Source organism: Hevea brasiliensis, chromosome 13 (genome assembly GCF_030052815.1).
Source record: "Hevea brasiliensis isolate MT/VB/25A 57/8 chromosome 13, ASM3005281v1, whole genome shotgun sequence".
Classification (NCBI taxonomy): Eukaryota; Viridiplantae; Streptophyta; class Magnoliopsida; order Malpighiales; family Euphorbiaceae; genus Hevea; species Hevea brasiliensis.
This window is the reverse complement of record NC_079505.1, coordinates 83,198,657-83,265,297: the sequence shown is the minus strand read 5'-3', so window position 1 is coordinate 83,265,297 and position 66,641 is coordinate 83,198,657. Positions and strand designations below refer to the sequence as shown.

Sequence of the window (66,641 nt, the reverse complement as noted above, 5' to 3'; positions counted from 1 at the left end):
CTTACAATTCCAGTTAATACATACATAACAGATCCAAATGAATACATCACTAGTAATAATAATACACGCGGAGTTCTATAACAGAATAAAAGGACAAAATACAATTAAAGACTGATAGTAGACCTGCGAAGAAGAGAGCAGGTTAAACTCAATAAAGGATCTCCTGCATTCTGGAGAAATAGATGAACAGGAGTGAGTGTTCTACTTAGAGAGTAAAATATCGATTTTAACTATAATTTCTATAGCTATCTAAAGTTAATGCATCCTAAAGAGTGAAATGCTATACCATCATAATTTTCATACAAATCACTTTATAACAGCAAAAAGGTAACTTGGAGCACTCACGCACCCATATAATATGCAAACAGTACACATATGGGAGCTAATCCCCTATACAGCTCTCTCAATCCAATCTCTGCCAGTGAGTACATCTCAAGCCGGACTTTCACTTAATAAATCAAATGTAGGGGCTAGCGAGATCATCTCGAGCCGTGCCTACCCCAACTTATTCATAAAAGGATCGGGTCCCAGCGAGTCAAGCTCCAGCCGCGTCTATACGTCCTGTCCATATCCAACATCACACGCACGCCAACACACGCACACTGCTCCAAATTACCATAAAACAATATCCATGACACTTCATTAATTAATAATGCAATAATAAATGTGCATAGTATTTAACTACATAAATATATATTTATAAGTGATGTATGGGCATGCCTGAATATATAATAATATTAAAATTATAATTAAAATCAATATTTTACTCACAGATGTGAACCAAGGTCATTGTGGTGGCTAGGCGAAGGAGAAAGGTTGTCTCAGCTCACCTGACAATTTTATTACAATTATTTAATATAATTGACTCAATACAAGCTTTAAAATAATCAAAGACATCCTAAGTCGTGTCGAAAATTCAAAAGAATTTCTCATATACCTAAGACCTACCCAACCTGTAAAAGAGCCCAAAATATACTTATATATCCACAAGTCACACAACTATATCTCAATCACATCACATGGCCCCTCCTGGGCCCATCCAAACAATCAACAATCACAATTTAAAAAATTACAATTTAGTTCCTACAACTAACCCTTTTGCAAAAATTGCCCAATTGAGCTCTAAAAATTCTAAAACTTTTCCCCGCGGTCCTTAGCAATTTTACTAAGCTAATACAAAAGAAATTATAATTTTTTAACTACCCACGAATATTTTAGAAATTTTTAATCTAAACCCGAAACTAAATAATTAAGAAACTTAGGGTTCGGGCTTACCTACACTAATTTGGATATTGGAAACGTATCCGGGACGTTTGAAAACGATAGGGTAACCTATAATCTTCACCCAGTTCTGAAATAATTCTGACAGCTTATCTGCTTGGCTCAAAATTATAGATCCGGGCTACGGTCGAATTGCCATGAAATGAAAGTACCTACGCAAAATCCACAATATCAAGAGTTAGACTAAAATATTTATATTTATATATAAAATAATTATTTGAAAATTAGGGGTGTTACAATGTTAAATTAATATATTTTTATGAAAAATGAATATTTACATGAAACTTCAATATATATATATATATATTATTTTTTACCTTTTGTCATATTTTTTTTCTTTTTCTTATTTTTATTTTAAACTACTTATATATATGTATAAATTCAACATATTTTTCTTATCTTAATTTTAATTAATTTAAATTATTTAATTATTATTTTGTTTAAAATATTCTTAAAATAATTTATTTTATAATTAAGTATAACTCATTATTTTAACAATAATATTGTGATATTTTAGCTTATTGCAGTTTCTTATTAATTATATGTTTACTTTAACAAAATTATTAATAGATTTACAAGCTATCTTAATTTTTTTTATTAGTTAATTCAAAAGAGAAACACTTAAGTACCCTCCAAATTTTGATTTAGGTATTCTATTTTATCAATTGAATTTTTAAATTTTTATTTATTTATTTTAATTTTTTAAACAACTTAATGTTAATATATGAATTTAAATTATTTTATATTTTTTTATATTTTTAATTATTTGACTATTTAATTATTAAATTTAGTTTAATTTTTATTATCCTTATAAAATAAATTTTAAGATGACTCTTTTTATGAAAAAATTAATTTTATTTTATACATTAATATTATTTTAATAAAAATCAAACTTTCATCTTATTATAAGAAGAATATAATAATAAAAAATGGATGATTGATTTTAGTAATGTTTCTTTTTTTATTATAAACACTTCTTTGAAATAGTAAGATTATTATTATTATTATTATTATTATTATTATTATTATTATTATTATTATTATTATCATTATTATCTACAAAGTATTTAAAAAAATGATATTTATAGACTTTTCCTTAATATCTATTTAGAGTTGTTAATATATTAAATGTGCAAATTTAGTAACAAATAATTAAATTTACTTTGATTTTAAATTTTAATATAATTTATTTTGTATAATTAAAATATTTAAAAAATAATCTTTGTAACACCCCTGATTTTTAAATATATTATTTTTGGGCAAATATTGATGTTTTAATTTTATTTAAATTTTAAGAAATAATTTGAGATTTTTTTTTTCGGATTTTAAAAATCGGGTTCGATTTTCCGAAAATATAAACTTTGATGATTTTTAAAAATTTATTTAAAGACCACGTGGCAAAACTAAAAATATATTTGGAGTCTACAAATTTTTCTGAGTTTTCTGAAATTTTTTTTCGAAATTTTTGGACCTCGTTTTCGGTCCCGAGGCAGAGTAAAAATTTAAAATTTTGTATTCTGAATCGAACCGGCCGAATCGAACCGGACCAGATCGGACCGGTCGAATCGGACCGGCCTTCTTCTTCCTTTTCTTCCTCTCCCGCGCGCGTTTCTCCTCCTCCCCTTCTCTCTCCTTTTTCTCTCTCCTCCCTCCTCCCCTTGCCGCGCCGCCGCCTCCCCTGCCACCCCACTTCGCCGGCGCGCCGCCTCAGCCCTCCCCCACGGCCGGCCGCCGCCTGGAACGCCGGAAAACGGCTCCAGAAGCGACGCGCAGCGCGCGCGCGACCGTTCGCCTTCCCGGCCAAAATCCGGCCGATCCGGCCACCAATCAGATCGGGTCTTGTGTCTAAATTCATCTACTCGTCGAGAGCTTTCCATAGACACTAAGAACACCGAAATCCATCAAGCGGTTTGTCCAATTTTTGCTCGGGAAGTTTTAGCCCATTTTGACTTTCGGGCTAGATTTCTCGCAAACTGTGAACCCCACGAGAAAACCGAGAGTACCAGAGCCCTCCACTCGTCGAGAGCTTCGCGGCGACATAAATTTCAAATTTTTCCGACACCGTTTTTCGGTGGGTCCCACAGAACTTCGCAATGTCTTTCCGAGCATTAAATGAGCTTAGAAAATTCTGAAAAATTTATGTACTAACCCCCGTGTTGTGGGCTTCGTGTAGGTATCCTCAATTCACGGAAATTCGACAGTTGACCGGGTCTGTGAATTTCCGGCCAGACAGACCCGTTACCGGAAAAGTCTCCGAATTGGACCGAGGTTTTGGCTACCCCCCCATTGTCAGACGTCCCGAGCGCATCCCCGGAGTCGGAATCGGCAAAGGTAAACCCGAACCTTACTTTTTTGTAATTTTCTAGTGCTTAAATAGGATTAAAAATCCATAAAATATTCGTGGTAGCTCAGAAAATTATGATTCTTTTTGCAATAGCCTAGTAATATCATTAAGGACCGCGGGGCAAATTTTTAGAATTTTTAGAGCTTATTTGGGTAGTTTTTGCAAAAATGATAAATTATAAGGACTAAATTGAAATTTTACATATTGTGATGGATGACTGATTTGATGGGCCTAGGAGGGGCTGTGTGATGTGATTGAGTTGCGGATATATGAATTGTGAATATAGAAGTGTGTTTTGGGCCCTTTTGCAGGTTTGGTAGGTCCTAGGTATAGGGAAGACTCTACCGGATTTTCGGCACAACTTAGAACATATTTGGTCTTTTCTTGAATTGTATTGAGTCATTTGTATTAAATAATTGTAATGTAATTGTCAGGTGAGCCAGATGCCTTTCTTCCTCCGCTCACCGCCACAAATGACCGTCAAGTCTGTGAGTACAATATTAATTTTAATTGTAATTTCACTATTATTATATGTTCAAGCATGCCCATGCATCACTTATATGCATATATCTATGTAGATAAACTTTAGGCATGATTTATGTTGCATTCATAATTGTGAAAGTGTCATGTATGTTGTTGTGGTAATTTGGAGCAGTGTGCGTGCGTTGGTGTGCGTGTGATGTGGTGTGGACTATGGATAGGACGGGTATACACGGCTTGAGATCTTCGCTGGGACCCGGTCCTTCGGGGTAGACACGGCTTGAGTTCTTCGCTGGGACCCCGATTTGGTTATTAAGTGGAAGTCCGAGCTGAGTTCTTCGCTGGCACAATTGGAATTAAGAGAGCTGTATAGGGGATCAACTCCCATATATATTATGATTGATATTATCGGGTGCGTGAGTGCTCCAAATTACCTTTTTGATGTTATGATGTGAAATTATTGCTGGTGTTGCATTTCACTATACAGGGTGCATTAGTTTTAGATAGTTATAGAGATTATGGTTAAAATTGATATTTTACTCTCTGAGTCGAACGCTCACTCCTGTTCAATATTTTTCCAGACCACAGGAGGATATTTTTGAGGTTAACCTGCTTTCTTTCTCGCAGGTCGATTATTAATGTTTGTATAAACTTATTAAATCTCAGAATTTCCGCATGTGTTAGGAATGTTTATTTGATATGGGTTTGTAAACTAAATTATTATTTTGGACCTGTAAACTTAATATTCTGTGCATGTTTAATGGATTGGATGAGGGAGCTGAGCTCCCATTTATTTTTATGCTGATGAGTATGTGGAGGGTGAGCTGAGCTCCCCAATTGAGTATTTATTGTGTTTACAGGTCCGATGAGTCAAAAACTCTCCGTTGAAAGGTCCATTTTATGGCCGAACTCTGTCCGGTTGATTTCTTGAAATTGGGCCCAAATGGGCATTAGAGTTGGGTTAAGTGAATAGTTAGGCTTACTACGGGCCTCGGGGGCTTTAGGTTGGCCCAGATACTAGTGCCGGTCCGGCCTATAGGTTGGGTCGTGATAATCTTTATATATAATTTTTATATACTAAATTTATTGCCATAAAAATAATTTAGGATTTCATTTTAAAAGGTAAATTATTTTTTTAAACGAATATTACATCCTTTTATAACTAAACTCTATAATGAAAAATTTTTGTTATTAAATTATATTTTATTCAATATATTATAATAAATAAATAATAATTATTATATTATTAATATTAGTTTGTCTTTAATCATAACATATATATACATATGTATGTTATGATTAAAATTTTATTTCAAAGGAATGAATTAAATAATTTTAATAATTATTAACAAATAATAATTTTATTTATAAAATGTAAATATGATATTTTATATTATTGTAAAGTAGAATTAAGTATTCTGAAAAAAAAGTAGAATTAAATATTAAATATTATTTATTTATTAATTATATTGACATCATAAAAATACAAAAATAATAATCGCCGTATCGCCCTAGTCTTTTTAAAGCTAGTTGTTTCCAAAAATATCAATTCGATTAATTTATTTTTTTATTAAATTAATGAAATTAAATTGAAAAATCGATATTTTTTAAAATGATAATGGAAACCAAAAACCTCGCTGATAACAAACGCTAACTTAACCATTGCTAAACAAGACCATTACTTTTTTTTTTAAAAAAAAAAAGGGAGCTAGTGAAGACGTGTCTCGGTCAAACCCACGGCTAAGATCAATACACGTGGACGGCCAAGTCTCTTCTCAACCGCCTAGCGCTGACAGTGCTGCAGGTTAATTAGGGTTAGCTGCAATTCTCCCTCATCCAACCAAATCCTTTGTCTTTCTGCCTAGGCTGGTTTTTGGTCTCGTGTCAGGGATAGCAAAATTTTTTTCTCAATTTTCTGTTAGTTCTCTACGATTTTGCTTTCGATTATGGAGATGGAGCGCGTAACGGAGTTTCCTCAGGCGCACTTGGATCACCGTCCCAGGAAGAGGGCGCGTTTGGGCTGGGACGTTCCTCAGGTCCCTAAGGTAGTAGCTTTTATTCTTTTGATTCTTGCTTCCTCTTATTTCGCATTGTTTTTGTTTTGTTTTTCCTGATCTGATCAACTTTGTATAGTTTTACTCGTGGAATGGATCAGTAAAGGTTATTCTTGGTTTTCCACCTACTTGTGCTTCATAATTGCAGAACTTTGTTTTTCTTCGAGCAGATCTGAGACTTTAATTATATTTGAGTCTTTCGTTTTTTTTTAATTTTAATGTTATCTTTTTCTTTGATCTTAACGTGAACAGATCTGTGTATATACGTCTGTATGTTGTTTTGGGTTATTGTGATCAGCGTTTTATAATTCTTGTATGGAGTTAATCTGGTAGATTGAGCTTTCTTGTTGTGGATAATTTTATTTCAGAGTTCGCACCCAGAAATCTTCTTGTATGTGTTATTCCATGAATTATTTATAAATTTGACTGTGTATATACCTGCAAAGAAATCATGCTTTTGATTTTGATTAATTTGCTGATAACTACCAATTGAATCGTTGTACATGTATCTTAACTTGTTTTTAGGGACGTCTATCTGGGTATATGGTATTATCTATTTTCTGTTGTGCTGTTAATTTTATTTTGTAGTTTCTTTGTTATCTGAGATTTGTTTATTTTCTGTCATGAATGAGTATTTGGCAATTAGTGAAGGGGATTCCCAAGGGTATGATGGAATCAGGTTAGAAGTTTTCATTTAATTTCTTGTGTGGTACATAAATGGGTGGCTGTGTGTAGGTTCAGGTAGGAATATTTTGTGGACAAGAGGTTGGGAATGTAACAAGCTATGCATCTTCTGGAGCAACCCCGGACCATATTACCTCTAGTTCACTATTTGTAAAGGGAGTGGCTCGAAATGGTTCCCCCCCATGGCGGGAAGATGACAAGGATGGCCATTACATGTTTGCAATTGGAGAAAATTTAACTTCTCGCTGTAATTACACTTTACTATCCTTCTACCTTTTTAAACAGTTAGTAGGATTTTGTAATAAATCAATCTTGAACATAACAGTAAGTGTTATTCATGTAGAAGTTTTAATTGCTGATTTACAAAAGATACAACGTCCCATCTTGATGTTTTTTAGTGCATTGCGTTTGCGTGACAGTGCCTTTTTTTTTATGCACTTGGTTCTCAGGAACTTTTAGAACTCCGTGCATGGGATTGGTTATTTCCTTATGAAAATTTTTTTGTCGTAGATATTGATCAGTTTTGCTGATGTTTGGTTCATGTTACAAACTGACTAAATTTGTTCTGTTTCCTTTTGCTTCCATTTGTGCAGATAAGATACAGAGCAAGATGGGTGAAGGTATGTCTTTTGAGTGAAGTTCAATTCTTGCTTGTTATTGGGTTTACCAATCATTCGTTTGGCATGATATTTCTCACAACTTTTTATTATTTGTGTAGGCACCTTTGGTCAGGTCTTGGAATGCTGGGATAGAGAAAGAAAAGAGATGGTTGCAATCAAAATTGTCCGCGGGATTAAGAAGTATCGTGAAGCTGCTATGATAGAGATTGAAGTGCTGCAACAGCTTGGTAAACATGATAAGGGTGGCAATCGGTGAGTACTTTAAACTTCTAGTTACTGTTGTACTGGTTTATATTGCATTGCAGGACCTGTAACAACCTTTCTTAAACACTATGTCTGTGGTTAAATGGCTTTATTCCTTGCAGTTGTGTGCAAATACGGAACTGGTTTGACTATCGTAATCATATCTGTATTGTAAGTATATGATTGATTGTGGTAGATTAATTTCCCCAATTCAGAAATAATTTGGGGGTTAAGACTTTTTGGGTGAATGTAAATGGTTTCAACAGGTTTTTGAGAAGCTTGGACCAAGCTTATACGATTTTCTTCGCAAAAACAATTATCGCTCATTTCCCATTGATCTTGTCCGTGAGATTGGAAGACAACTGTTGGAATGTGTAGCATGTGTGTAGTAATTACCTAAGCTAGTTTCTTACCATACATTGTTGCATTTTCTTTTTTTTTTTTTTTTGTTAACATTTTAATTGTGGGTTCTATGGTATATCTTTATACCTGACTACGAGATGTGCTTTTTTCACACACTCATACCCACAAAATGCTGTTTTCTTATTGAAAAATAACTAGTCACATCTCTTTCTTGCAACAAAGAGTTAAAAAGGTTCAGAAACGTATTTGTTATTGCATAGTTGTATTAATTTAATTGGGTTGGCAGAGGGCTTTTCTTGGTATGTGGGTGACTTACGTTGCTGTTTGTTGAATTCTGCAGTTATGCATGACTTGCGCCTGATTCATACTGATTTGAAACCTGAGAACATTCTTCTTGTTTCTGCTGATTATATTAAAGTTCTTGATTACAAGGTCACACCATTTGTATTGTTTGAACATTTGGTTACTCTGTTTTTGCAATTCTATTTCATCAACTGATTGTTTTGAACCTTGTTCTGTGAGTTCCATAAGTGACTAGCTATTCATGTACCCTGTGGTCTGCAGGGTTTGTCTCGATCACAAAAGGAAAGTTCCTACTTCAAAAGAGTCCCAAAGTCGAGTGCTATTAAGGTGATTGATTTTGGTAGCACTACTTATGAGCGCCAAGATCAGAACTACATTGTATCCACCCGCCATTACCGTGCTCCAGAAGTTATTCTTGGTAAGTGCTCGATTTTATTAGGTTACTTTTATTTATTTATTTATTTATTTTTTTAAAATGATTGGGTAGAAGATGAATTTCTTGAAATTCTTTTAGGACTTGGGTGGAGCTATCCCTGTGATATATGGAGTGTTGGTTGCATCTTATTGGAATTATGCTCCGTACGAATCTGAACTTTGCTTTCTACTGTTTAGTATTGTCTTTCGAAGTTGTGTTGACGTAGACATTTTACAACTCTGCAACTGCTTTACAGGGTGAGGCATTATTCCAAACCCATGAGAATTTGGAGCACCTAGCGATGATGGAAAGGGTCCTTGGGCCACTGCCTCAGCATATGCTGAAGAGAGTCAAGTATGCTTATTAAGCTACTTTTTCATGGATACCTCTCATTTTGTTGTTTACTGTTACTTATCATTTTAAATTTTTGACAGTCGACATGGAGAGAAGTATATCAGAAGGGGTAGACTGGACTGGCCTGAAGGTGCGACTTCAAGGGAAAGTATTAAAGCTGTTCTGAAGTTGCATCGTCTTCAGGTTTTGTGTCCTTTTGATTTTGTGTATAACGTAAAGAATGTTATTTTAGTATTGTGTTTCTTATTTTTGTAATTGCTTTTTGGCCACCTGCATACTTGCAGAATCTAGTAATGCAGCATGTTGATCATTCGGCTGGAGATCTGATACATCTCTTGCAAGGATTGCTTAGATATGATCCCTCTGATAGGCTAACAGCTCGTGAAGCCTTAAGGCATCCCTTTTTTACAAGGGATCATCTAAGGGGGTGACTGCCAGATAGGCGACAACCAACGCTGACGCAGGCTGCTGTGAATGATGAGACGGCAGGGTTTACTAGCCAGGGAAAATGATACTGTTGTGCCCAACCATATTAAAGGCAGCGGATGTAAATAATGTAAATTCCCATTGCCATCGAAAAGTTTGGCCTTTGCCTCTGAAATGGGGGCCGCCCTGTCATCTTGGTAATTTGCACCCAGTGCGCTGTCAAACCAAATACTAACCCCAACTATACGAGTGTACAATTTAAAAATTATTGACAAGGAATTAAGCAATTACTTATTGCAGTTAAGTTTGATAAATTTGCTGCCTGATTTGTAATTTGTGATTGCGGGGATTCTGGTCGTCGTTAATGACTTGATTATGTTTATTAAGCAATGTGTGAGGGGTGAGTGGATTGCTGGGGGTTATATTTTTGCTTATTTCTCAGTGGTGGTTTAATTCTGTGGAAACCAAATTCCCCAGCAGGCTACATTTGACATAAATTGGATTGCAGAACTATTAGATGGATTTTTGTTTCTTTTAATTATTCTGTACTGTCTTCGATGTCAAACATGGCTCTTTTCTTGCTAAAATTTGCTGATTGTCCGCTTTAGACGGATTTCTCAAAATATTTGGCGGAAACTTGTTTGTTCCATTTATAATGCATGGCCAAGTTCCTTTTGTGAGAGGAAAACTAAACATTGACCAAAATTACGGGCCTGGACTCTTGACTAAGAGCACTAATATTAGAGCCTACAATTATGTAATGATCGGAGAATTCTAGCCAAATGTAAGGACATGAACATTCGACCAATGTGTATTTTTTGTGAAATTTATTATGATTTTAATTAAAATGGTAATTATTAATTAATCGGCCGTAGAGATGGAGACTGATCAAGTGAATCTATGTGGAGTGGTGCGGTATGTTGAACAATTTCTTCGAACTTCTTTTTTTTTTTTTTAACAAAACCCACCAATGTATTGCATTAGATAAAATAAGGTTACAAGTTCTAAGCCTACTAGAATAAAAATGCTACTCATTCAGGAAAAGAGGGTCCAAATTCTAGCAGTATATAACCCTAACGTAACTAAATTAGACCTGATCCGACTTGAATTTCTTCTTCACTGGCAGCACGCCACTGGCCTTCAAAGGCGGAAGCTTAGCAGAAAAACAATGGCCATCAAAGGACAAAGCTTGGCAGAAAAACAAACCATACAGGCGAGACCAAACAACATTAAAGATAGCATAATCACCCTATAAACCAAAACTCCCCTCTACTTTCAACACTTGTAACCCAAATGGACGGAGATTTGCAGCAAACACCGGCTTAAAATAAGGACTTGGACCAGGAAAAGGCTTAGTACATCTCGGGCTTTGCATGTGACGCCATGACGGAAAAAGTGACCTCATCGGCATTGATCCTTTGCTACTGCCAGCCCAACTGCTCTTATGAGCATCACTACCACATCAAAAGGAAACTCCCGCAACACAGGTGTCACGACCTAAATTATGGGCTGGACCGATACTAGGACTTGAGTCGGCATAAAGCCTCCAAAACTGGTAGTAAGCCTAATTATTCTCTAACCCAACCTTAACGCCCATATCCAAAGCCTATTTTCAAGAAATTAATCGGACTTATAAACTGAATTGCCCAATTCAGAGTTTTTAGCTTACTCAACCTGTGATTACAATATGTATATACATAGGAAACTCAGCTCACCCTCACAATCCTTAGTCAATCAATCTAATCAAATGGGAGCTCAACTCTCTCATCCAAAATACATATTCATTCCATTCAACCATGCATGCATAATATTAAGTTTACAATTTCAAAATAATAATCTTTTACAGTTTCCAAATCAAATAAAATATTCCTAGTACATGCGGAGTTCTAGATTTCTAAATAATAATATAAATTATAGATACTGTAACTCTAGAATTGCGAGAAAGAAAGCATATTAATCTTAAGAAAAAAATCATCCTGTAACCTAAAAAAATGGGTGAATAGGAGTGAGCATTCGACTCATAGAGTATGATATTGATTTTAGTTACAATTTCTATAATTATCTAGCGCTAATGTATTCCTAAGGAATGAAATGCAACACAAATAAGCATATTCAATCAAATTCAGACAATATTGGCACAAAGAATAATTTGAAGCACTCACACACCTATATATCACATCAATATATATAATACGAGAGCTGATCCCCTATACATCTATCTTAATTCAATGCCTGCCAGCGAGATTAACTCAAGCCGGACTTTCACTTAATAATCTAAATATGGGGGTCAGCGAGATCAACTCAAAGTCGTACTCACCTCAACTTACCACAAAAAGGACTGGGCCCTAAGCGAGACTAGCTCAAGCCGATTTACCCGTTCTACTCATATCCATTACCAGTACACCGCACACACGCTAATACACGCACACAGCTCCAAATTACCCAAAGGTAACACACACATTAAAATCATCCAACAATAATGTAAACATAAAACATGTCTATAATAGCTGAATACATATATTTATAAGTGATACATGGGCATGCTTTGTATGTATGGTAATAATATTGAAATCATAATTAAAATAAATATCTATTCAAAGTACTCCGAAAGTCATTGCGGTAGCTGGGCGGAGGAGAAAGGATGACCTGGCTCACCTAAAAATTATATCACAAATTTATCAATATTTACTTAAAATAAAACTTTAAAGAGCCAAATGACAGTCCAAGTTTTGCCAAAAATCAGGCAGAGTTCTCCCTATACCTAGAACATACTTAACCTGCAAAGTGATTCAAATAACACTTTTAAATGACATAATCTCACATCCACAGCTCAACAACAACACATGAGCCCTCCTGGGCCCTCCAAACTAAATAAGTCTCACACAGACTAATAACTCAATTATAAGGTTTAAAATGGACATTTTGCAAAAATCATTCAAACTAGCTCTAAAAATTCTAAAATTTTGTTCCCGATCCTTAACAATGCTATAAGGCTATTACAGAAGAAATTATAATTTTCTAATCACCCAAGAATATTTTATGAATTTTTATTCTAATCCCATTACTAAGTAAATGAGGAAACTTAGGGTTTGGGTTTACTTATGTTGATTTTGATATTTGGAATGTGTCCGAGGCGTCTGAAAATGGTGGGGAGGATTGTGTTTTAGACCTAATTTTGAAACTGCTACAACAACCTGTCTGCCTGGCTTGAAAATGTAGATTCAGGCACCGATCAAATTTCTACGAAATAAAGGTACATATGCGAAGCCCACAATACTAGGGGTTAGAATAAAATTTTTACGAAATTAAATAAACTCATTTAAGGCTTGGAAAAAATTTTAATCTAATCTCTGAAGTTGTGAACTTTGCGTAGGTACCTTCATTTCGCAGAAATTTGACCAATGCTCGGATCTGCATTTTCGAGTCAAGCAGATAGGCTGCCAGAGTAGTTTCGGAATCAAGTCAAAATTGAGGTCCTCCTTACCATTTTCAGACACCCCGGATGCATTCCAAGAGTCAGAAACAACATAAGTAAACCCAAATTCTAAGTTTCCTTATTTACTTAGTACCGGGATTAGAATAAAAATTCATAAAATATTCTTGGGTGCTTAAAAAATTATAATTCCTTTTGTAATAGACTTATAGCATTGTTAAGAACCGCATGACAAAATTTTAGAAGTTTTAGAGCTAGTTTGAATGACTTTTGCAAAATGTCCATTTTAAACCTTACAATTGAGTTGTTGGTCTGTGTGAGACTTGCCTGGTTTGGAGGGCCTAGGAGAGGCCATGTATTGTTATTGAGTTGTGGATATGAAATTATGACATTTAGAAGTGTTATTCGAATCACTTTACAGGTTGGGTGGGTCCTAGGTGTAGGGAGAGCTCTGCCGGATTTTCGACAAAACTTAAGCTATCCTTTGACTCTTTAAAGTTTTATTCTAAGTAAATATTGAAAAATTTGTGATATAATTTTTAGGTGAGCCAGGTCAGCCTTTCTCTTTCGCCCAGCCGCTATAGTGACTTTTGGAGTACTGTGAGTAGATATTGATTTTAATTATGATTTCAATATTATTACCATATATCCAAAGTATGCCCATGCATCACTTATAAATATATGTATTCAGCTATTATAGGCACACTTTGTGTTGCATTATTATTGGATGATTTTGATGTGTGTCGCCTTTGAGTAATTTAGAGCTGTGTGCATGTGTCGGAGTGCATGTGGTGTACTGATAATGGATATGGGTAAGACAGGCAAATTGGCTTGAGCTAGTCTCGCTTGAGGCCCGATCTTTTTGTGGTAAGTCAGAATGAGTACGGTTTTGAGTTGATCTTGCTGACCCCCGCATTTAGATTATTAAGCAAAAATCTGGCTCGAGTTAATCTCGCTAGCAGGCATTGGATTAAGAGAGTTGTATAGGGAATCAACTCCCATATTATATATATTAATGTGACACACGGGTGTGTGAATGCTTCAAATTATTCTTTGTGTTAATATTATCTGAATTTGATTGAATATGTTGATCTGTGTTGCATTTCATTCCTTAGGGATGCATTAGTGCTAAATAGTTATAGAAATGGTAACTAAAATCAATATCATACTCTATGAGTCGAATGCTCACTCTTGTTCACTCATTTTTCCAGGTTACAGGAGGTTTTTTTTCCTTGTGATTAACATGTTTTCTTCCTCACATGTCTAGAGTTGCAGTATCTATAATTTATGTTATTATTTCAAAATCTAGAACTTCGCATATATTAGGAGTATTTTATTTGGTTTGGAAATTGTAAATTATTATTTTTTTGAAATTGTAAACTTAATATTATGCACGTATAGTTGAATATTATGCACGTATAGTTGAATGGGATGAATATGAATATGTATTTTGGATGAGGGAGCTGAGCTCCCATTTGATTAAATTGATTGACTGAGGATTGTGAGGGTAAGCTGAGCTCCTCATATATATACATATTGTGATAATAAGTTGGGTGAGCTAAAAACTCCCCATTAGATAGTTCAATTTATGGTCGGACTCTATCCGGTTAATTTCTTGAAAATGGGCTTTGGATATGGGCATTAAGGTTGGGCTAGAGAATAGTTAGGCTTACTACGAGCTTTGGTAGTCTTATGCCAACTCAAGTCCTAGTACCGGTTCGGCCCATAATTTGGGTCATGACAAAGTTGGTATAAGAGCTTAGGCTCCAGATTTATGGGAAGTGTGCATCTAGAATTTTAAGAAGAGTCCTTTTAGGAGGAGTTTTTTTTTTTTTTTTTTTTTTAGAATAACCTGCTTCCTTCCTCGTAGGTTTATTAGCAGTTATTTATTTGTATTATTATTTTCAAAATTATAATATAGAACTCCGCATGTGTTAGCACTAGTGATAATCTTATCAAGTACTATGTAAATTTAAGTTTTTGTGTTTTAATAAATGCAAAATTTTTATGTTATTTAAAATGTTTGCAAATAGTGATATCAGGGTTGAGCTAGGCTCCCCTAACTTTAGTTTTTTATGATTATCAGGTTGTGTTGACTCGAATAAGAATGTAATATTCTGTTTTATTATATTCACATGTTAGGTCTCAGTTTTTAGCACTGATTATGGATTTGGGAACAATAAGGCTTACTATAGGCCTCGAGGGCATTATGCTTGCCCAGATTCTAGTGTCGATCCGGCCTGTGGAATCAGGTCGTGACAACAAGTAGAAGCCCAACTAAATTCCCAACCAAAAGTGGTACTAAACCTCCAAAATAGGAGACTTAGAAAACTACACAAAAACTTAACAAAGGGTGAGGGGACAGTCAGACGGCCAAAACAGCTAGACCTCCCCGTGGACGACTCAGAAATGAAGGCCTTTTTAGAGAGTCCTTTTGGAGAGAGGTTCGATCACTTTGAACATCTTTTCCCACTACGCATTAGCAATTCATCATGTCATCAATGTGGTTTGCGTCACCCTCGTATGAAACATATTTATGGTTCTCTTCCATGGCTACAAGTCAAGAATTGCCTCTTCCATAACTTGACGATTCAGACACCCCTGAAGCCGTTTTGCTTCGCCTACCACTAGTCTTCCTTCTGCCTCTTCTGCTGATTTCATATGATCAATCTTCGCACCTATGTTCCATTTCCATATTCTGGAGTCTGGGGTGCTCTTGTCTTTTGCTGATAATATGTGACAAAAGGAGCCGAAATCTTTGACACAACAATAACAGATGGGGCGCCGATCCTTTCGACTCCACAATAATTAAGGAATGATGTTTGAACTTGTTTGTATTATTTGTGAAGGATAAATCTGAAACGTAATCACCTACGACCTAAATGCAACATATATCCTTAACATTTAACAGCACACAAGCTAATGATGATATACTAAGAATTTGAGATGGAAGATATATATAAATTTCTGTACCTAAATTTCCTTTCCTATTCAAAGAATTTATTTTAATATTCTGGACAATTTTGCTTTTGCCGCTTCATAAATTGTTCTTATGTGAAAATTTATTTTGCCTACTATATAAAAAGATTGAGGCAACTTGTTGTTAGTTCATTGTGCAGAAGTGAAACGGTGGAAATGGGCCGAATATCTATACTACCATTCTTGCAGCAAATTTTGCAAGAACTGCATGGAAGAGTGGTAGAGTTCAATCCCTCTCTTTTCTCTCTTTTTGTCCTGTTATTTCTTCTCTTTTGGCATAAGTTTACAGGAGGTGGCAAACACAAGAAGTCACCTCCTTCCCCTCCAAAGCTACCCATAATCGGCAACCTTCACCAGCAAGGCAAACTCCCCCATCGTTCTTTCCATGCTTTCTCAAAGAAGTACGGGCCTCTAATGTTCTTGCAAATGGGGCACACTAAGACTCTCGTGGTTTCATCTGCTGAGGCAGCCAGAGAAATGATGAAAGCCCATGATATTATATTCTCAAACCGACCTAGAACCACAGCTGCAAATATCTTCCTCTATGGATGCTTGGACATCGGATTCGCTCCCTATGGAGAGTACTGGAGACAAGTTAAGAAGCTTGGTGTTATTGAACTTCTAAGCCTTAGAAGGGTTCAGTCGTTTCAGTTCGTAAGGGAAGAAGAAGTCGCAATTTTGTTGGATAAGCTTCGTGGTGCATGTGTTGCAGGAGCAACCGTTAATCTTAGCGAGATGTTGCTTTCTGTTTCAAACAACATAGCTTCCAGATGTGTTATTGGGAGGAGGGCTGATGATGAGGCATTTGGTAAGAGTAAGTTTGGAGAGTTGTCGAGAAGGATAATGGTGCAATTTACTGATTTTAGTTTTGGGGATACGTTTCCATTGTTGGGATGGATGGATTATCTTACGGGTTTAATTCCTCGGTTGAAATTATCTTTCAGAGAGATGGATGCTTTTCTTGATCAGGTGATTGAAGAGCATAGAATTTTGGAAAGTGATGATCCTCACCACCTTGCTAAGAAAGATTTTGTGGATATTCTCCTCTCTCTTCAAAAAAATTGCACGCTTGATTTTCAGCTCACTCCTGACAAACTCAAAGCAGTTTTGATGGTATCTCCCCTCCTCCTTCCCCCGAAAATTCTTGCATCCTTTTTATATTCAATAATTAAAATTATTGAGAATTTATTAAGTCTTTATTTGAATATCTTATTAGTATATAATAAACAAGTGAATCCTACCTATATTAGGGAATCTAAACATGACTAATTATATAAAATTATGGTGATTTTACTTAAATTCATGATAGGGTCTATTTAAAATAATAATTTAATAATTTTTTATTGATTGAATGTGTATACATTCGGGTGCATATGAAAATTTTATATAGTAAATTGAATGTAAAATAAATTAAAAATAAAGCAAAACGCAATAAAAGGCTTAAATCAATTAATGAAATTAATGAAGATATATAATTAAAAAATTTCTATCAAATAAATCATTTAGGAACTGTTTGGTATTACTGTTAAAATTGTTGAGAAAATTACTTTTTTAAATATACTAGTTAGAGAATATTAAAAATTAATTTAAAATCAAATTTAATAAATTTTAATTATAAAAACACTAAAATAATAAAAATTTCAAACTATTTTTTTAACGGTATTTAAAATAATATTTTTATTTAAAAAAATAGTTTTAACCTCCTAAATTTAATGCCAAATAGACACTTAGATTGATCGATGTTACATGCTATGTTTTTTTTTATAATTTATTAATAAAATTGATTTATTTATATAAAAAAAATATTATTATTTGGTTTTACAAAATAGTGAGTAGGTAAAAATATACAAGATGTATATATTATGAAAAGCATTTCAATTTTCACCTCGTTACCAATTTCAGGACATGTTCGTGGGAGGAACAGATACAACTTCAACTACGATGGAATGGTTGATGGCGGAGCTTATAAAAGATCATAAAGTGATGAGAAAAGCCCAAGAAGAGGTTAGAAGGATTGTAGGAAAGAAATTAAAGTTGGAAGCAACCGATGTTGATCAAATGAACTACTTGAAATGTATAATCAAAGAGGCTTTAAGATTGCACCCTCCTGCTCCTCTAATGGTTCCAAGAGAAACATCAGAAATTGTTGAATTGGGAGGCTATGAAATACCTCCCAAAACAACAGTACATGTCAATTTACTTGCCATTCAAACAGACCCCAAAATATGGGACAGGGCCGAAGAGTTTTTACCAGAGAGATTTGAGAATAACCCAGTTGATTTCAAAGGCCAGAACTTCCAATTCCTCCCATTTGGTGGTGGGAGAAGAGGTTGTCCGGGCATGGCATTTGGGGTTGCCTCAGCAGAATTTGTGATTGCGAATCTCTTATATTGGTTTGACTGGAAGTTGCCAGCGCTTGATAAGGATTTGGACATGACTGAAGTTTTTGGACTAACTGTTCATAAGAAAATTCCTCTTCGTGTTGCACCAACATTGTATTCTCCTTGATCGTGTTCTTCTTGTTGTTGTATTATTATTATTATTATTATTATTATTATTATTATTATTATTATTATTATGTACTCTCTTGTTTATATTTTTTTTCCTCGAAATTTTCACACCCCAAATTGAATATTATAAAGCGGGAATGATGAATAAATATTACCTTTTTTTGTTTCTCATTGAGCATAATATCATGCTGTGATGCATTGCGACTTGTTAAAGAACCAAGATCTTTCTATTACTCGAATAAATCCAAATAAAAGATTTTTTTTTTTTTAACTTTTTAAACCCTTTATTGAGGCCTTGGGTTGCACTATTAAATTAATTTTTAAAAAAAGTATGACTTTCTCTTTAACTTATCTAGAAGGCATATTTGGTAGATGGTAATTCGCTAGTTAAATTTAACATAATTTATAAATTTATCATTTAACTTATTATACTTTAAATTATATAAGGAATAATATTCTCTTTTACAATATTAGGTAATTCTTGTGGAAGAGAATGTTTGTTTACAAAAGTCTATAATTTATTTATTTATTTATAATAAGTGTGATTATCCGCGCCTTGCAGCAGGTTGGCACAATATATATATATAATTTAAACTCTATTATAATTAAATTAAAGTTTATATAAATAAAATTTTAATTTTATTTTAAAGACCGCTTATAATAAGTCATTTTTGAATGTTTAAAATTTCACATTTTTTCATTAATATATATATATATATATATATATATATATAATTTAAACTCTATTATAATTAAATTAAAGCTTATATAAATAAAATTTTAATTTTATTTTAAAGACCGCTTATAATAAGTCATTTTTGAATGTTTAAAATTTCACATTTTTTCATTAATATACTATTATTATGCTTTATTATGTTTTTCTTTTTTAATAATTTTTAAATTAATCATGTAATATTTTTAACCCAAATATTTGAAAAAAAATATATAAGAAAATATTATAATTTCATTCGTATTATAAATCTCAATGATATTTCATTCAAAGATTAATTTACTAATCGGAGGAATTCACATATTAAAGACTTAATTAAGATAAATTATTTATATTAATTAGATAATGAAATATTTCATATTAAAAATTTATAAAAAGCATTGAAGAATGAGAGTGAAATAATTGATAGATGTAAAAATGTAAAGATGTAATTAAGAAGGAAGGAACAAAGTGATACTCTCATGGTTCCTAAAAACATTGAAAATACTATTTTTTAATATGTTTGTATAAAAATAATTTAACTGAATTTTTTACATGCTAGCTAAATATTTTTTAAATCCATTTTTACACTTAAAAAAAAGTCATTTATCAAAATTTGATAATATTGAATTCATCAAAGAAAAATAAAAAAGTTAGATAATTTTATGTCATAATAAATTAAAATCAAGTAATGGTATTAAAATATAATAATAAATTAAATAATCATACATGAAATTAATAATCTGTGTAAATTAAAATATTATTTTTATTCATCTCATTTTTTATTTTATAATTCTTTTTTAAAGTGTAAAATTATTAAAATTAAAATTATTAATTTTATATATAATTATAAAACAAACTCGATTATTAAAAAGTTATTTCAATGTCATTTATTTTTTATTTTTTATACTTAACATCTTTTGACTAAAAAAGCTAATTTATAAATTAAAAAAAGATGGTGTTTTTGAATAAATAAATTAATAATATTTAGAATAAAAAATTATTAATATTTATGCAGTGTTATGATATTCAGCATTAAAAATATTTATTAGTATTAATTTTTCTTACCATCATTTTTTAAAAAATAAATGTATTCATTTATTCATAAATGTCACCTTAATTTATTATTGGAATGTGGACATGAAAATATTATCATGTGGACAATTAATTCATATACATTTGTGTACGATGACATTTTTCAAAAAGAAACAATAGGAAAATAAAGGCTTCTGATAAAAAAAATTAAAAAAAAAAAAAAAGAAAAAGTCAATCTAACCTGTATCAAGTGTGCACGTATTAGCTAGTGGTAAAAGCGTACTTTTACTGTTCCTTAGGAACAGTAAAAGTGTTGGCTGAATTAGTGTATTAAGTATAAAGGGAATTTAAACCCCAGATCAACATCAATTATTTTTTTTTCCCTGCTGCTTTGCTTGTATAAGTTGGACAAATTCAGCTTTTACAAAACTTTGAGGCAGTTGAGCCTACTGAGCAGAAGAGTCCAACGTCAACTTGATGAAGAGGGGCCCTTTTATTTTGAAAATTTTCCAGGTTTTTCAATTGCCTAGACTTTTAATGCCCAATCACAGACTGACGGTCGCTGTTCATCATTTACCCTTTTTCATTTGTTTAAGAGAAAATAACACAAATAGTTTAGGAAAATCATTTTACAGTCACATTAAAATAAATTTTCAAATACTAATAATTTTAATTTACCCGTTCTACTCATATCCATTGCCAGTACACCGCACACACGCCGATACACGCACACAGCTCCAAATTACCCAAAGGTAACACACACATTAAAATCATCCAATAATAATGTAAACATAAAGCATGTCTATAATAGTTGAATACATATATTTATAAGTGATACATGGACATACTTTGTATGTATGATAATAATATTGAAATCATAATTAAAATAAATATCTGTTCAAAGTACTCCAAAACTCATTGCGGTGGCTGGGCGGAGGAGAAAGGCTGACCTGGCTTACCTAAAAATTATATCACAAATTTATCAATATTTACTTAAAATAAAACTTTAAAGAGTCAAAGGACAACCTAAGTTTTGCCAAAAATCAGGCAGAGTTCTCCCTATACCTAGGACCTACTCAACCTGTAAAGTGATTCAAATAACACTTTTAAATGTCATAATCTCACATCCACAACTCAACAACACATGAGCTCTCTTAGGCCCTCCAAACTAAACAAGCCTCACATAGACCAATAACTCAATTATAAGGTTTAAAATGGACATTTTGCAAAAGTTATTCAAACTAGCTCTAAAAATTCTAAAATTTTGTTCCGCGATCCTTAACAATGCTATAAGTCTATTACAAAAGGAATTATAATTTTCTAATCACTCAAGAATATTTTATGAATTTTTATTCTAATCCCGTTACTAAGTAAATGAGGAAACTTAGGGTTTGGGTTTACCTATGTTGATTTTGATATTTGGAATGTGTCCGAGGTATCTGAAAATGGTGGAGAGGATTGCGTTTTCGACCTAATTTTGAAACTGCTACGACAACCTGTCTGACTGGCTCGAAAATGTAGATTCAGGCACCGATCAAATTTCTGCAAAATAAAGGTACATATACGAAGACCACAATACTATGGGTTAGAATAAAATTTTTACGAAATTAAATAAACTCATTTAAGAATTGGAAAAAATTTTATTCTAATCTTTGGAGTTGTGAACTTTATGTAGGTACCTTCATTTCGCAGAAATTTGACCCATGCTCGGATTTGCATTTTTGGGTCAAGCAGATAGGCTGTCGGAGCAGTTTCGAAATCAAGTCAAAATTGCGGTCCTCCTTACCATTTTCAGACACATCGGATGCATTCCAAGAGTCAGAATCAACATAAGTAAACCCAAACTCTAAGTTTCCTTATTTACTTAGCACTGGGATTCGAATAAAAATTCCTAAAATATTCTTGGGTGCTTGAAAAATTATAATTCCTTTTGTAATAGGCTTATAGCATTGTTAAGAACCGCATGACAAAATTTTAGAATTTTTGGAGCTAGTTTGAATGACTTTTGCAAAATGTCCATTTTAAACCTTATAATTGAGTTTTTGGTCTGTGTGAGACTTGCCTGTTTTGAAGGGCCTAGGAGGGGCCATGTATTATTGTTAAGTTGTGGATATGAAATTATGACATTTAGAAGTGCTATTTGAATCACTTTACAGGTTGGGTGGGTCTAGGTGTAAGGAGAGCTCTGCCGAATTTTCGGCCAAACTTAAGTTGTTCTTTGACTCTTTAAAGTTTTGTTTTAAGTAAATATTGATAAATTTGTGATATAATTTTTAGGTGAGCCAGGTCAGCCTTTCTCTTTCGCCAAGCCGCTATAGTGACTTTTGGAGTACCGTGAGTAGATATTGATTTTAATTATGATTTCAATATTATTACCATATATCCAAAGCATGCCCATGCATCACTTATAAATATATGTATTCAGCTATTATAGGCACACTTTGTGTTGCATTATTATTGGATGATTTTGATGTGCATGTCGCCTTTGAGTAATTTAGAGCTGTATGCATGTGTCGGAGTTCATGTGGTGTACTGATAATGGATATGGGTAGGACAGGCAAATCGGCTTGAGCTAATCTCGCTTGAGGCTCGATCCTTTTTGTGGTAAGTCAGAATGAGTACAGCTTTGAATTGATCTTGCTGGCTCCCGCATTTAGATTATTAAGCAAAAATCCGGCTCAAGTTAATCTCGCTAGCAGACATTGGATTAAGAGTGTTGTTTAGGGAATCAGCTCCCATATTATATATATTAATGTGACACACAGGTGTGTGAATGCTTCAAATTATTTTTTGTGTTAATATTATCTGAATTTGGTTGAATATGTTGATCTGTGTTGCATTTCATTCCTTAGGGATGCATTAGTGCTAAATAGTTATAGAAATGGTAACTAAAATCAATATTATACTCTATGAGTCGAATGCTCACTCCTGTTCACTCATTTTTCCAGGTTACAAGAGGTCTTTTTTCTTGTGATTAACATGTTTTCTTCCTCACATGTCTAGAGTTGCAGTATCTATAATTTATGTTATTATTTCGAAATCTAGAACTCCGCATATATTAGGAGTATTTTATTTGGTTTGGAAACTGTAAAAGATTATTATTTTGAAATTGTAAACTTAATATTATACATGTATGGTTGAATGGGATGAATATGAATATGTATTTTAGATGAGGGAGCTGAGCTCCCATTTGATTAAATTGATTGACTGAGAATTGTGAGGGTGAGCTGAGCTCCTCATATATATATACATATTGTGATAACAAGTTGGGTGAGCTAAAAACTCCCCGCTAGGTAGTTCAGTTTATGGCCGGACTCTGTTCGGTTAATTTCTTAAAAATGGGCTTTGGATATGGGCATTAAGATTGGGCTAGAGAATAGTTAGGCTTACTACGGGCTTTGGTGGTTTTATTCCAACTCAAGTCCTAATACCGATTCGGCCCATAATTTGGGTAATGACAAAGTTGGTATAAGAGCTGCTCCAGATTCATGGAGAAGTGTGCATCTAGAATTTTAAGAAGAGTCTTTTTAGGAGGAGTTTTTTTTTTTTTAAGAATAACCTGCTTTCTTCCTCGTAGGTTTATTAGCAGTTATTTATTTGTATTATTATTTTCTAAATTGTAATATAGAACTCCGCATGTGTTAGCACCAGTAATAATCTTATCAAGTACTATGTAAATTTAAGTTTTTGTGTTTTAATAAATGCAAAATTTTTATGTTTTTTAAAATATTTGTAAATAGTGATATCATGGTTGAGCTAGGCTCCCCTAACTTTATTATCTGGTTGGATTGACTCGAATAAGAATGTAATATTATGTTTTATTTTATTCACATGTTAGGACTCAGTTTTTGACCCTGGTTATGGATTTTGGAACAGTAAGGCTTATTACAGGCCTCAAAGACGTTATGCTGGCCCAAGTTCTAGTGTCGATCCGGCCTGTGGAATCAGGTCGTGACAACAGGTAGAAGCCCAACTAAATTCCCAACCAAGAGGGTACTAAACCTCCAAAATAGGAGACTCAGAAAACTACACAAAAACTTAACAAAGGGTGAGGGGACAGTCAGACGGCCAAAACAGCTAGACCTCCCCGGGGACAACTCAGAAATGAAGGCCTTTTTAGAGAGTCCTTTTGGAGAGAGGTTCGATCACTTTGAACATCTTTTCCCACTACGCATTAGCAATTCATCATGTCATCAATGTGATTTGCGTCACCGTCGTATGAAACATATTTATGGTTCCCTTCCATGGCTACAAGTCAAGAATTGCCTCTTCCATAACTTGACGATTCAGACACCCCTGAAGCCGTTTTGCTTCGCCTACCACTAGTCTTCCTTCTGCCTCTTCTGCTGATTTCATATGATCAATCTTCGCACCTATGTTCCATTTCCATATTCTGGAGTCTGGGGTGCTCGTCTTTTGCTGATAATATGTGACAAAAGGAGCCGAAATCTTTGACACAACAATAACAGATGGGGCGCCGATCCTTTCGACTTCACAATAATTAAGGAATGATGTTTGAACTTGTTTGTATTATTTGTGAAGGATAAATCTGAAACGTAATCACCTACGACCTAAATGCAACATATATCCTTAACATTTAACAGCACACAAGCATAATGATGATATACTAAGAATCTGAGATGGAAGATATATATAAATTTCTGTACCTAAATTTCCTTTCCTATTCAAAGAATTTATTTTAATATTCTGGACAATTTTGCCTTTGCCACTTCATAAATTGTTCTTATGTGAAAATTAATTTTGCCTACTATATAAAAAGATTGAGGCAACTTATTGTTAGTTCATTGTGCAGAAGTGAAATGGTGGAAATGGGCCGAATGTCTATACTACCATTCTTGCAGCAAATTTTGCAAGAACTGCATGGAAGAGTGGTAGAGTTCAATCCCTCTCTTTTCTCTCTTTTTGTCCTGTTATTTCTTCTCTTTTGGCATAAGTTTACAGGAGGTGGCAAACACAAGAAGTCACCTCCTTCCCCACCAAAGCTACCCATAATCGGCAACCTTCACCAGCAAGGCAAACTCCCCCATCGTTCTTTCCATGCTCTCTCAAAGAAGTACGGGCCTCTAATGTTCTTGCAAATGGGCCACACTAAGACTCTCGTTGTTTCATCTGCTGAGGCAGCCAGAGAAATGATGAAAGCCCATGATATTATATTCTCAAACCGACCTAGAACCACAGCTGCAAATATCTTCCTCTATGGATGCTTGGACATCGGATTCGCTCCCTATGGAGAGTACTGGAGACAAGTTAAGAAGCTTGGTGTTATTGAACTTCTAAGCCTTAGAAGGGTTCAGTCGTTTCAGTTCGTAAGGGAAGAAGAAGTCGCAATTTTGTTGAATAAGCTTCGTGGTGCATGTGTTGCAGGAGCAACCGTTAATCTTAGCGAGATGTTGCTTTCTGTTTCAAACAACATAGCTTCCAGATGTGTTATTGGGAGGAGGGCTGATGATGAGGCATTTGGTAAGAGTAAGTTTGGAGAGTTGTCGAGAAGGATAATGGTGCAATTTACTGATTTTAGTTTTGGGGACACGTTTCCATTGTTGGGATGGATGGATTATCTTACGGGTTTAATTCCTCGGTTGAAATTATCTTTCAGAGAGATGGATGCTTTTCTTGATCAGGTGATTGAAGAGCATAGAATTTTGGAAAGTGATGATCCTCACCACCTTGCTAAGAAAGATTTTGTGGATATTCTCCTCTCTCTTCAAAAAAATTGCACGCTTGATTTTCAGCTCACTCCAGACAAACTCAAAGCAGTTTTGATGGTATCTCCCCTCCTCCTTCCCCCGAAAATTCTTGCATCCTTTTTATATTCAATAATTAAAATAATTGAGAATTTATTAAGACTTTATTTGAATATCTTATTAGTATATAATAAACGAGTGAATCCTACCTATATTAGGCAATCTAAACATGACGTATTATATAAAATTATGGTGATTTTACTTAAATTCATGATAGGTCTATTTAAAATAATAATTTAATAATTTTTTTATTGATTGAATGTGTATACATTCGGGTGCATTGAAAATTTTATATAGTAAATTGAATGTAAAATAAATTTTAAAATAAATTAAAAATAAAGCAAAACGCCATAAAAGGCTTAAATCAATTAATGAAATTAATGGAGATACATAATAAAGAATATTTTTATCAAATAAATCATTTAGGACCTGTTTGATATTCACATTTTTAAATATACTAGTTAGAGAATATTAAAAAATAATTTAAAATTAAATTTAATAAATTTTAATTATAAAAATACTAAAATAATAATTTTTTTTAAACTGTTTTTTTAATAGCATTTAAAATAATATTTTTATTTTAAAAAATAGTTTTAACCTCCTAAATTTAATGCTAAATAAACACTTAGATTGATCGATGTTACGTGCTATGTTTTTTTTTATAATTTATTAATAAAATTGATTTATTTATAAAAAAATATTGTTATTTGGTTTTACAAAATAGTGAGTAGGTAAAAATACACAAGATGTATATATTATGAAAAGCATTTCAATTTTCACCTCGTTACCAATTTCAGGACATGTTCGTGGGAGGAACAGATACAACTTCAACTACGATGGAATGGTTGATGGCAGAGCTTATAAAAGATCATAAAGTGATGAGAAAAGCCCAAGAAGAGGTTAGAAGGATTGTAGGAAAGAGATTAAACGTGGAAGCAACCGATGTTGATCAAATGAACTACTTGAAATGTATAATCAAAGAGGCTTTAAGATTGCACCCTCCTGCTCCTCTAATGGTTCCAAGAGAAACATCAGAAATTGTTGAATTGGGAGGCTATGAAATACCTCCCAAAACAACAGTACATGTCAATTTACTTGCCATTCAAACAGACCCCAAAATATGGGACAGGGCCGAAGAGTTTTTACCAGAGAGATTTGAGAATAACCCAGTTGATTTCAAAGGCCAGAACTTCCAATTCCTCCCATTTGGTGGTGGGAGAAGAGGTTGTCCGGGCATGGCATTTGGGGTTGCCTCAGCAGAATTTGTGATTGCGAATCTCTTATATTGGTTTGACTGGAAGTTGCCAGCGCTTGATGAGGATTTGGACATGACTGAAGTTTTTGGACTAACTGTTCATAAGAAAATTCCTCTTCGTGTTGCACCAACATTGTATTCTCCTTGATCGTGTTCTTCTTGTTGTTGTATTATTATTATTATTATTATTATTATTATTATTATTATTATTATTATGTACTCTCTTGTTTATATTATTATTTTTTTTCCTCAAATTGAATATTATAAAGCGGGAATGATGAATAAATATTACTTTTTTTTGTTTCTCATTGAGCATAATATCATGCTGTGATGCATTGCGACTTGTTAAAGAATCAAGATCTTTCTATTACTCGAATAAATCCAAATAAAAGATTTTTTTTTTTACTTTTTAAACCCTTTATTGAGGCCTTGGGTTGCACTATTAAAATGAAAAATCTTTTATTTGGATTTGCACTATTAAATTAATTTTTAAAAAAAGTATGACTTTCTCTTTAAGTTATCTAGAAGGCATATTTGGTAGAAGGTAATTTGCTAGTTAAATTTAACATAGTTTATAAATTTATCATTTAACTTATTATACTTTAAATTATATAAGGAATAATATTCTCTTTTACAATATGAGGTAATTCTTGTGGAAGAGAATGCTTGTTTACAAAAGTCTATAATTTATTTATTTAATTTTAACAAGTGAGATTATCCTTGCCTTGCAGCAGGTTGGCACAATATATATATATATATATATATATATATATATATATATATATATATATATATATATAATTTAAACTCTATTATAATTAAATTAAAGCTTATATAAATAAAATTTTAATTTTATTTTAAAAACCGCTTATAATAAGTCATTTTTGAATGTTTAAAATTTCACATTTTTTCATTAATATACTATTATTATGCTTTATTATGTTTTTCTTTTTTAATAATTTTTAAATTAATCATGTAATATTTTTAACCCAAATATTCAAAAAAAAATATATAAGAAAATATTATAATTTCATTCGTATTATAAATCTCAATGATATTTCATTCAAAGATTAATTTACTAATGGGAGGAATTCACATATTAAAGACGTAATTAAGATAAATTATTTATATTAATTAGATAATGAAATATTTCATATTAAAAATTTATAAAAAGCATTGAAGAATGAGAGTTAAATAATTGACGTATGTAAAAATGTAAAGATGTAATTAAGAAGGAAGGAACAAAGTGATACTCTCATGGTTCCTAAAAACATTGAAAATACTATTTTTTAATATGTTTGTATAAAAATAATTTAACTGAATTTTTTACATGCTAGCTAAATATTTTTTAAATCCATTTTTACACTTAAAAAAAAGTCATTTATCAAAATTTGATAATATTGAATTCATCAAAGAAAAATAAAAAAGTTAGATAATTTTATGTCATAATAAATTAAAATCAAGTGATGGTATTAAAATATAATAATAAATTAAATAATCATACATGAAATTAATAATCTGTGTAAATTAAAACATTATTTTTATTCATCTCATTTTTTATTTTATAATTCTTTTTTCTCAACTCAACTCAACTCAAACTAAGCCTTTATCCCAAAAATTTGGGGTCGGCTATATGGATTCGCTTTTTCCACTCTGAACGATTTTGGGTTAAATCCTCAGAAATGTGTAATGCTTCTAAGTCATGTTGTACTACTCTCCTCCAAGTCAATTTAGGTCTACCCCTTTTTTTCTTTCTATCCTCTAACCTATTGTGCTCTACTTGTCTAACTGGAGCCTCCGTATGTCTACGCTTCACATGACCAAACCACCTCAATCTCCCTTCTCTCAACTTATCTTCAATTGGCACCACTCCTACCTTTTCTCTAATACTTTCATTACGGACTTTATCTAGTTTAGTATGGCCACTCATCCACCTTAACATTCTCATCTCTGCAACTCTTATCTTAGATGCATACGACTCTTTCAGTGCTCAACACTCACTACCATATAACATAGCCGGTCGTATGGCTGTACGGTAAAATTTTCCTTTTAATTTATTGGGAATCTTACGATCACATAAAACTCTCGTGGCACGTCTCCACTTCAACCATCCGGCTTTAATCCTATGACTAACATCCTCCTTACATCCCCCATCTACTTGAAGGACTGAGCCTAGATATTTAAAGTGATTACTTTGGGACAGTACCACTCCATTCAAACTAACTCCTTCCCTATCACCAGTTTGGCCTTCACTGAACTTGCAATGCATGTATTCTGTCTTCGTTCTACTTAACTTAAAACCCTTTGACTCTAGAGTACTTCTCCAAAGTTCTAGCTTCCTATTGACTCCTTTTTGTGTCTCATCTATCAGAACAATATCATCCGCAAATATCATGCACCAAGGAATACTCTCTTGTATATGTTTCGTCAGTTCATCTAAAACTAATGTGAAAAGGTAAGGGCTTATGGCTGATCCTTGGTGTAATCCAATTGAGATCGGAAAATCTCTTGTGTCCTCTCCCACTGTGCGCACAATAGTAGTTGCTCCTTCATACATATCTTTCAATACTTGTATGTACCTAATAGATACCCTCTTTTGTTCTAACATATTCCATAAGACCTCTCTTGGAACACTATCATAAGCCTTCTCCAAATCAATAAAAACCATGTGTAGATCTTTCTTCCCATCTCTATATTTCTCCATCAAGCTTCTAATGAGAAAGATCGCTTCCATAGTTGAACGACCGGGCATGAAACCAAATTGATTGAGAGAGATGGAAGTATCATGACGTAGTCGATGCTCCACAACTCTCTCCCACAACTTCATAGTATGGCTCATGAGTTTAATTCCCCTATAGTTTGAGCAACTCTGTATGTCTCCCTTATTTTTAAAAATAGGTACTAAAATACTCTTCCTCCATTCATCAGGCATTTTCTTTGAGTTTAGAATCTTATTAAACAATTTAGTTAACCATGCCACTCCCATATCTCCCAAATACTTCCACACTTCAATTGGTATTTCATCGGGTCCACAGGTTTTACCCACTTTCATTCTCTTAAGTGCTTCCTTTACTTCTAAAGATCTAATCCTTCTAGTATAATTTACATTCTTTTCTATTATTCTATAATCTATATTCAAGCTATTTCCATTTTGACTATTATTAAAGAGATCATTAAAATAATTTCTCCATCTTTCTTTAATGTCTTCATCTTTCACCAACATTTTTCCTTCTTTATCCTTAATGTATCTAACTTGATTGAGATCTTGACATTTCTTTTCTCTACTCCTTGCTAATCTATAAATATCTTTCTCCCCTTCTTTAGTTCCAAGTTTCTCATATAACTTTTCAAAGGCCTATACTCTTGCTTGACTAACTGCCTTTTTTGCCTCTTTCTTTGCTATCTTGTACTGTTCATATGCCTCATTATTATCACATTTAGGTAATTTCTTATACCATTCCCTTTTTCTCTTCACTGCCTTTTGTACTTCCTCATTCCACCACCATCTCTCTTTTGATGGTGGTCCATGTCCTTTAGACTCTCCAAGTACTTTTCTAGCTACTTCTCTAATCTTTGATGCCATCTGTATCCACATATCATTGGCCTCCATATCTAGCTTCCATACTTCGGACTCGAGAAGCTCATTTTTGAACTCCACTTGCTTTACTCCTTTGAACTCCCACCACTTTGTTCGAGCTACACTATTTCTTCTGACCTTACTTGAATTGTTCCTAAACTTGACATCCAAGACCACCAACCTATCTTGACTTGTTAAAGCCTCTCCTGGAATGACCTTGCAATCCTTGCATAGAGCTCTATTTGTTTTCCTGGTTAAGAGGAAGTCAATTTGGATTCTATGTTGCCCACTTTTGAAAGTCACTAAATGTGACTCTCTTTTTATAAAGTAGGTATTTGCTAGTATTAGGTCGTATGCCATAGCAAAATCCAGGATGTTTTTTCCCTCCTCATTTCGACTGCCAAAACCAAAACCTCCATGAACATTCTCATAACCTTGCCTATCACTTCCTACATGTCCATTCAAATCTCCACCAATGAAAACATTCTCTTCATTCGGTATGCTTTGCATTAAATCATCCATATCTTTCCAAAACCTTTGTTTACTCTCACTGTCTAGTCCTATTTGTGGGGCATAAGCACTAACTATATTTATTGTTTCTCCTTCTAGTACTAGCTTTACTAGTATAATTCTATCTCCTACTCTTTTCACAGCTACTACTGCGTCTTTCAATGTTCTGTCTATGATTATACCCACTCCGTTCTTATTTCTCTCCTTTCCGGTAAACCACAGTTTGTACCCTGAATTACCCACTTCCTTACTTTTCTCCCCTACCCATTTAGTCTCCTGAATGCAAGCAATATTCACCCTTCTCCTTTCCAAGGTATCCACAAGCTCCATTAATTTTCCTGTAAGTGATCCAACATTCCAAGTACCAACCCTGATCCTCCTCCTATCCTGCTCCTTCCTAATTGGTCTCCTTCTATGATATCTTCTATTGTTTTCTATGTCTATCTTGTGTTCTGTTCCACTATTTGTTCTACTATCTGTCCTATGGACTAACTTCTTTACCCACACCCGTCCATAATGTGGGAACCCTTGCTCACTTAACACCACACCTGGGCGCCGGCATGGCGCGTCGCTTTCGGTGAACGCCCTACACCCTTGCATATTTATCACTACACCCGGGCTCCGATGTAGCGCGTCGTTAGTAGAGGACGCCCCAACGTTTATATCATTTGAATCCATATCATAGGGTGTGACGAAATTTTTACGCTGGTTGTCACCTACCGCAACCCTCCTCTTTTATAATTCTTTTTTAAAGTGTAAAATTATTAAAATTAAAATTATTAATTTTATATATAATTATAAAACAAACTCGATTATTAAAAAGTTATTTCAATGTCATTTCTTTTTTATTTTTTATACTTAACATCTTTTGACTAAAAAAGCTAATTTATAAATTAAAAAAAGATGGTGCTTTTGAATAAATAAATTAATAATACTTAGAATAAAAAATTATTAATATTTATGCAGTGTTATGATATTCAGCATTAAAAATATTTATTAGTATTAATTTTTCTTGCCATCATTTTTTTAATAATAAATGTATTCATTTATTCATAAATGTCACCTTAATTTATTATTAGAATGTGGACATGAAAATATTTTCATGTGGACAATTAATTCATATACATTTGTGTACGATGACATTTTTCAAAAAGAAACAATAGGAAAATAAAGGCTTCTGATAAAAAAAATTAAAAAAAAAAAAAGAAAAAGTCAATCTAACCTGTATCAAGTGTGCACGTATTAGCTGGTGGTAAAAGCGTACTTTTACTGTTCCTTAGGAACAGTAAAAGTGTTGGCTGAATTAGTGTATTAAGTATAATGGGAATTTAAACCCCAGATCAACATCAATTATTTTTTTTTCCCTGCTGCTTTGCTTGTATAAGTTGGACAAATTCAGCTTTTACGAAACTTTGAGGCAGTTGAGCCTACTGAGCAGAAGAGTCCAACGTCAACTTGATGAAGAGGGGCCCTTTTATTTTGAAAATTTTCCAGGTTTTTCAATTGCCTAGACTTTTAATGCCCAATCACAGACTGACGGTCGCTGTTCATCATTTTCCCTTTTTCATTTGTTTAAGAGAAAATAACACAAATAGTTTAGGAAAATTATTTTACAGTCACATTAAAATAATTTTTCAAATACTAATAAATTTTAATTTTAAATAATGTCAGAATTCAGCAGGCCTCAAATAAAAGAGAACTTCTGTAGTTCTGTTGATACCAACTCAAGCAAAACGGGCACCAATGCAAATACGTCTTCTGTTTACGTTAAGATGGACAAAGGCTGGCGATGTGGATTGATGCAGATAGTGAAGGAAGGGCTTCTGTTAGATCAAACGCAATCTGCAGCCTTCTTGTCCATCCAATTTTATGTTTGACAAGTAGTTCCGTAAGCTACCATTCTCAGCAAACTCAAAACACAAGATAACGGTTGCTTCTGTCGCACAGACCCTCAAGCCTCACAAAGTTGAGATGACCATCTTTGTCAATATGTAAAGACATTCTGAGCAGCTTCCTCAGAATCCATAATAGGGTATCAGGAAATGCACATGAATAGACACTTTGAACAATAATTAATATTTATATGTTAATTTTAAAATGATATTATCATATATTTGTTATTAAAATAACAAACTAATATGTTGAGATAGATTTTCAAAATAAAAAAAAATATATATTGAAGAATGAATTATATTGTTAGTTTAAGATGTATTTGATGTATAATATTGAAGAGAATTAGTTATGCATGTCATTTTTAATTTATATATATATTTTTTCCATAGAATTAAGAACAATGCAGATTTAAATTAGTAGGAAGTAGTATTTTTAGGGTAAAAAATTGAAGAGTTTATAACATAACTATAAAGTAAGTGCAAAATAATATTTATTTGTTATGTAAATTATTTTATTTATTTTTTTACCTTTAAGGGTCTTTTTTATAAAAAAAAAAAAATTAAGCAAAAGAAAGTAGAAAGTAAAATTCCCTTGAAAAGGAAAATTATTATTTTATTTACAAATTTTTTATATAGAATAAAAAAAAGTCTTATTTTGATAAAAAAAATAATGAGAGAAAATTATTATATTTTTTTATTATGTTCATGTTTAATAAATAAAATTTACTAAAAATAACTATATTAAATAGTATGATATAATATAATTCTACAGTCAAATAATTTTTAAATTCACTATAGTTATTTATAATATAATTTATTTACAATAAAATTATATTAGTTGAATTACAATTTATTCTCACATCAAATTTAAGTTTTGCTCTATGTAGTTAAATAAATATTTTAATTATGCATATTTTTAATTTGAAATTAAATATTAAAATAGAATGGCATAGAAAAAAAAAATGTTTTCCTCTCAATTTGGACAAAAAACAAAATGTTTAAAAATATGTTTTGAGTTTTTTCAAACAACTATTTTTCTACTTTTTCTTTTTACAAAACAAAAATAAGATAATTAAATTTTAATTTTTCTTTCTTACTTTAAATATATATATATATATATATATATATTTTTTTTTTTTTTTTTCTCTCTACCTTTTCCTCATTATTACAAAGTTATTTTTTTTTTACTTCTTTGTCTTTATTATGAATATTAAATTCTTAATTTTAATTCAACTTTTCATTTTCTTTTCCAACAAATATTTTAACAAAATTTATAAATTTAACTTGAAAAACATAGAGATGCATTTCCGTTTGTCGTAAATATATATTTTATAGGCTCTAATCTCCTATAAAAATTCAAAATGAACATACAAAATATTTTTATATCCTTATGTCAATTTTTTTTTCATAGTATATAAATCAAAAAAATTTTTGCGTTTAATTTTTATAAGAAAATTAATCCTAAATTTCAATTTACACTTTTCATATATTTTTAAATAAATGAAGAGTTCGGACATGATTCTTTCTTAACTATTGTATCTTCCATGTTTAAAAGGTCATCTAACGCCTTGAGTGTCACATTTAATCCGACTATATCGGGTTGGTATTAAGACTTTGAAGAAAAAAAGTATTTTTCAAAAGTAAAAAGAAAAAAATAGTTTGAAAAAAAAACATTTTAAAATTCTTATAACTAAAACATATTAAATTTAATTTTAAATTTACTTTTAATATATTATAATTAGCATATTTAGAAAAATATTTTTTTAAATAATAATTTTAATAATAATATTAAACAAACTCTTAATTTTTAAAAATATCATTACGAGATTTATTTTAATTTAGTAATAAATTTAAAAGATCTCGTGATTAGATAATTTAGTAATTTCAGTTGGATCCTGACTGTATAAAGCTCGAAATCTCGTGATCAAATCTTTATTTTAAGCTGTTGCATGTCTTGATTTCCAAATTTTGTGCTAATTCTATTGGAAAGAAAGATCAATGGCGCCTTATATTACTTTCAAAAAATGATATTTTTTAAAAATATATGAGTATATGTAATATTAATATGTTTTTTTAATAATAAACTTTACTTTTTTATAATTAATTATTTTAAAGAAAAAAAATTAATTTCTAAAAATATTATGAAATAAATTTTATGTGAATTTTTTTTATTTTCTATAAAAAGGTAATTTTATGTGAAAATAAAATAAAATAATCATAAAATACATATATATATATATATATTTTTTTTTTCTTTTTTATTTTAGAAAAGTGAAACTATATATTTAAGGGGAGAATATACGTTGACTGAGTGTATTAAATAATTTTTTTATGATAAAAATAAAAATAAAAAATTTGAACATCTAATAAATTTTTTAATTCGTTTAGTATTGAGTTTAAAATATTATAATTACTTTTTTAGATAGAAGTATTATTTTAGTTATTAAAATAAATAATTTTAAAAAAAATAATTTTATTATTATAATACTTTTATTATTAAAATTAATTAAATTTAATTTTTAATTATTTTTTAATTAATATATTTAAAAATATTTTTTTTAACAATAATTGCAACAGAAATACGACCCTTTGTTTTCCTGCACTGCTCATTCATCCGCCTGTAGAGGACTAAGGGATGAACAGATGGCAAACTCTGGGTTGTTTTCTGGTCAATTCCTGCAAAGCCAGGACCGTTATTGTATTTACCTATTTTAATTCAATTTTTAAATGAGAATCAATCAAATAATCATTAAACTAGTAATTCAATCATCAAATATTTATTTAAAAATAAAGAAAATAAAGCTTTATAATTCGTTATTTCCTTCGTATTTTTAAAGAAAAAGATCCAATTCAATTGGATTAAATCAATTATCTGCTTAATTTTTAGTTAAATTTGATACGACTTCCAAGCAGCCCACGAATTTGTAAAGATGATTATTGAAGTTGGAACTTGGGAGCAGAGAAAGGGCACAAACCACTTTCCTTTGGTTCTGGACCATTAGCATCGTCTCCATACAGCCACACCACGAGTCAAGTTGCGAGCAGTATTCAATTTCTACACAAATTTTTCCTTCTTCCTTCCATGAAGTTTCCTCCAACGACCCACTTTCTGTTGGTAATCAATTCAGCACACCATGCATATTTATAAACTAACTATTAATATAAAATTATCTATACCATTTGAGTTATTTTAAATAATAGTTTTAGCAATTCTAATTTAAATGATTAATTTTATATACCACATGGTCAATTAAGTTTAAAATTATCATCTTGCATATAAACATTGTCTTTATATATATATAAATAATTATGAGCATTTTTCAAATTTCAATTAAATATATCAACATATAATTTTTTAAGTTTATTGATATAATTTTTTACTGTGTATGCTAAGTGAGTGGCGTCAACTTAATTTTCCAGATTCCCTGTTCTCAGACCACCTCCTCCAGTCTATCCTTTTTAAAATGGTAAATTATAAAGATAGTTACCTCAAATTGAGTATATAAAAATATTATACTTAAACTTTAATTTGTAGCATAAAATATTTAATCTTTAATTTAATTTGAGTACATAAAATTTAGTAACACCACATAGCTAATTTTTAAATTATTTTTGTTGATTTAATATATGTCAAATTAAAATTATATTTTCTTTCTATTAATTTAATATTTATCTAAAAAATTTTAAATTTTTTTCTCAATTTACTCATAGCTCAATGATTTAAATTGGACAAATCAATACTTTAATCACCTTAAATTTATTTACTAAAACTATTAATTATATAAAAATATAATTTTTTTTAATTTAAAATATCACATCAATATAAATAATTTAAAAATTAATTATTTAAAAAATTATAAGAAGACTTTATATTACTTAAATTAAAAATTAAAAATTTTATATTATATATTAAAATTTACATATATTTTATTATTACATATCGTTGAAATTATGTTTAAAAATTTTATTAAAAAAAAATAAGAAAAAAAAATAAATAATAAATAAAAATAGTGTAAAAATTATTTTCTTCTCTCTAATTAGATATTAGAGAGGAAAATAGAAAATTCCTTTTTAAATAATAAAATATTTAATTTATTTTTTTATTTAAAATTAAAATAAATAATTATAAAAATAAAAAATAATCTTATTTATTTATCATCTACTTTTTATAAAAAAAAATAATAATAATACCTATTTATTATTATTCATTCTTATTTTTCTTACTTTTCAATTTTCCGCACTTTCAAACAAGACAAGAAAAATATTATTCATAATTTTCCTTCTCCCTTAGTTTCCACCAATCCGAACGTAGCATAAATTCTCACAGTATCATTTACCCTTTTAAAAGGAGGCTGTGTGTTTTCTTTTCTCCACATCCATCCAAATTTTCCCAAACCGACACCGCATACACGCACGTTTAGGCGAATCCACTTCAATCTATTCTCTCCGTCTTTGTCTGTGGACTTCACCTCTTCCATGGAGTTCTCTGCAACCATCTCCATGAAAGCCTCTTCCTACTATTCTTCTCTTTTCTCTGTCTCCCCAAACACTACGCCTAAGCGTAGGTTCTTTGCCCACAAAACCCAATATCCTTCCTTCTCCTTTACGTCCCTTAATTGCATCCGCTCGGATTCCAAATCCAATTCTTCTGATAACCCTAACGTTTCTCGATTTTCGTGCTCTGCTGTTGCTTTCTCTCCTTCGCCTGCCACTGACCTTGTGGCTGGTAAGCTGCACCATCTGATAAACGAATTCCAATCCCTCCCCGAATCAATCTACCGAGTGAAACGAGTCCTTCACTATGCCTCTCTTCTCCCTCCTTTTCCGGACTCGTCCCGTATTGACTCCAATCGGGTCATGGGCTGCACGGCCCGAGTCTGGCTCGATGCTCAGCTTGATCCCTGTGGAAAGATAAGATTTTTAGCTGACAGCGATTCGGAGATTACACGAGGGTTATGTGCTTGTTTGTTATCGGTGCTGGATGGGGCGGCACCCGAAGAGGTGTTGAGCTTCAAGACAGAGGATTTGGTGGCGCTGAACGTGGGGTTGCCTGGCGGCGAGAGGTCGAGAGCGAATACTTGGCATAATGTGTTGGTGAGTATGCAGAAGAGGACGAAGAAATTGATAGCGGAAAGGGAAGGGAAGAAGCCTTTCGATCCATTTCCTTCATTGATTATCACTTCAAAGGGTATTCAAGCCAAGGGAAGCTACGCCGAAGCCCAGGTTAGCAATGAAGTCTTTACGGTCTGTTTGTACAAGGGGGAGGGAGGGTTAAATAAGGGTAAATTTTACTTTTTTTTTTAATCTTTTTTTATTTCTTAAATCTTAATTTTTTCTACAACAATAAGCTGTAAAAAGGGCTAAAGATAAAAAAATAAAAATTATAATAATTTTTATTTATATGCTCTAATTTTTTTTTTCTCGAATATTAAAAAATATATATATATATATTATTTTTCTTTACCTCCTTATTAATTTTTTTTTTTATTATAATTCTTTTTACCCTTTTCCTCTTTTAACCTTTCTCACTCTTGCCCTTTCGTTACTGGCACCTCGCTCGTCCTATCCAAATAGACCCTAATTTGCATTGCTTTAGTGTGATCATGATTATAGAACCAATAGAATTGTGCTTTTTGTTTGCAAAAATTTAGTTGGATACCATGTGTTAAAAAATTGGAAGATTTTTTTCCCTCCTAACATTGTGGGATTCCATTTCATTTGCATTTACTAGAGCATTTTGTTCCCTTTCACAGGCAAGATATTTGTTACCAGATGAGTCCAAGGTTCACGAACTTGTCAACTTGCTAAAGGAGAAGAAAATTGGTGTTGTTGCCCACTTTTACATGGACCCTGAAGTTCAAGGAGTCTTAACTGCTGCACAGAAGCATTGGCCTCACATCCATATATCTGATTCATTGGTCATGGCAGATAGTGCTGTAAAGATGGCTAAAGCTGGATGCAAATTCATAACAGTCTTGGGTGTAGATTTTATGTCGGAAAATGTGCGTGCAATTCTTGATCAAGCTGGCTTTGCAGAGGTATGCCATTTTTTTTTTCATTTTATGTCTCCTATGTTGATGATGCGCGACATATTAGATGCGAATGATAAAAATGAAAATGAAATGCTGGCGCTATCCCACTAATTATGGGAGCCCCTTATATTTAATTTTTCTCTCTTGACTTATTCTTAATAGTTAAGGGCTCTGATAATAAAGAGTTTGTTTTGGTGGTAAATTTAGATGCTAAAAGGAAAATTCTTTAACTAATATGTCCACCTTTATACTTTTATACACATATTAGATTAAATTCTAATGTAGCTTTAACTCTTCTGATGCCAAATGCCATTTAAATGGTTCTTAACTTTGTTTCCCTGTGACATTTAACTTCAGGTTGGTGTTTATAGGATGTCAAAAGAGCGCATTGGTTGTTCTTTGGCAGATGCTGCTTCTAGCCCTGCTTATATGAATTATCTTGAGGCAGCTTCTGGGTCTCCGCATTCTTTGCATGTTGTTTACATAAATACTTCACTTGAGACAAAAGCTTATGCTCATGAGCTTGTGCCTACAATAACCTGTACTTCTTCTAACGTTGTGCAAACTATCCTGCAGGTAAGTAGTATTAGAATTGTCTCAGGTCAGCATATTGTGTGGTACTGTGGTGTGAAGCGTTTAATCATGGGGTTCCCTTTTTTCCCTTATCCACAGGCTTTTGCTCAAATTCCAGATTTAAATGTGTGGTATGGGCCTGATTCATACATGGGTGCCAATATTGCAAAATTGTTTCAACGAATGACAATGATGACAGATGAGGAAATTGCAGAAGTACATGCGGCACATAATAGAGACACCATAAAAGCATTGCTACCTCGCTTGCATTATTATCAGGTGATCTCTCTTTTCAATTTCAGCTGAGGTAGGATGGAATTAAATATATTGTGCATTGTTTATACAACATATGGAGTGGACCGTGGACGTTATTGGGGAAGTTATTTGTCCAATGCACCCACTGAAGTCTGGTTTTGTCATTGATTTAGTCATTGTTTATTGTACTGTGTTCTGCTCATATAGTAGTTTCAGGATGTAGGATATGATGCAGCAATGCAAATATAAAATTTTCTAAGTTGCTGAATGTGAATTTGGATTTAATTTGTTGCTACATAGTGACACTGCAGCTGAAAAGTACATGTTATCAGTGAAATATGCAAGAATATATGTCTGGCAGATGTACTTGGGACATGATGTTGTTGTCTTTACAATATTTACTTTGGCGGTTGCTTCTTCAGTCCTGTCCTTCAAATATTGTCACTGTAATCGTCTGTTTTAAGGTCCAGCATTTTTTTTTATCTTAATTGTTTCTGCTCTATTATCAAGCCGTGAATGGCTAAGGAATCTTTTTCTCCCTTTATTTTCTCTAGGTTAATGCCCTACTGCTGTCTTGTATTCTAAATTTATTGATGATATGGTGTTTTTGTGTCAGGATGGAACTTGTATTGTTCATCATCTCTTTGGAAATGAAGTTGTTGATAAGATAAATGATATGTATTGTGATGCTTTCCTAACTGCTCACCTTGAGGTCCCTGGAGAAATGTTTTCCTTGGCAATGGAAGCCAAGAGGAGAGGAATGGGTGTTGTCGGTTCCACCCAAAACATATTAGATTTTATAAAGCAGAGAGTTCAAGAGGCACTAGATAGAAATGTCAATGATCATCTCCAATTTGTTTTAGGAACAGAATCAGGAATGATCACTGCAATTGTTGCTGCAGTTCAGCGTTTGTTAGGTTCTGCAAAGTCTTCTGGGGATGCCAAAATTAATGTTGAAATTGTTTTTCCCGTCTCATCAGACTCGATAACAAGAACATCACCAAATTCATCTCCTGGTCTAAAATCAGTAAACACAGGGGACTTCATGTTACCTGTTGTTCCAGGAGTTACTAGTGGGGAGGGATGTTCTATTCATGGTGGCTGTGCTTCCTGTCCATATATGAAGGTTAGTATATTCTTGTTAGTTCACTGACTGCATAAATTTTGTTAATTGTCAATACATTCAAGTTAATGCGTCCAATTTGTTCATTGTCTCAGTTTCATGCATTTGCAATAGTTTTGCGGATGGATGCTTAAATTAATCCACTATATGCCAAAGTATGCATGTGGAATTTTTCATGATTAAAAAAAAAAGTTGATGCATAAACTGTCTTCAATTATCAATATGAATTGATCACTTTACAAAAGATCTGTGAAAAGACACATGGAACAGAGAATGACACCTGGAATTTATAGAAACTTGTGTTGGATGGGCTGTCGTAAGCTTCTTTCATATATTTTATCTTTTTTTAATGCTTGTGTGGAGCATTATTTTTTTCAACTTTGCAAAGAAAAGAAGGGGAATAAAAGTCATAAAATAATGTGGTAGCTTGTGCACTTTTTTCAGTAATATTTGTGATGCATTATAATTTCCGAATTGAAACAATCATCCAAAAAACATCAACCAGTTTGCTTTCTTGTGGTCTTTATTCTCGAAGTTAAATGAGGTGTAATTTTCTCAACTCTCTATTTGTTCACAAATACAGAGTTGAATTGCATTACTTGAATTGGAGGATTCCATCTGGGCTATGAAGTTTCGTACACACCCCAGTTTTAAACAAAAGAACTTACTATTATCAATTTTCAGTTAACATTCTAGTGTTTCCAGTTGGCATTCTGAAGGAAGCACTCTTTCATTTTTATATGGACCTGTGAATGCTATCTTAATTCCCTGAGGAATTTTATGCCTAAAGTTAGGCCTCTAATATGATATCTGCTGTGATCTGCCAGATGAACTCTCTTAATTCCCTTATAGAAGTTTGCCAGCACCTGCCTGATGAGAAAAATGCCATTGTGGCATATGAGGCTGAGCGATTTAAAGTGCAAACTCCCAGCGGAAGATCAATTGCAGATGTTGGATGTGAACCGATACTGCACATGAGACACTTTCAGGTTAGCTTTTTGGAGTCTTCAATCTATAACATCATTTCTTGGTGCGCATTTTGCGATCTAAGCTTGGCTCTCTTTTGATTCCCATTTTGCAGACTAGAAAAGAATTACCAGAGAAGCTAGTAAATGAGGTTCTTCGCCTCAATAGCAATAAGAGGCCAATATCATAAGGCTGAAAATTTCTGCCTCTTCTTAGAAGTTGAGATACTTGCTAATTTATAGAGAAGCGAGGTATGAAAGGGTAGAAAAAGTGAGAGATTCCCCCTCCCTTTATTCTTTCTTCTATAGAATGTTGTCTTAGATTTACAGAAAATGAATCAATTCATGATATAATGTTTTATGTTGTAACCATTTGTTGCGTGTACAGTTTTCCTCTTTGGCTAAACAAGTTGAACTCCTCATCTTTAGGATAAATTATACAAACGATATCTTAACTTAGTACATGTAACAATAAGGTATCTAAACTTTAATTTATAACGGTAAATCTCTCCCTTATAAACTTTAATTATTGATTTTAATGTTATTTATATTGACATAACATTTATTAAATTGAAAAATTATATTTTCATGGATTGATAGTTTCAAGTAAATGGGTCTTGAGTTACTAAAATGTCAATTATTGCAATTTTAAATAAAGAATAGATTTTTTTTTTTTTTTTTCGATAAGTGTAAAAATATTGATTAAAATTATTCCTAAGTTGAGGTATCGACTGTGTAAAACATTTTATTGATTGTTAAGCTGAAGCTAATAAAATCATCAGTCATGGGTCTTGATTTGGCGCACTTCTTGTTACCTACAAATATGATAGAAGTACGTATTATAAGTTTTGAAAATTAAGAACGGTGTCTTCTCTTCAAATTGAGAGTTCTTACTTTTTTTTTTTTTTTTTTTTAAAGACTCGAGAGATAAGGTATGTTGCTTTCTTTGATGACAACAATCTGGGGATTGGCTATGGGATTTGTTTCTTTATTCTTTATTGACATTTTCAATTGTAAATTAATAGGCCCTTTAAGGCTTTTCACCTGTAATAAAATCTGTTCTGTTTTAATTATTGAATAGCGAAAATTTATACAATATTTTAAGTGCATTAAAAAATATATTTTCTTAACAATATTTCTAACAAAAATAATAAAAAAGTTTAAGTTTTTTTTTGTCTATTTTTATTTTTAAAATTAATTTTTAATTTAAAAAAAATAAAATTCATAAATGATTGTAGGGAATTCTTTTAAATTTTTTTTTCTTATAAATGATTTATTTTAAAGAAATTTTATGTGTTTATTGCATAAATTAATTTCTAAATAGATTAATATATTAAAATAATTATTTTATTTAATTTTCATTAAAAATATTAAAAAATTATAAAAAAAGGCAAAAACAAAAGTATAAGTGGGTAATAATAATAATAATAATAATAATAATTATTATTATTATTATTATTATTATTATTATTATTATTATTATTATTATTATTATAGTTTCGAACTTGATGGTAACAGAATTAAAAAAATATACACCTTTAAAAAATAAATTAAAAAAAATTGATAAAAATAAAATTATATATATGATGAGAAAACATTTGTTTCCAACCTTAACAATTGATTCTCCAACCTCGCAATTTAGCATGACTTATATCAAATTCTGAAAATTAATAAAATTGTGTGAGGATGTTGACTTTAAATGTTAAATTATATATATTTTTAAATATTTTATTAAAAGTAATAAATAAGATTTTATATTTTTAACATTTTTTTAAATAATATTGTGAATTTTTTTATAATATTGAAATTATTAAAATATTTAATTTTATTTTAAATATTAAAGTGAAATTGAGAGGAAAAAAAATAAATTGATGATATTTTTATTTTAATTTTAATTTGTTAATTTTTTTTATATTATTGTTGTAGATTTTTGAGAAGTAAAATATAAATATGAAAAGGGTAAAGGAAAAAAAGTGAAAATATAAAAATATAGAGAGAATGTTTAAATTATAGCTTTTATAAATTTTAAAAACTATTATAAAATATCAAAATTTTTATCTAATCCTTAAACAGAAGCATATTGCAATTTGATTAAATTTTTACTATCTCTATCCTTTTATTAAAAAAAATAATAATAAATAAAGGTGAGATTGATATTATATAATTTAAATAAGAAATTAAATGATTCGAAACTCTTTTATTCTTAACTTCTGTTCGAGTACGCTATATGAATTTAAGAATATAAAAAATTACATGTAAATATTTTTTTTGAAATGAAAATAAAAAATTAGGCTTTAACTTAATTAATGGATAATTAAGTTTTTTAAGTATCCTCTTAAGGTTAGATGAATCAAAGAGAATTTTTTAGGTGAGAAAATAAATTAAATGAGGTAGAGAATTTTTATAATGAGACAAAATTAAATGAGAAAGAGAATACAGAGTGAGTATTGAGAAATTGCAAAGAGTTGAAGGGGCGAAGAGTGTTTAAGATTTGGAAAAATGAGGATATTTATAGAAAAAAAATGTAATATTTTCACTTTTCCCAAATACCTTAAAATATATTTATATAATTTAAAAAAAATATATTTTTTTTGACATTTGAAAAAAATATATATAAAGCAATGGTAAAAAAATTCTTGGTAGACAACTTTAAGCGCCTGTCTTTAACCCTTTTTCCTTCTTCATTTTATTTGTAAAATTATACTTTAGTCCTTTAATTTTGAAATATTTAAATTTATACCTCAAAACTTTAAAGCATTATTTTTAAATCCAGTTATGTTTTGATTTAACAATTCTCATTAATTGATACAGGGATTCACATTAATTTTAACACACTTTGATCTAAAGGCTCGTTTTAATTTTCATTAATCATATCCCTTAATTCAATAATCATAATTAAATCACATCTTTTACTTATCTTAATTATACGTCTTTAAAATATAAAATGATGATATTATCCTTCTTAGCTTGGTGGAGCAAAAATGAGACATCAAGTTGGAAAATGAACGTGAAATTAGGCTCTGGTATTATCTTATAAGTCAAGCCTAATTTATTATCTTATAAGTCAAGCCTAATTTCCTCTTAAAAAAATTAACCCCAAAGAGGAGGAATGTCCAAAATTATATAAGACACGTATTAGTTTTTGTAACACCCCTAATTTTTAAATATATTATTTTTGTGCAAATATTGATGTTTTAATTTTATTTAAATTTTAGGAAATTTTTTGGAATTTTTCTGATTTTCGAAATCCGGTTTGATTTCCCGGAAATATAAAACTTTGATAATTTTTAAAAATTAATTTAAAGACCACGTGGCAAAACTAAAATTATATTTGGAGTCTACAAATTTTTCTGAGTTTTCTGAAATTTTTTCGGAATTTTTGGACCTTGTTTCGGTCCCAAGGCAGAGCAAAAATTTAAAATTTTGTATCATAAATCGAACCGGCCAAATCGAACCGGACCGGATCGGACCGGTCTTCTTCTTTTTCTTCCTCCTCCCCGCGCGCGTCCCGACCTCCCTCCCCTTCTCTCCCTTTTTCTCTCTCCTCCCTCCTCCCCTTGCCGCGTCGCCGCCTCCCCTGCCACCCCAGCTCGCCAGCGCCCACCCCCAGCCGTCCCAGCCCACCGGCCGCCGCCTGGAACGCCGGAAAACGGCTCCTGAAGCGACGTGCACGTGCGCGCGACCGTTCGTCTTTCCGGCCAAAATTCGGCCGATCCGGCCACCAATCGGACCTGGTCTTGTGTCTAAACTCATCTACTCGTTGAGAGCTTTCCATAGACACTAAGAACACCGAAATCCATCAAGCAGTTTGTCCAATTTTTTCTCGGGAAGTTTTAACCCATTTTGAATTTTGGGCTAGATTTCTCACAAACCGTAAACCCCACGAGAAAACCGAGAGTACCAGAGCGCTCCACTCGTCGAGAGCTTCGCGGGGATATAAATTTCAAAATTTTTCGACACCGTTTCTCGATGGGTCCCACGGAACTTCGCAGTATTTTTCCGAGCATTAAATGAGCTTAGAAAATTTCGTAAAAATTTTATACTAACCCCCGTGTTGTGGGCTTCATGTAGGTATCCTCAATTCGCGGAAATTCGATAGTTGTCTGGGTTTGTGAATTTCCGGCCAGACAGACCCATTACCGGAAAAGTCTCCGAATTGGACTGAGGTTTTGGCTACCCCCACATTGTTAGACGTCCCGAGCGCATTCCCGAAGTCGAAATCGGCAAAGGTAAACCCGAACCTTGCTTTTTCGTAATTTTCTAGTGCTTAAATAGGATTAAAAATCCATAAAATATTCGTGATAGCTCAGAAAATTATGATTCTTTTTGCAATAGCCTAGTAATATTGCTAAGGACCGCGGGTCAAAATTTTAGAATTTTTAGAGCTTGTTTGGGCAGTTTTTGCAAAAATGATCAATTATAAGGACTAAATTGAAATTTTACATATTGTGATGGATGACTGATTTGATGGGCTCAGGAGGGGCTGTGTGATGTGATTGAATTGTGGATATATGAGTTACGAATATAGAAGTGTGTTTTGAGCCTTTTTACAGGTTGGGTAGGTCCTAGGTATAGGGGAGACTCTGCCGGATTTTCGGCACGACTTAGGACGTATTTGGTCTTTTCATGATTTGTATTGAGTCAATTATGTTAAATAATTATAATGTAATTGTCAGGTGAGCCGGGACAGCCTTCTTCCTCCGCCCAGCCGCCACAGTGACCGTTGTTAAGTCTGTGAGTAAAATATTAATTTTAATTGTAATTTCACTATTATTATATGTTCAAGCATGCCCATGCATCACTTATATGCATATATCTATGTAGATAAATTTTAGGCACGATTTATGTTGCATTCATAACTGTGAAAGTGCCATGTATGTTATTGTGGTAATTTGGAGTAGTGTGCGTGCGTTGGCGTGCGTGTGATGTGGTGTGGACTATGGATAGGACAGGTAAACACGGCTTGAGATCTTCGCTGGGACCCGGTCCTTCGGGGTAGACACGGCTTGAGTTCTTCGCTGGGATCCCGATTTGGTTATTAAGTGAAAGTCCGAGCTGAGTTCTTCGCTGGCACAGTTGGAATTAAGAGAGCTGTATAGGGGATCAGCTTCCATATATATTATGATTGATATTACTGGGTGCGTGAGTGCTCCAAATTACCTTTTTGATGTTATGATGTGAAATTATTGCTGGTGTTGCATTTCACTCTACAGGGTGCATTAGTTTTAGATAGTTATAGAGATTATGGTTAAAATTGGTATTTTACTCTCTGAGTCGAACGCTCACTCCTGTTCAATATTTTTTCAGGCTACAGGAGGATTTTATTGTGGTTAACCTGCTTTTCTCCTTCGTAGGTTGTTTATAAATATTTGTGTAATTTTATTTACTCCTAGAATTTCCGCACGTGATAGAAATATTTAAATGATTCGGGTCTGTAATATAAATTGTTATGTGGACCTGTAAAATTATTATATGCATGTTTGATGGACTGGATGAAGGAGCTGAGCTCTCATTTATCTTTATGTTGATTTGAGTATGTAGAGGGTGAGCTGAGCTCCCCAATTGGTGATATATTTTGTTTACAGGTCAGGTGAGTCAAAAACTCCCCGTTGAAAGGTTCACTTTATGGTCGGACTCTGTCCGGTTGATTTCTTGAAATTGGATCCAAATGGGCCTTAGAGTTGAATTAATGAATAGTTAGGCTTACTACGGGCCTCGGAGGCTTCAGGCTGGCTCAGGTCCTAGTGTCGGTCCGGCCCATAGGTTGGGTCGTGACAGTTTTATCCCAAAAAAAATTAATCCAAAAAAGAAAAAGAGTGTTCAAAAACTATATAATGGACATATTAGCTTTATCCAAATCAATGTGAGATCTTAATAGTAGTACTGAATTTTTAATGTGCGTGCAATATGCATGTGACATGCTAATTGAGCACGTGCAGAGAAAGATAATGTTTTGGCTTGCGAATGTCGTGCATGTGATGATGGCTAGTTTGAGCATCGCCTTTTTGGCATGAAGGGCGTGTTTGGTATTACTATTGAAACTGCTGTTGAAAAAATCACTTTTTAAAAATATACTAATTAGAGAGTGTTAAAAAATAATTAAAAATTAAACATTAAAATAACAAGAGATCTTTTTCAAATTATTTTCTCAACAGCATATAAAATAGTGTTTTTATTCAAAAAAGTAGTTTTAAGCTCTGAAACTTAATACCAAATAAGACAAAAATGATGTTGTGATCTATGCTGAGTTAGGTGCTTCTTGTTAAATCAAAATGACACGTCGTTTTGGATTCGCGCCTGGCAGGCCTGGACTTAATCAACAAGCTTATTTTCTATTTTATTCGACTCTAAACTTTAAAAATTCATAAGATATTCTAAGAGTCTAATGGAATTAAGAGACTTGCACAAAAAATTTTAAACTATATTCTTTTTTATAATTCTTGAAATGGTTTTCACAAACATATTTACGATACATAACACTTTTTTTAAAAATATTTTTAAATATTTCAATTTCTCATTTTTCAGTTTATCTTATATAAAATTATAAATAAAAAATAATTACAAATATAAAAATATAGATGAGAGAATTTATGAATCGATCAAATTATTCTTATAATTTTCTAATTTATAATAAATATAATAGTTAATATATTCAAATCTTAATCATATTATAAATCCTATTTCAAAAAATACTTATGCATATCTTAACTCACAAATAGTTTTATTAATAATAAATAATATTAAGTATATTAAACGCTTAATTAAAAGGTAAAAAAATTGTATTTTAAAAAATTTTAACAATTATAGTTAATTCATTTTTTTAACTATTTTTCTTGGTATAAAAAGTTTTTTTAATTCACAGTAAAAAATGATTTAAATAAGCTAATGTGTTAAATTTTTTTTGCTGTTAATATCTCTTTTAGTTAATTGACATAAAATGATTTTGATGATTGATCTACTTTAATTTTCACCATTGACTAAAAATAATAAATATATAAAATCAATCTAAAATTCATGAAAATTAAAAAATTAACTAAAATAGTAAAAAGTTAAAAATTTTGTTGTTTACTATCAGAATTAATTTTTTTTTAAATTATGAATAATGAAAAAATTGAGAGCAAAAAGTATTATACTTAATAAGACGAATATGTCCAATAACAAAATAAAAAAATTATTGATAAATAATAATATATATTATTTATTTAAATATATACAACTAAAATATATATAATGAAGTGTTTTTTAGACGTGTATATAGCTTTTTTCTAATTTTGATCTTTACTTTAATTTTCTAAGTTGTGTTGTACTATTACTTTTGCTCTGAAGAATAATTTATATCAATTTTAAGATTAATTAATTAATTAGTATGTAAATATATATTTTTGTTAAATTACATATAATTAAAGAAAATTAAATTATAAATGCATAGAAAACATTCGGTGCACGTAAAAAAGATAGTAATATACACAAACACATATATAATCTTATTATGTCAATTTGATTGTTTTTATTTTATTTTTTTTCATAATAAGTGAATGAATTGAAAAGTTTTAAAATTATTAATCAAACCATTTAAATCGTATCATAAATTAAAAATAAAAAAGATTTGAAAAATTATAATCAATGAGTGTGCAGCAGTAGGATGACATAACAATAGTCAATAACAAACATAAGTAGTAAAACATTGTTAAATCTCAAAGGAAAGGAGAATTACAGTAGTTTCCCACCCACATCCTAGAGATGAGAGCCCATTATTTCTTATTATTATAAGCAGGGCATTGATATTTTTATTCCTTATACATTATTAGGTTGGAATTAACTAGCCCTGGATATCAATGCCCAAGTTGATGCCGGGAGAACACTGTCGCCCAACTTTGGCTAAAACGCCAAGATTTATCGGTTTACCTATGCCAAGAGCATCAAGAATGCCACGAATATCATTAAGTGTACTATTAACACACTGACTGAAGGTGGGGAGTCCAATCTTAGCCTCCAATTGTGCAAGGACTTGAAGGCCTCGGCAACAATTAGGTGAAGGCCTACCAACCCCAATATCCACAGAGATAATGTCAAGCACACATAAAGAAATAGCTCCAGTCACATTCACAGTGGAAGCACCGCAAGAAGAAGAAGGCGAAGAAGGTGCAGGCGCCGTTGCGGTGGTGCCATTGAGTAGGCCCAGCAGGAGGAGAGGGAGGAGGAGCATCACTACCTTGTTAAGCATACTGACCATATTGCTTTATATAAATTTGTTTATGATGATGATTTATTTTGTGGGCTACATCAGTGCCTTTATATAGAATTTTGAATGTGAGATATATTGATGACTTTAAAAATGACACTTAATATCACGAGAGATATTAGGTTTGTCCACCTCATGTATAGGCTTTGGCAATTCATTAAGAAAGTAATGGACCCACTTCAGTATGTCAATGCATGGATTTCTATTCTATTAATATTTTTAAACTTTTTTTTTAAATACATAGAAGCTCCTCTTACAATAAATTTATTAGTTGTAATTTACTATTGAATAAAAAAAATCATTATCTAAAAAATTATCAAACAATATAATTTTCATGAAAATCATGTTAGTATTTTGAATTTTTAAGCTATATTACATTTTTAATTAATATTTTTTATAAGATTTTATTTTGGATTACAACAAAAATTTTACTCATATAAAATTAAGTATATATAAATAGGGCTGGAAATTTTAAATTTATAAAAACTCTAATTCTTTTCTAAAAAATTTAATTTAAATAATAAAATTTATAAATAATATAAAAAATTAAAAATATTTTTATCTGTTGACAATAAGTTGATTATATTTTTATATTATAAATAGATTATAGATGAAATTGTAGACTTATTTATTTTTCCATGGTACTTAAAGGTTCTAACTAGCTACAATATCTTTGCAAATATGTCAAGTGATAAATAAAATAATTAATTGCTTAAGGTTGAAGTCTAAACACATTCTTTAATAAGTTAAATTAGGATATATTTTTTTTCTAATTTACCTGATTCACTATTGGCTCAAAATATAAAATTAAGTATGCTTTTATTAAAATTCTAGATTTATTCACTTTCCTTTAATATTTAAGTGGTGTTTGATTCAGCGTTTTAGGGCAACTAATAGCTATGACATACTCAATAACTATCATATATGTGTTTGATAAAATTTATGAACTTGCCTTTGATAGTTAATTCTAATCTCAATTAACTGTTGATTCCTTCAATTTCATTTTAGAGCATTTTCTTGTGAGATCGCAGTTGATTTTAATTTTTTTTTATTTAAGTTATATTATTCTTTTAAAATTTATTAATTATAAGTTTTATGTCTTTAGATTAATTTTTTATATCAACAAATTATTTATAATTATAAGAATAATAGATAAATATAAAATATTATAAATAATAATTAAACAAGTTATAATGTTCCTTCTTTTATATAAACAAAAATTTATTAATAGTTTATTTAAAATGGAAAAAATTTACAAAGGTTTATATTTTTTTTTTTTTTGTGATTTGGCCTTATTATTGTTGGGTTCATTTTTTAAATAAATAAAATAGTTTTTTAATATAATTTTTTATACTTTAAGCGTCTGTCTTTAACTTTTTTTTTTTCTCATTTTATTTGTAATTATAATTTAGTCCTTTAATTTTATACCCCAAAACTTTATAGCATTACTTTTAAATCCAGTCATCTTTTAATTTAACAGTTCTCCTTAACTTTCCCTCGTCTTGATATAATGACCATACCTTGATTTAAAGGTTCGCTTTAATTCTTATTAATCACTTTCCTTAATTCAATATTTCATACTAAATCACATGTTACAGTTATTTTAACTAATTTACGTTTTTAAAATATAAAATGACAATTTTATCCTTCTCAGCTTGGTATAAGAGCAAAAATGAAATATATAAAAAGAGTGACTATATATATGTGAAGGCAAGTTGGTAAATGAATGTGAAATCAGATTGGAAAAATCAGTGTAAAAGTTGATTGAAAAAGATCAAACTTCCTGCGGTTGATTCTTCGGGTGGGGTGAAAGCTCTTCGTCGTTGCATGCTGCCGAATTTTTGGCGTGCGTGTGCCATGCACGTGACATGCTAATTGGGCCCATGCAGAGAATAACAATTTTTCAGCTTGCGATTGTCTTGCATGTGATGATGTTTGAGTATATGCTGAATCAAAACGATACGTCGTTTTGGATTTGGGCCTGGCAAGTCTGGGCTTAATCAACCACTACATTTTCTATTTTATTCTGCTTCTAAACTTTAAAAATTCATCAGATATTCTTAAGAGTTTTTGGAGAATTAAGAAACTTGCACAAAAAAATTTTAAACTTTATTGTCATATAATTCTTGAAAAAGTTTGATATATTACGGTAATAAAATTATTAATTATATAAAGAATTAAAGAAAAGCAAGTTATAATAAATTATTAGTTAAATAAATATAAAATCAAACATGCATACACTGAATAAGGGATAGTAAATAGAGAAAGTACATACAAATATATAAGCAAAAAGATCATGCCATCGTAGATAAATGGAAAAAATTTTCTTATGATAAATAATATACCTGGCTTTTCCTTTGATTCTGTAGCTCAGCCTTCCCCCTCTCCTCCTAAATTCTTTGCTTGCTTGTTTAACCTTTTAGATGTATTAGGGGACAAAATCACATGGACTAAAATAATCAATAAGAATGATCAGCAGATATATTAAGTCAATCAATCAAATTCTCATCCATCAACCTCAACACACACTCTCTCTCTCTCTGTTTCTGGTCGTGAATTTCAATTCTCATTTAACCCTATCTTTTCCAGATGCTTAAGGGCCATTTCCATTTTGTATTAAAAATCTCATATATTTTTTTATTCTATATACTGTCTTCAAAAATCTCCCACTAAGCAAATTGGCCCGTTGACTCATTCTCTTGGCTTTTTTGCACTTTGTATAAAACGCAACCCAAGCCCCACCTTTCCCATCATCATTGTCTCTCCTTCTAACTTTTCCTAGCTTTGTGGTAATCTTGTTCTTGCCTCTAAAGTGGAAGTAGCAATGGCTGCATATGCTCTTCTCTTGGCTTCAATTCTTTTCTCTTGTTTATGTGGTTCCTCTTATGGATTTATACTCTTTTCTTCTCTGCAAAAAACTCTTCTAGTCACTGCTTCACCAAGACCAGGACAAGGTAACGTTTCTCTCTCACATACACAATCTTGTTCTTGATTTTCTTTTTCTGAATTCTCTATTTTACATAAGCTTGACCATATCTTTATCGATCTTTTTAATCCACTAGATCTGCATCCTTTTGTTAAGTTAATTTCCGCCTTTTTCTTTCAATAAATGCAAAATAAAATTAATTATTAATAATTAAAAATTGCAGTTCTTAAAGCAGGTGTGGACAATATTACTGTTAGCTGGGGAGTAAATCAGACGCTCCCAGCTGGGACTGACGCAGCCTACAAAACCATCAAGGTGAAGTTGTGTTACGCGCCAGTAAGCCAAACGGACCGCGCTTGGAGAAAAACCGAGGACAACCTATCCAAAGACAAGACTTGCCAATTCGCCATCGTTTCTAGGCCTTACACTTCTACCAACAACAATCAATCATTTACGTGGACTGTCGAGCGTGACGTGCCCACTGCCACGTACTTTGTACGCGCCTATGCTTACAACTCCGACGGAGCCGAGGTGGCTTACGGTCAAAGCACAGATGCTCATAAAACCACAAACCTCTTTGAGATCCAGGCAATTACCGGCCGCCACGTGTCACTCGATATTGCCTCAGTTTGCTTTAGTGCTTTCTCTGTTTTGGCGTTGTTTGGTTTCTTCATGAACGAGAAGAGAAAGGCCAAGAGGACTCGAGGAAAGTGAAGGCAAACATATACCAAAGGCAAAGGGTGGCATGTTTTAGTTTTATTTTATTTATGAAGTGTATTGGGGTTTTGTTGTTTTACCGGGGAAGGATCATTTTGGTTATGGCAAACTTAGTAATTCAATGTGCAATGGATAATTGGATAGGGATGCTTGAATTATAATCTTCTTTGTTTAAAAGAAAATGAAAGAAAAATGCTTTTACAGTGCAAATTACTATAAATTCAGGGCATTTTTTCTATATTAATTTTGTTATTTTATCAAATAAATTTTAATTTAGGTTTCTTTTATTCACGAAAAATAATTACTATAAAAAATATTTTTCATTGTCTAATTAGAATGATTGAAAATACGAAAAAAAATTTTTAGGAAGAAAAAAAAAACTTAGCCTTAAATTGTTGAAATCTAATTCAATGATGAAATATACAAAGTAAAGGTAAAATGAGTCAGAAAGCAAATTATAGAAGACACTGTAAATTCAATAACAATGGTGGTCATTCTCAAATTGTGAGAGCAGAAATTCTCTATTGTGAAGTATCTCTTAGGATGAGCAGTAATAGATTCATTCACTTGCATTTCATTTTTATTTTCCTATCATGTATTGGGTAGGAAATGATCACGACAACTACTTGAGATTAATAGAATTTCAAGACTAAAATAAATTGTGCAATTTTAATAGGGTAAATCCATGAATGCATAGGCATGTAAAAGGTACCAAAAACATTCATCAATCTGTGTTTGTGATTCCTCCAGTAATTTTTGGGATGAGAAAAGAAATTGGCTGCAGAAAATAAGTGCAAACATCACATTCATATTGGCATGATAAACTCTGTTCACACTAACATATGAATAATCATAAATTGAACTCTTATGTATCGATTATTTGTTCACAAATAGATACAAAATGCTTTACAAATTTTCAACCTCAGGCATCAAATAAATAACTAAATATTTTAATCTTTTCACAACACACAAACACTTGATATGACATGGCTAAGGGGCATAACTTATCTTGCGTTCTTGAAATATCAAGCACGACTAATAGATACCATGAATAAATAAACAGAAAATAAATGAGCTTTAGAACTAGAAGACATCCCATGAATGCAAATGTATTCCAATGTAAATTTTGCACGCTGAAAACAATATAACATTGCGTGCACAGTCCATACCTTCTTTAGTAATTGGGAAGGCACCACATGCTCAAGTGAAATGAATGCCGTGGTCTTCCAAGCCCTATGAATTTTTCTTTAAGAGGCTTTTGGTTAAAGATAATTTACTCTCATACAGCTTCTGTTAGAAGAATGAGTTAGCACTGTCATACTCTGAAATTTGTTTAGGGACTGAAAGACATATCAGTGCTCTCCATTCTATCAGTACCAAAAAGCATTAATCTGTTGTCATAAACTTCAATGTATCCAAATGAATCTGTACCAGGAGGGCACTCCAGTGCTGCTTCAAAGGACTTGTGGTGTATTCCATGGGAATCAATTGAATACCCACCTTTGTGATCATGACCAGATAGGCAGACCTTCACACAATTGTATTGGTGTATCACATTCATTACTTCATCATAATTCCACAGAAGTGCTTCTGGGGATGATACACCAGGATCTAACGGCAGATGGCAACAAACAACCACTTTCTGTTTCAACTTTATTGCATCTTGAAGTACACCGTCCAACCATTCCATCTGTTCTCTCCCAACAGCTCCGTTGAACATAAGGAACCTCCTTTCTAGGCCTAGCAGTCCCTCTGGGCTGTTCTTTTCTGAATTTGGGTTCTTACTCCTGAGAAATTCCAATGCCTCTAATGTTTTAGGATTATCTTGAGGCCATCCAATGGCACTGATATCATAGCCATCAAGCACTATGATTCTGTATTCTGAAGCAGGTGAAAAATCATAGTAGGCATTACCATCAGGACTTGAAATCTCCAATATTGGGAGTAATTTCTCACGAGGAAGATTGTAGAGACAGTGATTACCAATCATGTGATAAATGGGGCCATTAAATTTCCCAAATTCATTAGTTACTTTCTTCACAGCATTTAGAGATTCATCTCGAGGGCATTTTCCATCAACAATATCTCCAAAATTAATCACAAACTTAAGCATCCCATGGTTGTTCCATTTTTGTACTGCTCTTTGCAATACTTGAATGCTATGTTGATAATACCGGGGAACACCGAGAAATGAGTAACCATCCGGAATATCAGCATATTGGACATCAGAGATAACTCCAAAAGAGAAAAGAGGTTGTTTCTCCTGTTCACTTGCTAAACCACTTGTGGACCCCATACTGTAGGTAGTACAAATAACCAATCAAAATACATGACAATTTCCTATTAGCCAAGTCATCAAATTATTAATTGAAGCACACTAGCCATAACTAACAATTCCACAAAAAATAGCAAATTGAAAGGCCATATTTTCCCCGTTCTCTTTTTCCTTTAATCACTTAAAAATTTTTTCTTTCAAAATAAGAGAGCACAATGGCATCTTAACAATAGTCAGCAATCCAAATTTCTGCTTAAATGTGTTAACACTCCAAAATTAGAATTGATTAAATTCACAGGTGTAGAACAAATACTAAGATATGTGGCTTATAAGGGTCAAGATAAAGATAGTATCATGACTGCTGGAAATAAAATTATCATAATATCTTACATCATAATTCTACGTGATTCACTGTTAGCAAATACAAAATTGAGTAACCATTGAAACAAAACCAAAAAAAAAATGATGCAAAATAATGAAACTTATAATAATCAATCAGAAAATTATCATTCCTAAACTTCCTATTTGGAAAAGAAAATTTTACAAAAATTTAATTCAATTGATTTCTTTTTGGTCAATTCTCATATTTCGAATGAACGAAATCAATTGTTTTTTTAGCTTAAAAAAATAATTTTAAACAAATAGAAATCAAGCATGATTGTGTGAGAATTTAATTAAATTTTTTTTTTTGTAAATGATTTATTCCAAAGGAAGTCAAAATGTAGCCTTTAAAGATGCAAATCATTGTGAATCAATAATTCCTTTGAGGGAGAAAAAAAAAAACGCAGATGTTGGAGTTTGCAGCATTTCTTTTCTAAAGTATTTAAATGATTACAAACAGAAATACAAAAACATTATATCATAACACTACACTAAATATGTCAAAATGCAAAACACGCATAAGAACAAATTTTGCAGTCTTCAGAAAATAAACCCCTAACCAAATATTTTACTGTCCATGTATAATATACCCAAAGCCCACTCCATATTAAGCATACAAATTGCATCACGTGTAACCTTTTCTACGCTAGCTTTTGAATAGAAAGCTAGCTTACAAATTAACCATAAAACTCTTCAAAGCTAAGTCATAGTCATACTCATTACAACTTGCAAAAAAAAGTTATAAGCACCTATATGACAATTAATAATGCTGAAAAATCATATGCATACAACAAAAGAAACACAACAACCAAATTTCCTTAGAGAAGTACAACAGCCATCCCATAAATTGAAGTCGACTCTATCACAGGAGGTGCCATCTGCTTGCAGGATATAGGATTCCAAACTGATTGATAAAAGATGATTATTTGACAGAAGTGGAGTTTCAAATTGAAAGGGATACATGAAAGAATGGTGAACAATTTGAGCTCCAAAGCTTTTGGGCCACATCTAAACAAAAATACTTAAACTAAAATTTTAAAATTTTTTGAGAAACACTTTTGACATTATGTTCAGAAATTAGAATGCTTTGCAAATAAGGCCTTCGACTATGCTTTACAAAAATACTTTACTAAATTTTTTTTTTCCTAGTCCTCAATCGCTTTGATTTTCACAGGCAACATACTATAAGCTAAATCTAGAATATTTTGACAAAAATGCTAGGAAATTTCATTAGATACCAATAAACTCACGAATGTGAATGGATGCAGATTTGGGATTGCAATACGCAGCTATTTAGATAAGAGCTTGAGCGAACGATAAATTTACTTAAAACCCACATTCCATGTTAGAGAGGAAAGTTCCAAAACGACCAAAAGAGGGCAAGAATGAAGCCAGAGGAAAGCATAGTTCTTTATTAAAGTGAAAGAAGAATAAGAGAGCGAAGAAGGTATAGATAGCGTACGATTGTTTTTGAAGGGCAGTGAAGCGATCCGTCGAATTCTGGTGGAGACGAGAGGCTGCGACCACGGAATTGCAGCTCTGGTTGAGTCCTGCCTGCATCGGAAAAAACGCGGAAGGGATTAGATGCCGTTTTTCACTTGCCTGCGTATTTTTGTTTAAGGGGACATAACCGGCAAAGTTAACACTAATTGGCAATTATATTTAGATTTTAAATTTTACTTAAAAAAGTTAAATCTTGTGAGTAATTATACCAAATACTCGAAACTTATTGTAGTAAAATACAAATTTTAAAGGTTCTTAAAAAAAAAATAAAAAACAAATTTTAAAGCGTTATTTAAAAAAAAAATTTAAGCGTTAAAATTATTTTTTTACGAAAAAGGTAAACTTTTTTATTAATAAAATTAGATTAAAATTGATTTTATTTTTTAAATTAGTTAAATATAAAAATATAAATTCAAGTGAGCCTAGTATAGTGATGAATGTATATTATATCCATAAATTTATAAATATTCAATTTATAAAGTTGGTAACAAAAAAAGTTTCACTTAACACTTTCAATCCAAAAGAAAATCGGTGAAGTAGGTTAAAGGCATGTTTAATTTAACCCGTTGAATACAGTTGATAACTGTTAACTGATAGTTGATAGCTGGTAGTTGATGATTAGGGTGAACATATTTCGGTTCAAACCGAAAAATCAAACTAAATTGAATCAATTCGATTCAATTGGTTCGGTTTTAAAATTCAATCGATTCGTTTCGATTTTATATTATACAAATTTCGATTATTTCGGTTTCGTTTTGAAAGAAAAAAAATTGGTTAAATCGAACCGAACTAAATAGTAATTTTATATATTTAAATCGAATTAAATCGAACCGAATTGATTTTTGAATTAATTTATTTTTATGGAAAATTTATGAATTATATTTAATTTTTTATATATAAATTGTTTAATTTTATTGATTAATGGTTATTAGGTTCAAATTAAAATCAAAATTAGACCAAATAACTTGAAAATCAAGTCTAAATTAAAAAATTAATCAAAATCAAAATTGATCGATTTGAATCGAACCGATTCGAAATAGAGTGGTTCGGTTCAATTCAGTTTTTCATCCATTTCAGTTCAGTTCGATTTCTAAAATATGTAATTCAGTTTTCATAATTTAATTTGATTCGGTTCAATTTGAACCGAATGCTTACCCCTACTGATGATAACTGATTTATGTTAAGTGCTTGGTAAAATTATATTTAGCTATATAATTTATTTTATTATTGAAATAAATATAAAATTATAGATTTATTATATTATATTATATTATTTATTTTATTATTAAATTAAATATACAATTATTAAATTAATATATTATATCATTTATTATATTTTTAAAATAAATATATAATTCTCAATCTATTGGTTATATCATTTATTTTATTATTGAAATAAAAAATATTTAAATTTTTTTAAAAAATAATTAAACAACTTTAAAAATATAGATAAAATAATAAAGTAATTATTATTATTGATAAAGAAAAAAACTTATAATTAATTTGAAGTTTTTAAATATAAATAAATATTTTATATTTTATGTTGTTAATAAAAATATTTTAACAAAATTAAAATACATTAATTAAAATATTAAGATTATAAATAAAAAATATAAAAATATTAATAATATTAATTTTTGAGTTAAATAAAAAATGATAATATGGTCAAAATAAAAATAAAATTCAATTAGTTATTAGCTGATGAGAAACAGCTTTAAAAATAGAGCTGATATAAACTACAGCCGATGGCCCATCAACTATCAGTTTTATTTTTTTAAACTTACTAAACACTTTAGTTTATGTATTTGAGTGTCTATCAGTTATCAACTGTATTCAACAGATAAACTAAATACCCTCTAATTTAATCAAATCGCTATATGCTTCTGTTTAAGGATTAAATAAAAATTATGATATTTTGTAATAGTTTTAAAAATTTATAAAAGCTAAAATTTAAACATTCTCTTTATATTTTTATATTTTCACTTTTTTTTTCCTTTACCTTTTTCATCTTTATATTTTACTTCTGAAAAATTTACAACAATAATATAAAAAAAATTATTAAATTAAAATAAAAATATCATCATTTTTTTCTCTCAATTTCACTTTAATATTTAAAATAAAATTAAATATTTTAATAATTTCAATATTATAAAAAAATTAGAATATTATTTAAAAAATATTAAAAATATGAAATCTTATTTATTATTTTTAATAAAATATTTAAATATATATATATATATATATATATATATATATATATATATATATATATATATAATTTAACATTTAAAGTCAACATCCTCACACACTTTTATTAATTTTCAGAATTCGATATAAGTCATGCTAAATTGCGAGGTTGGAGAATCAATTGTTAAGGTTGGAAACAAATGTTTTCTCATTATATATATGTATTTTTTTAATTTTATTTTTATCAAATTTTTTGATTTTTTTTTAAAGTGTACTTTTTTAATTCTGTTACCATCAAGCTCGAAACTATACTTAAATTATTATTATTATTATTATTATTATTATTATTATTATTATTATTATTATTATTATTATTATTACCCCACTTATACTTTTGTTTTTGCCTTTTTTATAATTTTTTAATATAATGAAAATTAAATAAAATAATTATTTTAATAAATTAATATATTTATAAATTAATTCATGCAATAAACACATAAAATTCCTTTAAAATAAATCATTTACAATAAAGGAATTTAAAAGAATTCCCGACAATCATGCATGAATTTTATTTTTTTTTAAATTAATTTTTTAAAATTTAAAAAATTAATTTTAAAAATAAAAATGAACAAAAAAAATGACAAACTTAAACCTGTTTATTGTTAGAAATACTGATGAGAAATAAGAAAATAATATTGTTAAAATAAATATATAATTATCAATCTATTATATTATATCATTTATTTATTATTGAAATAAGAAAATAATTAAATTTTTTTAAAAAATAATTAAACAACTTTAAAAATATGGATAAAATAATAAAGTAATTATTATTTTTGATAAATAAAAAACTTATAATTAATTTAAGTTTTTAAATATCAATAAATATTTTATATTTTATGTTGTTAATAAAAATATTTTAACAAAATTAAAATGCGTTAATTAAAATATTAAAATTATAAATAAAAAAATAAAAAAAGCATTAATAATATTAATTTTTGAGTTAAATAAAAAAGGATAATATGGTCAAAATAAAAAATAAAATTCAATCAGCTATTAGCTAATGAGAAACAACTATAGAAATAGAGCTGATACAAGCATTACTGTTAGCTTATAGCTGATGATAGTTGTTTTATGTTAAGTGTTTGGTAAAATTATATTTAGCTGTTACTGTTGATATGTGAAATGACTAATAAGGGTATATATCATAAAATTTATTTTATTATTTAAATAAACATAAAATTATAAATTTATTGTATTATATTATTTATTTTATTATTAAATTAAATATATAATTATTAAGTTAATATATTATATTATTTAAATAAATATATAATTATTAATATTTTATATTATATCATTTATTTTATTATTGAAATAAGAAAATAATTATTTTTTAAGATAATTAAATAATTTTAAAAATATAGATAAAATAATAAAATAATTATTATTGTTAATAGAAAAATTTATAATTAATTCTAAATTTTTAGATATAAATAAATATTTTATATTTTATGTTATTAATAAAAAATATTTTAACAAAGTTGAAATACGTTAATTAAAATGTTAAAATTACAAATAAAAATATTAATAATATTAATTTTCAAGTTAAATAAAAAATGATAATATGATCAAAATAAAAAATTAAATTAAATTAGCTATTAGCTGATGAGAAACGGCGCTAAAAGTAGAGCTGATACAAACTGCAGCTAATGAGTATCATATCAGTTGCCTATCAGCTATCAGCTCTATTTTTTTAAGATTATCAAACACTATAATTTATCTATTTTGGTGTCTATCAGTTATCAACTGCACCCAACAGGTAAATCAAACACCTCCTTATCAAACACTGTAATTCACATGTTTGAGTGTCTATTAGCTATCAACTATATCAAACAGATGAACCAAATACCCCCTAAAGGCCTGTTTGATTTAACTGTTGAATACAACTGATAACTATTAGCTGATAACCATTACTGTTAGCTGATAACCGATAGCTGGTAGCTAATGATAGTTGGTTTATATTAAGTGATTGGTAAAACTATATTTAGCTATTGTTGCTAATATGTGAAATCACTAATAAGGGAATATATTATATAATTTATTTTATTATTAAAATAAATATAAAATTATAAATTTATTATATTATATTATATTATTATTAAATTAAATATACAATTATTAAATTAATATATCATATCATTTATTATATTATTAAAATAAATATATAATTATTATCTATTATATTATATTATTTTATTATTGAAATAAGAAAATAATTAAATTTAAAAAAAATAATTAAATAACTTTAAAATATAGATAAAATAATAAAGTAATTATTATTGTTGATAAAGAAAAAATTTATAATTAATTTTAAGTTTTTAGATATAAATAAATATTTTATATTTTATGTTATTAATAAAAAATATTTTAATAAAGTTAAACTATGTTAATTAAAATGCTAAAATTATAAATAAAAAAATATTAATAATATTAATTTTCGAGTAAAATAAAAAAAGATAATATGGTCAAAATAAAAAATAAAATTAAATCAGTTATCATTTATTAAGAAGCAGCTCTAAAAATAAAACTGATACAAGCTGCAGCTAATGAATATCATATCAGCTATCCATCAGCTATCAATTTTTTTTTTAACTTACCAAACACTCTAGTTCACCTATTTGAATGTCTATCAGCTATCAACTGTATCAAAACAGGTGAACTAAATACTCTCTAAATGAGTTATACCTTTAACCATTATACCAAACTTAATTAGGCATAAGCTGAAATTTAAATGGTGAAAATTACTAATTAAACTCATTATCTTCTAACTAAAATAAAATTCATTTATTCTCTTTTGAAATAAATATTAATTTCATTTTTTGACATTCAATAGGCTATCTAAATATTTAATAAAAATTAAAAAAATTTTATTTAAAAAATGAACCCAATAATAATGAGGCCGAATCACTAAAAATTATAAACCTTTGTAAATTTTTTCCATTTTAGTTAAACTATTAATATACTTTAGTTTATATATATATAAAAGAATAAATATTATAACTAGTTTAATTATTATTTATAATATTTTATATTTATCTATTATTTCTTTTAATTATAAATAATTTGTTGATGTAAAAAATTAATTTAAAGACATAAAAATTATAATTAAGAAATCCATGCATTGACATACTGAAGAGCGTCCATTACTTTCTTAATGAATTGCCAAAGCCTATAAATGAGGTGGACAAACCTAACATCTCCGTGATATTAAGTGTCGTTTTTAAAGTCATCAATATATCTCACATTCAAAATTCTATATAAAGGCACTGATGTAGCCCACAAAATAAATCATCATCATAAACAAATTTATATAAAGCAATATGGTCAGTATGTTTAACAAGGTAGTGATGCTCCTCCTCCCTCTCCTCCTGTTGGGCCTACTCAATGGCACCACCGCAACGGCACCTGCACCTTCTTCGCCGTCTTCTTCTTGCGGTGCTTCCACTGTGAATGTGACTGCAGCTATTTCTTTATGTGTGCTTGACATTATCACTGTGGATGTTGGGGTTGGTAGGCCTTCACCTAATTGTTGCCGAGGCCTTCAAGTCCTTGCACAATTGGAGGCTAAGATTGGACTCCCCACCTTCAGTCAGTGTGTTAATAGTACACTTAATGATCTTCGTGGCATTCTTGATGCTCTTGGCACAGGTAAATCGATAAATCTTGGCGTTTTGGTCGAAGTTGGGCGACAGTGTTCTCCCGGCATCAACTTGGGCATTGATATCCAGGGCTAATTAATTCCAACCTAATAATGTATAAGGAATAAAAATATCAATGCCCTGCTTATAATAATAAGAAATAATGGGCTTTCATCTCTAGGATGTGGGTGGGAAACTACTGTAACTCTCCTTCCCTTTGAGATTTAACAATGTTTTACTACTTATGTTTGTTATTGTTATGTCATCCTACTGCTGCGCACTCATTGATTATAATTTTTCAATTTTTATTTTTATTTTTATGTTATGATACGATTTAAATGGTTTGATTAATAATTTTAAAACTTTCAATTCATTCATTTATCATGAAAAAAAAAAATAGAAACAATCAAATCATAATAATAAGATTATATATCCATTGCTTATAATTGAAAAATTAAATTGAATTATTTTATTTCAATTATTTGATTTAAATGGTTTGATTTGATTACTAATTTTAAAAGTCTGGACTGATATTTTTAAGGAAAAAAAATCAAAATAATTTATATATAGTTGTCGTTTTGGGCAAAGAAGCTACCGTTTTGAATTTTGTAGCCATATGGAAAAAAATTTTATATTAAAAATGACTTAAAAGAGCAGGTAGAAATAGGGAAACAAGCGATTCTATTTCAATTTAGTTCTGTTCAATTAGGCCTAAGATGCAACTTAATGTGTTATGTTACATAGAATATTAATTGGAGTTTCAAAACGTGCTCGATCTTCAATATTAGGCTTTGGTTTATTAATTAATTAATCACTTGAAGAAACGGTTATGTTCCACTACGTACATATTGCACAATATATATATATATATATATATATATATATATATATATATATATATATATATATATTCACTTATAGAAAATTGAGATGAATTTTTTGAAAAAATTTTAAAAAGTTAAAAAATAAAATTTCTTATTTATATATGTCGATTTTTAAATAAATAATTAAAAATTGATTTTTAAAATTTAACTAAGATTTGAGAAATACTTTTTAAAATTGTTTTCTTTTATAATATCTGTTTTTTGCAAATGAAAACCATGACACTTTTTTATAACCAAAATTATAATATAATTTTTTAATATTTAAAATTAAATAATTATTTAAAAAATTATTTATTTACAATAATAAAAAATTAATCATATTATTATTATTATAAAATAAATAAATAACACGTTAAAAAATTTTAAAAATAAAATAAGATTTTAAATATATTTTTTAATGATTTATTTTTATTAATTATAAAACATATAAATAGTTTTTTAAATTAAAAAATAAATTTCTATTATTTATAAGTAAACATGTTTTTTAATTTTTTTAAATTTTTCATACAAAATAAAAATTGATAATTTTCTTAAAAAAATAAAAAATATAAAAAAAATTATTTTCCTGACGCTAAAAATTTCTTTCTAAAATTTGTCATAAAAATTGAGTTGTAAGATTAGGTAGGATAGTGTAATTTATGCTCGAAACCTTGACAATTACTGCGTAACTAGCAAGTCAGAGTCCAAAATACATACACGTTGCAACATCTAAATCTCTTAATAATAATAATAATAATAATAGTAATTCAAAATATCCTCTATAATAGAATGAGAAAATAATTATTTAGTTCATAGGGTTTGTCAGTATTAACTAATTTCTCTATTTTCAATACTCAATTAGTTAATGTGTCATGTTTACTTCTGTTAATCATTTGTCCCTCTAAATTTCTGTTGCTAAATATAGTCAAATGAGGGAGAACTATATTTTATTTCAAAACTTACCAATCCATTTTTAAATTGTTTTTTTTTTTTCAATATTTAAAATGATTATTTTTTTTAAAAACACTTCATGAGCCACTTGTGGAGAAAAACACTATTAGTTAGATGGTTATAGAAATTAATTTGAAATTAAATTTGATATATTATAGTTAGAAGAATTCAAAAATAACAAAATTAATTTTTTCAAATTATTTTTTTTTCTATCTAAAATGATTTTTTTTTTTGAAAAATAATTTTTTTAGCTCATTATCTCAATGTAAAACTGGGCCTTAATCCTAATGATTCTTCTAGTTCCAATTATTCCCATATTCATTTAATCATTCTCTGCAACCATTCCCATATTCAGGGCTTCACGGAGCCACTTGAGCTCCATATCCCGAATCTCCTCCAACTTCACTCCATACCAAGCTTACAGCTTCATAATCCTCCTAGTCCTCAGACGCTCAAAAGTTTTCCTCATCCTGTCATATCCTTTGCAGCCATTAATTTGTCTTGATAATCTTCTTGTATCTTAGCCAAGGAGACAGTAACAATGAGGAATAATTGGATATGATGATGTAAAAGTTGCAATAGAAGCAACTCCAACATTCTTATACAAAAATTGCAAGAGCAAGAATTATTTACAAGGGAAGCATCCATTTGTCATGGAGATGCTAAGAATGGTCCCCCACTCCCTGGACATCAACTGCCATGTAATTAAAATATA

At 30.5% G+C, this 66,641-nt stretch overlaps 6 protein-coding genes across 11 annotated transcripts; 5 read left to right on the top strand and 1 right to left on the bottom strand.

Annotated features, from left to right (window-relative positions):
• The first annotated feature begins 5,921 nt into the window (after positions 1-5,921).
• Positions 5,922-9,953, top strand: LOC110665603 (serine/threonine-protein kinase AFC2). Of its 5 annotated transcripts, none has more exons than XM_021825800.2 (12): positions 5,922-6,141; positions 6,895-7,090; positions 7,437-7,463; positions 7,562-7,715; positions 7,829-7,877; positions 7,973-8,087; positions 8,410-8,501; positions 8,634-8,790; positions 8,887-8,951; positions 9,044-9,141; positions 9,222-9,324; positions 9,426-9,953. In XM_021825800.2, exons 1-12 carry the CDS (start codon positions 6,052-6,054, stop codon positions 9,570-9,572), a joined length of 1,293 nt encoding a protein of 430 aa, XP_021681492.2. In that variant the 5' UTR covers positions 5,922-6,051; the 3' UTR covers positions 9,573-9,953. The 5 variants fall into 5 exon arrangements, with proteins under 5 accessions (XP_021681492.2, XP_021681491.2, XP_021681494.1 ...); XM_021825799.2 differs by having other exon boundaries at positions 5,923-6,150; XM_021825802.2 differs by lacking the exon at positions 6,895-7,090 and having other exon boundaries at positions 6,005-6,141.
• A 6,067-nt stretch (positions 9,954-16,020) lies between these two features.
• On the top strand, positions 16,021-18,558 carry LOC110665621 (cytochrome P450 71A1-like). The gene is made up of 2 exons (XM_021825819.2): positions 16,021-17,092; positions 17,882-18,558. The coding sequence occupies exons 1-2, from the start codon at positions 16,136-16,138 to the stop codon at positions 18,485-18,487; spliced, it is 1,563 nt and encodes a 520-aa protein (XP_021681511.2). The 5' UTR covers positions 16,021-16,135; the 3' UTR covers positions 18,488-18,558.
• Positions 18,559-25,024: 6,466 nt separating this feature from the next.
• On the top strand, positions 25,025-27,556 carry LOC110665602 (cytochrome P450 71A1-like). The gene is made up of 2 exons (XM_021825798.2): positions 25,025-26,019; positions 26,796-27,556. Exons 1-2 carry the CDS (start codon positions 25,054-25,056, stop codon positions 27,399-27,401), a joined length of 1,572 nt encoding a protein of 523 aa, XP_021681490.2. The 5' UTR covers positions 25,025-25,053; the 3' UTR covers positions 27,402-27,556.
• Positions 27,557-37,477: 9,921 nt separating this feature from the next.
• Positions 37,478-42,552, top strand: LOC110652169 (quinolinate synthase, chloroplastic). The gene is made up of 7 exons (XM_021807709.2): positions 37,478-38,455; positions 38,986-39,270; positions 39,622-39,840; positions 39,937-40,116; positions 40,709-41,218; positions 42,043-42,204; positions 42,297-42,552. Exons 1-7 carry the CDS (start codon positions 37,709-37,711, stop codon positions 42,369-42,371), a joined length of 2,178 nt encoding a protein of 725 aa, XP_021663401.2. The 5' UTR covers positions 37,478-37,708; the 3' UTR covers positions 42,372-42,552.
• A 10,461-nt stretch (positions 42,553-53,013) lies between these two features.
• Positions 53,014-54,285, top strand: LOC110648049 (high-affinity nitrate transporter 3.1). Of its 2 annotated transcripts, none has more exons than XM_021802144.2 (2): positions 53,014-53,376; positions 53,584-54,285. In XM_021802144.2, exons 1-2 carry the CDS (start codon positions 53,247-53,249, stop codon positions 54,060-54,062), a joined length of 609 nt encoding a protein of 202 aa, XP_021657836.2. In that variant the 5' UTR covers positions 53,014-53,246; the 3' UTR covers positions 54,063-54,285. The 2 variants fall into 2 exon arrangements, with proteins under 2 accessions (XP_021657836.2, XP_021657835.2); XM_021802143.2 differs by having other exon boundaries at positions 53,025-53,376; positions 53,572-54,285.
• A 609-nt stretch (positions 54,286-54,894) lies between these two features.
• Positions 54,895-58,352, bottom strand: LOC110648058 (manganese-dependent ADP-ribose/CDP-alcohol diphosphatase). Its single transcript, XM_021802158.2, has 2 exons — positions 58,184-58,352; positions 54,895-56,362 (listed from the first exon to the last, which is right to left on the bottom strand). The coding sequence occupies exons 1-2, from the start codon at positions 58,279-58,281 to the stop codon at positions 55,399-55,401; spliced, it is 1,062 nt and encodes a 353-aa protein (XP_021657850.2). The 5' UTR covers positions 58,282-58,352; the 3' UTR covers positions 54,895-55,398.
• Positions 58,353-66,641: the final 8,289 nt, after the last annotated feature.

Bases quoted from the DNA above. Each gene is read 5' to 3' on its own strand.
- LOC110665603 (XM_021825799.2), top strand. From the start codon at position 6,052: ATGGAGATGGAGCGCGTAACGGAGTTTCCTCAGGCGCACTTGGATCAC. The intron at 7,464-7,561 runs GTATGTCTTTTG...TTATTTGTGTAG, and splicing joins ACAGAGCAAGATGGGTGAAG to GCACCTTTGGTCAGGTCTTG. The intron at 9,142-9,221 runs GTATGCTTATTA...AATTTTTGACAG, and splicing joins CATATGCTGAAGAGAGTCAA to TCGACATGGAGAGAAGTATA.
- LOC110665621 (XM_021825819.2), top strand. From the start codon at position 16,136: ATGGGCCGAATATCTATACTACCATTCTTGCAGCAAATTTTGCAAGAA. The intron at 17,093-17,881 runs GTATCTCCCCTC...TACCAATTTCAG, and splicing joins AACTCAAAGCAGTTTTGATG to GACATGTTCGTGGGAGGAAC.
- LOC110665602 (XM_021825798.2), top strand. From the start codon at position 25,054: ATGGTGGAAATGGGCCGAATGTCTATACTACCATTCTTGCAGCAAATT. The intron at 26,020-26,795 runs GTATCTCCCCTC...TACCAATTTCAG, and splicing joins AACTCAAAGCAGTTTTGATG to GACATGTTCGTGGGAGGAAC.
- LOC110652169 (XM_021807709.2), top strand. From the start codon at position 37,709: ATGGAGTTCTCTGCAACCATCTCCATGAAAGCCTCTTCCTACTATTCT. The intron at 39,271-39,621 runs GTATGCCATTTT...ATTTAACTTCAG, and splicing joins ATCAAGCTGGCTTTGCAGAG to GTTGGTGTTTATAGGATGTC. The intron at 40,117-40,708 runs GTGATCTCTCTT...TTTTTGTGTCAG, and splicing joins CTCGCTTGCATTATTATCAG to GATGGAACTTGTATTGTTCA.
- LOC110648049 (XM_021802143.2), top strand. From the start codon at position 53,247: ATGGCTGCATATGCTCTTCTCTTGGCTTCAATTCTTTTCTCTTGTTTA. The intron at 53,377-53,571 runs GTAACGTTTCTC...TAAAAATTGCAG, and splicing joins TTCACCAAGACCAGGACAAG to TTCTTAAAGCAGGTGTGGAC.
- LOC110648058 (XM_021802158.2), bottom strand. From the start codon at position 58,281: ATGCAGGCAGGACTCAACCAGAGCTGCAATTCCGTGGTCGCAGCCTCT. The intron at 56,363-58,183 runs GTACGCTATCTA...TACTACCTACAG, and splicing joins ACTGCCCTTCAAAAACAATC to TATGGGGTCCACAAGTGGTT.